This window comes from Bos javanicus, chromosome 24, assembly GCF_032452875.1.
Source record: "Bos javanicus breed banteng chromosome 24, ARS-OSU_banteng_1.0, whole genome shotgun sequence".
NCBI classification, from domain to species: domain Eukaryota; kingdom Metazoa; phylum Chordata; class Mammalia; order Artiodactyla; family Bovidae; genus Bos; species Bos javanicus.
Window position 1 is genome coordinate 264,881 of NC_083891.1, and position 72,089 is coordinate 336,969.

Genomic DNA, 72,089 nt, shown 5'->3' on the forward strand with positions numbered 1-72,089 from the left:
ATCACTGTATTGGCTAAAATACATGTCCAATGCCCGTATTTTCTGAGAAAAGAAAGTTATATAATCTAGAGAGAAACAAGAAGTCATACCATGGGCTTGAAATGTCTTAATTCAAACAAATTTCAGGCTTCATGGAACACAGCATTTCACAGTGTTCTTATGTTTTAGATTTTGGAAGCTTGCTATTATTTTTCTAATTTGGGTAATTCTCACAGTAATATGTGAATGGATATCAGGAATCTTTACTTTTGAAAAATGAAACAAAAGGAATAGTGAAAGTACTGGGTGGAATGGAGAGGCAGAAACACTCCACGATCTCAGGAAATTGTCACATCAATCAATTTTAGGGAAACACATGAAAGCTGTTGAGAATTTGGAAACCCATTTACTTGGTACTATTTAGAGTTATGGAGTTCGTGAATGTTTGGTATATCCAGGAGCACAAACCACATCATATTGTTCAAACCCTGTCGGTTTAGGAAAAGATTACACAGGCAGAGAAGCAGCAGACCTGGGAGAGACTCTGCAGGCAGACACATAAACAGTCTCTGCAGTGAGTAGGGTCTGCATCCAGCACCGTCCATCAGCTCTGCTCTTCCTCACAGAGCCATATGGATGCAGAAACCAAAATGCAACACATACGCTGAATCTATCAGTGATTCCATCTGTGACTTTGTGCAAGTGACAACTGCCTGTGCCTCAACGCACGTTAACAAAGCTGCATAACTGTATTTAAAAAGAAATGTGTTAATAGTTATGTTCAGAACAGTACCTAACACATAGAAAGTGGTGAGTAAGTGTGAGCAGTTGCTATTGTTCTCAGCAAAGGAGGTTCATTGTTCCCACCCCTTTCTGGTATTTGGTAGGATGCTGTTGTGACTTTAGACCCTATGTCCTCCAGAAAAGAGCTTTGAGTGTAAGACCGGCAGAGTTTATAAGACTCATTCACATATGTCATAATAGCAACATTATCTGGTTCATAGTGCAATGTCTGCATGCAGCATACAAATCTCTAATTTATCATAAACTCTGAAAGGAATCATGTTGTCTTACAATAACATTTACCAACTCAGGACAGTTTCCCCCCTCTTTTTACATTTTATGAAAGCCATTCATTGTTTGAGTCCCAAGACGATGTTATTTTCTTGGTATCTGGTTGAGATCCCACAGAGACCAATGACTGGTTCTGGCATCTCAAGTGATGTGGGCCCCCTGGATACACACACATGAAAACATAAAGCCTGTGACATTTTCCCTCATTGCATCCTCAGAAACACAGGAAGCAATACCAATCAACAGGTTGGTCGGACTATATTTTGGGGAGGAATGGACTGAATGATATTTCCTGATGTCTGGAAACTTCGTTTGTTTTCTAATGAGGGTGATTTATTATTAGCCACGTGTCAGAGAAGGAGGAATTGTAAAAGAAGGAAATTACATTAGAAATAATTTTTAAAAGTCTGTATTTGGAGAGTGTTTTAACAAATGCCAAGTTTGGAGAACTCCATGAAAGTGTTTTCCCTTTACCTACTGAAAAATAATCTTGACAGGAAATGGGAGCAATTCGATCTGTAGAATGAAATATCTTGTAATGGCTATTAGTGTAACAGGGGAAAGACTGTGAGCCAATTGGGGAATATGCTTGATTCCTCTCCCCTTCCCTCTTCTTCTTCTCTCACATTAACTCCATCCACAGAACCTGGAAAAGAGAGCAGGGAAATTCTCCTGAGAGTCACCCTGATGCTGAGAGTGGTGGTGAGGGGTCCTCAGGACTGCAGACGGAGGAGCAGAGGCATGTGAACCACCTCTGAAGCAGACAGGAGAGCCAGTAGTTTGACCTTGTGCCAAGGCCATGTATCGCTACAACAGTTTTCTCAAATGTGATACTATCAACATTTGGGGCCAGATTATATTTTGGGTTTTGCTTATGTTGTGGGTGTGTGAGGAGGATGGGAATAGGGAAGGAGACGCCGTCCTGTGCCTGTGCACTGTTCAGCAGCATCTGTAGTCTGCCCTCTAGATGTCAGGAGCACCCCTTCCTGTTGTGACAGCCAACTATATCTCCAGACATTGACAAATGTCCAACAGGGATCAACATCACTCCTGCTCTATAAGTAATCAGCAGCCAAATTTTCATCTTTAAAACTTAAAAAAGCAGGAAAAGGTTTTCAAAATTGTTTACTACTTCGAAATCAGAAAAGACAACTCACTTATTACTGGCCATTGAAGAGAGCAATGCATGTCATCAGATTTATTATTTGTATTCAAACCAGGATTCCTCAATTCGTATATCATTTACCTCTTTCAAGTTATTTGAAGAATAAGGAAAAATCTGGCTGTGTTGACTTTTAGTCCAGATTCCCTTTCCTCCAGGAATAAGCAGTAGGTGCTACTAAGTCATTTTATTGTACTTAGGATCAGGAGAGAGAATAAATAAGCATGGTCTTACCCTTTGTTGGCATTTTCTATATATCAAAGGCTTTGAATATATCTCTCCTTTATTAAAAAAAAATAGGCAAATTTCTGAATGCACTTTTAAAGCAATTGGAGTAAACCATTGGTAAAAATATTTATGTTTCTTGGATGGTTTGAGAATTAAATATGCACTATGACTTATGTATAGATACACTGTATCTATCTTTGTGATCTGGCTTTCTATTTTTAACTTGCCATTTTCTTAGTCATTTTTCAGGTCATTGAAAGCTCTTCTGAAAGCTGCATAGTTTCCCATAATACACATGTAGCTCAACTTTTACCCTGCTCTTTGACATTTTGTTTCTAAGTTCCTATCATAAATAATAGTGCAATGCAGCAATAAGAACTTGTGTTAATTTAATATTCACAAATTTTATTTCTTGAATATATTAAAGTAGTGAATTCATTTGTCAAATAGGTATTAGAAGGCTTCAGTCACAGTTCAGAAAGTTTAGACCTAAGTAACAATTCCCTGAACAATGACTAACATTGTATATCATAATTAAAAAATCACTAGGCTAATTGTATAGAAAAAACATGCTAAAATAGAGTATAAAATTCACTTTTCCATTTAAAGGGTAATAATAAAAACATGATGCTTATGTGTTAATAATCTTAAATAAGCATACTTCTCATCATTTCATCAAAAGAAAGAAGTTTCCTGTGTTGCTGCTGCTAAGTCGCTTCAGTCGTGTCTGACTCTGTGCGACCCCATAGACGGCAGCCCACCAGGCGCCCCCCGTCCCTGGGATTCTCCAGGCAAGAACACTGGAGTGGGGTGCCATTTCCTTCTCCAATGCATGAAAGTGAAAAGTGAAAGTGAAGTCGCTCAGTCGTGTCCAACCCTCAGCGACCCCATGGACTGCAGCCTTCCAGACTCCTCCATCCATGGGATTTTCCAGGCAAGAGTACTGGGGTGAGGTGTCATTGCCTTCTCCAATTTCCTGTGTAGTATTAAAAAAGTCCCCAGGGATCCCAGTATTTCAATAACTGATTAAAAATCTACAAATAATAAAAGATATTTAAATTTCAAATATGGCTAAATAAAAAACATTTGATGTCTTTCTAATGATTCGGTTCCAAGGTGCAAATTGTGTAAAACTAGTTTCAATAAACACACAGGTTTTCATGAATGTGAATTATTTCATGTGATCTGTGAATATGAATGTGAGCTCTATGCATTTGTGGGCTACAGTATCTGAACTTTTCCTAAGCTTCAAAATGTCAATGATTTATTTCTTTGCTGAAAAAAGTTGACTATCTTATTTATTCTCATGTTCTTTTTAGTAGTTAATTGGGAGTGATCCAATGAAGAATAACTATTACTATTTTTCTGCAACCATGGTAAAGTGAGGACATGGACAAGGAAAACTGCACTGCTGTGACAGACTTCATCCTCCTTGGATTCTCAGATGCCCCTGAGCCCCCTTGGATTCCTCTTCCTGCTGTTTCTTTCCGTCTTGGAGTCACAGTTTGGGAAGACCTGGGCATGATTGCCCTGATTCAGGTCAGCTCTGGACTCCACACCCCCATGTACTTTTTCCTTAGCCACTTGTCCTTTGTGGATTTCTGTTACTCCACAATCAGCACACCAAAGATGATAGCTAACATCTTAAAAGAAGACAAAATCATTTCCTTCCAAGAATTCACTGTGCAATTCTACCTGTTTTGCACATTTGGGGTAACTGAGGTCATTCTGCTGGCAGTGATGGCCTATGACTGCTGTGTGGCCATCTGTGACCCACCGCTGTACATGGTCACCATGTCCTGAAATCTCTGCGTGGAGTTGGTGACTTGTGGCTATCTCAATGCTCCTGTATGTTCTGTGATTCACTTGTGTTTAGCTCTTCAGATCCCATCCTACAGATCAAATGTGATCAACCACTTCTTTTGTGATCTTCCCCCTCTCTTGTCTCTTGCTTGCTCTGATGTCACTGTGAATCAATTGGTGCTCTACATTGTGGCCATTTTCAGTGAGATCATCACAAGTGTGATCATCCTTATCTCTTACCTGTTTATTCTCATCACCATCCTGAGGATGCACTCAGCAGAGGGAAGGTGCAAAGCCTTTTCCACCTGTGCCTCCCACCTCGCTGCCATCACTGTCTTACAGGGAACAATCCTTTCCATTTACTGCCAGCCCCACTCTCGTAACAGCATGGGCATTGGCTGAATGGCCACAGTGTTCTACACTGTAGTGATCCCCATGCTGAACCCCTTGATCTATAGACTGAGGAACAAGGATGTGAAAGAAGCTCTCAGAAAAGCGGTGAGCTCCAAAATATTTTCTTAGTGGGACTCTAAGTCCCAAATCAGAGGCTGGCAGAAGGGTGAAATGGTGGACTCAGTGTTGAAAGTGGAAGAACAGTCAAGAAGAGGGTACCTTGGAGTGAGTCTTTTTGACTCATTTATCCCTGACTCAATGGACATGAGTCTGAGCAAACTGCAGGAGACAGGGAAGGACAAGGAAGCCTGATGAGCTGCAACCCGTGGGGTCACAAGTATCAAACATGACTTAGTGACTGAACAACAATCTTTGTACCTTGTCAACTTATAAGAATAGAATTGAACATATTTCAAAATTTGCAGCCTACTTCTTTGCTTTGATCCACCTAAAATGTTTTAAGTGGGTTTGGGTAATGGGCTCTTAAGACACACATATTTAGTTTGCTGTAAAACTTTTATTATCAGACCCACCTCAGATCGTCAGGCATTAAATCCTGGAATTTGAGGACCCTTGCTTTACCAGATATATGCATTGCAAATATTTCCTCCCACTCTGCTGCCTCTTCTTTCTGTTGATCATTTCCTTTGCTGTGCAGAGGTTTTGACAAACACGTGGTGGCAATGGTGTGAGGTGTTAACAATGTGGCACATCTCAGCTCACCTGGGGCTTTCCTTGCTTTAGAGCTGTGAGTCATACACATCAGATAATTAATTTCCTTTAGTTATCTTTCCTTATGAACAAGACTTCTTCCTTAGACTAACATTTCTGGTAAGATCATCTCTACTTCTCAAACCTAGATGTTTCAGCATTAAAGGCAAGAGGTTCCACATAACAGTGAGAACTCTTGATGGCTCTGTGTGTTCAGATATCCAAGGATTTAAGGATCAATCAGAAGGAAATCTTGCCAAGTCAATTCTTATTGTTATAAATTATTTATTGATTATAATTTTCAGAGTTTCTCAAGCTTGGTACTATTGATATTCCGTGTTGGATTTTTATTTTTATAGAAAGCTACCCTGTGCATGCTACCATGTATAACAGCATCTCTGACCTCTGTCCAATCACTCTGGTACATTCATTATGACAATCAAAAATGCCTCCAGATATTGTCAAATGTCCATGTGGGGGACGGAGAGGGGATTCATAATCATCTGTAGTTGAGAAATACTGCCTTATTTCCTTGTAGATTTTCAGGTTCTTCTGTCTGAATTATGTCCAAATTAAACACCTCGTTTCTTATCTCCCAAATAATGCTATTGTATAGGTTAAACAATCTGTATTATTTTTGAACCTGGAATACACTGGTATCTAAAATCTTTATCCTTGTAATTTCTTCCCATTTTTTTTCTTTTTGCTCTTGTGAGTAAGCATTTGTTTTTCCCATGCTCTAAAATCTGATTTGGAGCTGAACCTTTTGATTCTTTGTCTCCAGAGGTTCATTTTTTCCTCCTCAATTCAGTTTTGTTTAAATACCTACCTCTGTTCCCTTGCACAATTCTTCCAAAAACTTACAGAATTCGAGAGACAAGTACCTGAAAACTCTCAGAGACCCTCTGCTTCCCCACTCCCAGGAAACACTTGTTCAGGACACTACTACAAAGGAGCTCAGCTAAGCCAGGCCCTCTCTACAAAGCTTGATAGAAAATATGCACTTCCTGTTCCTGATACTTAATGTTGGCAGTGACTCTAAATTTTCCCCAAAAGACTTTTTCTCATGAAAGAATGAGTGAACCTAAGGTATCTTTTAGATACATTGCATGGTAAAGAATATCCATCTTTTCTCAGACCTACAGACAGACCTGCTGGTAGAAAAGGCACCCCACCTTCCAGCCTCTGGAGGTCTCAGCAGTTTGGGGAAGAGGTTGAGACATGTCTCTCCGCTCCTTGTGGCACAAGAGCCCTGGAGAAAATCACTTGCCTTATTCTTCAGAGGCCTCACAGCAAGCAATTATAATTAATTATTTCTTCCTCATGTAATTCTATTTTCTTGGAAAAGCTGAAGAAACATTAACAGCAGCTTTAGAAACATTTATGTATGAAAGTAATAGCTTAAATGTCTTCTCCCAATACTCCATAATCGTTCCCATAGACTCCAAAAATGTTGGATAATAAAAAGTCACAGCAAAATTTGTTATTTAATAAATATTTCTTTTTAAGTATACTTCTTAATTTTACTTTTTTAAGATTTATTGAGGTATAATTAACAAAAACAAATTGTACAGATCTAAGGAGTTTAGTTGATGTTTATATATGTGTGTATATGCATATATATATATAGTGAAATGATCACAATCAAGGTAATTAGCATATCAATTACTTCATGTCTTATAATTTTGTTTTATTTTTTCATGTTGAAAACAGTTAAATTCTACTCTCTTACCACATTTCAAGTATAAAATGTTGTACTGAGCAGCGCCCGCAGCTCCGTCTAAGGTCCGCCTCGCTCCACGGCGGCCATCAGACCCTTGGGCTCAGGCTCGAGGGGCTGGGAGCTGCGCGCTCCGCTCAGGCACAGCGACACCGCCCTCCCCGCGCGCTCCTCCCCGAGGAGCCGAGTCCGCGCCCGGCCCGCCCGCCCGCCCGGCGCTGCCCCGGCCCTCTCGGCCCGCGTGAGGCCGCCCGCGCCCGGCCCCGCCGCCGCCGCCGCCGCCATGGGCTGTCTCGGAAACAGCAAGACCGAGGACCAGCGCAACGAGGAGAAGGCGCAGCGCGAGGCCAACAAGAAGATCGAGAAGCAGCTGCAGAAGGACAAGCAGGTCTACCGGGCCACGCACCGTCTGCTGCTGCTGGGTGCTGGAGAATCTGGTAAAAGCACCATTGTGAAGCAAATGAGGATCCTGCTGTTAATGGGTTTAATGGAGAGGGCGGCGAAGAGGACCCGCAGGCTGCAAGGAGCAACAGCGATGGACTATATAACCCCTAGATGATGGCTTCAATTTCTCATCTTCCCGGCTATGTCCTATCACACTTTGCATGCTGGAATTGCCCGTCTTAGGAACTTCTAATAAGAATACTATTCTGTTGTGGGGAGGTGGGGGGGTGGGGAGGTGGGGGGGTGGGGGGGTGGGGGGATGGGGCCCCAACACCTAACCTCTAAAGATAACTGAAAAAAAAAAATTTAAAAAACAAACAAAAAGCAACAAAAAAAGTAACCCCTAATTGACAAATATGTAGTGTATCAACCACCCAAAGCATCTACATAAACAGTGATTGACAGCTTACTGTACCAAAAGTTGGCATTTGAGAGCTATGACCCCTCTCTATTGAACCCACTTCCCTATTGAACCACCTCCTGTATACTTCCTAGATGTTATGCTAGATCCCTGACTGAATCCTACTAATACCTACTAACGGCCTGCTCTTCTATCTGTGACTCTGTTCTACAAGTAAAACTTAAGTATTAGGCCTGCTCTTCTATCTGTGACTCTGTTCTACAAGTAAAACTTAAGTATTAACAAATGTGATAAATAAAAATTCTCTGCATGTCTCAGCAAAAAAAAATAATAATAATAAAATGTTGTACTGTTAATTGCACTTACATTGTTGTACATTTTCAGAATTTATTCATCTTTCATAACTGAAACTTTGTCCCCTTGACAAACATCTCTTTATTGTCCCCTCTTCCAAGCCCCAATACTGTATGGGTACCCTTAAAATCTAAGAGGGTGTGTCATGTTGTGTTCTTACCATAATAAAATTAAAAATAAATATAGGTACATTATTATTTTTAAAAAGTAAATTTTATTGCATTTTATCAGTTTCTTGCCCCCCCCCACCACCACCATTAATGCCACCTTTCTTGTCTAGAATCCAGTCTAGGGACCACATTGCATTAAGTCATCATGTCTTCCAAATCTCCTCTGGTCTGTGATGCTTCTTCAATTTTCTTTTTCTTTTTTCTTTTTTCTTTTTTTTTTTGGCTCTTACAATTCTAAGGGATGCTGGTGAGGGATTCTGTAGAATACTTTCAAATGTGGACTTTCCTAATGATTTTCACACTCTGGTTTGAGGAAAGGAGTATCACAGAAGTAAAGCTTCTCTCATCACATCATATCAGGGGATAAATGAGAGCCACATTAAGCCACTATGGTGATGGTCACCTTTTTCTTTTACTTCAGGTGGTCAGGTAATAATATCAGTCACATTTCTCTAAAGTTGAATGCAAGATTTCCAATGTAGTTGAGTTGATAACAATTATTTCTAGAGTATTTTCCTTTTTAAATTATATAGTTCATGTTTTCTTCAAGAAATGTGTGTTATTTCAATAATTCAATATCTAAAAGTAATTAATGGAGTGGATGTGGTGATGTAATAAAAGAGATATTTAAAAGGGACTAGATCATTTTCCCAAATTAATATTTAAGCTTGTAAATATTTCTGCTTTAAGTCACTAAATCATGAAGAACTCTTCATTCTAATGCCATTTGATTAGAGTGAAAGTCTGGAAGAAGAGGGTTATGTTTGGCATATTGTAGTCATTCAATTAATATTTGATAATGCTGACTTCTATAATTACATACTTTTGATAAGTGTAAAAAAGTATCAGAGTGATGAAGAATCTGAGAGGAGTAACTTAAACATGTAAATTTTCATATGAAATGCCCTTAACACTGTTCCAGTTTCTCTGGGACACAGAAATTACATGAGAGAATGGTGATTAATTATAAATGTTTATTTCATGGTTTTAAGAGAATGAGGCAACAGATAGTCTCTAGAGTTTATGCCCCAAAGGATGTGACTCTAGATATAAGAATATATCCATCACTTTCAAACAGGACAGATTCTGCTTTCAATATCAGCAGGTATGCATTAGATTCTAAAGACAGATTAATATTAATTTCAGTGTTGGGAACCTAGGGAAAAAAGTGTGGAGGGGAAATTTACTATTTATATATAGATATTCTTGAGAATTATCTAGTCATTGAAAATTGCCTTTCTGAGGTTTCAAGGAAGAGGAACTGCATGCAGCCTACAGAGCTCTGTATTAAAACTGGCTCAGCTGAGCTCCTGAGTGAGCATGTGTGGGTACTCAGTGCTTCAGTCCTGTACAATGCTCCTCTATCCATGGGATTATCCTGGGAAGACTACTGAACCAGGTTGCCATTTCCTCCTCCAGGGGATCTTCCCGACCCAGGGATCAAACAAGGGTTTTCTGTGACTCCTCCATCCTCAGGCAGGAGGATTCTTTGCCATGGAGCCTCTAAGGAAATCCAAGCCCCATTTGGAAAACTCAGCGGTGGCCACAGGACTGGAAAAGGTCAGTTTTCATTCCAATCCCAAAGAAAGGCAATGCCAAAGAATGCTCAAACTACCACACAGTTGCACTCATCTCACACACTAGTAAAGGAATGCTCAAAATTCTCCAAGCCAGGCTTCAGCAATACATGGACTGTGAACTTCCAGATGTTCAAGCTGGTTTTAGAAAAGGCAGAGGAACCAGAGATCAAATTGCCAACATCTACTGGATCATTGAAAAAGGAAGAGAGTTCCAGAAAAACATCTATTTCGGCTTTACTGACTATGCCAAAGCCTTTGACTGTGTGCATCACAATAAACTGTGGAAAATTCTGAAAGAGATGGGAATACCAGACTACCTGACCTGCCTCCTGAGAAATCTGTATGCAGGTCAGGAAGCAACAGTTAGAACTGGACATGGAACAACAGACTGGTTCCAAATAGGAAAAGGAGTACGTCAAAGCTATATATTGTCACCCTGCTTATTTAAATTCTATGCAGAATACATCATGAGAATCGCTGGGCTGGAAGAAACACAAACTGGAATCAAGATTGCCGGGAGAAATATCACTAACCTCAGATATGCAGATGACACCACCCTTATGGCAGAAAGTGAAGAGGAACTAAAAAGCCTCTTGATGAAGGTGAAAGAGGAGATGAAAAAGTTGGCTTAAAACTCAACATTCAGAAAATGAAGATCATGGCATCTGGTCCCATCACTTCACGGGAAATAGATGGGGAAACAGTGGAAACAGTGTCAGACTTTATTTTGGGGGGCTCTAAAATCACTGCAGATGGTGACTGCAGCCATGAAATTAAAAGACGCTTACTCCTTGGAAGGAAAGTTATGACCAACCTAGATAGCATATTCAAAAGCAGAGACATTACTTTGCCAACAAAGGTCCGTCTAGTCAAGGCTATGGTTTTTCCAGTGGTCATATATGGATGTGAGAGTTGGACTGTGAAGAAAGCTGAGCAACGAAGAATTGATGTTTTTGAACTGTGGTGTTGGAGAAGACTCTTGAGAGTCCCTTGGACTGCAAGGAAATCCAACCAGTCCATTCTGAAGGAGATCAGCCCTGGGATTTCTTTGGAAGGAATGATGCTGAAGCTGAAACTCCAGTACTTTGGCCACCTCATGCAAAGAGTTGACTCATTGGAAAAGACTCTGATGCTGGGAGGGATTGGGGGCAGGAGGAAAAGGAGACGACAGAGGATGAGATGGCTGGATGGCATCACTGACTCGATGGATGTGAGTCTGAGAGAACTCTGGGAGTTGGTGATGGACAGGGAGGCCTGGTGTGCTGCGATTCATGGGGTCCCAAAGAGTCAGACACGACTGAGTTACTGAACTGAACTGACTGAAACAAGAGATGCCTGGAATGTGGGATTAGGAGAGTTCTGAGAATCTGGGGAATGTGCATTGTCTTGCTACTACAAATGTTTGTGAGGCAGAAAGGACAAGTATTTTTAAAGAGAGAGAGAGATCAAGCAAACTCTGTAATGATAAAAGGAAAAAGAACCATTTTTACTTAAGAAAATAAAGTGGCTCTGAGAGCAAATATTACAACAAAATGGGGGTGGTGGGATGTAGGATAGCTATATCAAATGTAACATTAATTTAACATGAGTGTTTAGGAAATTCCCTGGTGACTCAGTGGTTAGCACTTTGCCAATGCAAGGGTGCAGATTTGATCCCTGGTCAGACATCTGTAATCCCACATGCCTCATGGCCAGAAAACCAAAACATAAAATAGAAGTGATATTGTCACAAATTCAATAAAGACTTAAAATGGTCCACATCAATAGAAAATAAATAAGTAAAATAAAATGAATGTTTAAGCACCTTAGATAAATTAATTATATTTAGAACATCCAGCTTTGTGATAGGATGTCTTCAATATTCAAATTTATGAGTTTAGGAAGAGATAAGAATCTTGAGTTCTTTGTTTTGCATGTGATCTGATCTCTTCATTGATGGCCATCTGAAATCTATTTCTCAAGTTGTGAAACTAGAGAGAACTTTACCAGAAATGATACATAAAGAGCTTCTGGTTCTGGTTCAGTAGGATCTTAGAGGTATTGGTCACCCATTAGAGAAATGCAATTATTTTATATTAGTATTTTCTCATGAAATGTTTCGATAGTACAGTGCTACCTCAAGTATTTAATCTTTCTTCTTCACAGGCAATATAGGGACAGAATAAATACCCTATGCACCTTGAAGAGAGAAAAAAGAGAGAGAAAGGCCAAGAACTGGACATTTCTAAGTCAGAATCTTTAATAAGGATAGCTATTCTTTCTGAGAGAATTTTTTTCTCAAATTTCTTTCTTTGATGCTTTCTAGTATAGCTCTGTGATATGAATACTTTCATCAGGCACATTCCCATAGTCTCCTGTTGGTCATAAATTAAAAGCATGATAATAAATAAAGAAAATAGCATCTGTACCTTGAACAAGGATCAAGATTACTGTAGACTAATGGATAATTGCTGGGAGCCTGGATCAAGGTTCATGTCATAGATGTGTAGACTGGGCCTTATTTGCATGGTACAGGGAAAATCAAAAATCTCCATCTTCTGTTTGGACATCTCTAGAATAAATAACTAGACTAGATTATCTCTATTATTTTTTCAATATTATTATTCCTCAAACAATGATGGAGGATTGACAAATGGACCTGCTAGGTTGAGAAGCACACTCTGTGAAAAATTATAATTTATTTTGAAAACAAGTTTACTGAGTCAGAAGCAAAACAACTATTAAAGTGCTATATGGAATGAATAGTAAAGGGACAAATGTACAGTGTTGGGGCTGTCAATTTTAATGTCACATTCTGAACATACAAAGCAAAATTTATTTTGTTTAGAAGTTTATCATTTTTGCTATTAGTTATACAACTGAAACAAGTAGCTCTGATACTAGGGTAAATTAATCTTTTATGAAATTATAATGTTCAAGAAAATCCAAAAGTATTGTGGAGGATTTCATTTAAAATAATCCCAAGTGACTTGAACTCATTTTTTTACTTTGAAATATTAAAAACTAAAATTGAGAACTAAGAAAGTTCACTAATTATAATTTTACTTAAATGTTTAAATGCTTGTAATTTTAAAAAATTTTAGACATTTAGCATAGCATGCATAGAAAATACACAGATTCTAAAAGAGACACTTTGCTTCATCTTCCAGCTTTGGAAAGGAGGCATTAACCAAGTGTCTTACATCCTTATTTCCCTTACTATTTTTCTTTCTAAGACTGATTCAGATTCTGACAAACAGAAGCCATGTTTCTATCAGAGAGAAATAAAAGTTGGGCCGTGTTCACTCTCCTGGGCTTCTCCGATTACCCAGAGTTGCAGGTGCCCCTCTTCTTGACATTCTTCACCATCTCCAGTGTCACTGTTGGAGGAGGCGATGGCACCCCACTCCAGTACTCTTGCCTGGAAAATCCCATGGATTGAGGAGCCTGGTAGGCTGCAGTCCACGGGGTCGCTAAGAGTCGGACTGGACTAAGCGACTTCCCTCTCACTTTTCACTTTCATGCATTGGAGGAGGCTGGCGGGCTGCGTCTGTGGGGTCGCACAGAGTCGGACACGACTGAAGCGACTTAGCAGCAGCAGCAGCACAGTGTCACTGTGGCAGGGAATCCTGGGATGATTGTAACCATCAAAATTAACCCCAAACTGCACACCCCCATGTACCTTTTCCTCAGCCACCTCTCCTTTGTGGATTTCTGTTATTCCTCCATCGTTGCTCCCAAGACCATGCTGAACCTCATGGTAGAAGACAGAACCACTTCAGTTGTAGGCTGTGAAATACAATTCTTTTTCTTTTGTACCTTTGTGGTGACTGAGTCCTTTTTATTAGCTGTGATGGCCTATGACTGCCTCGTGGCCATCTGCAACCCTCTGCTGTACATGGCGGCCATGTCCCAGAGACTCTGTGCCATGTTAGTGGTTGGATCTTATGCTTGTGGTGTAGCTTTCTCCTTGATACTCACCTGTACTGTTATCAAATTATCATTTCAAGGTTTCAACACAATCGATCACTTCTTCTGTGAGTTCTCCTCCCTGCTTTCCCCCTCTTGCTCTGATACTTATCTCAACCAGTTGCTGCTTTTCATTTCTGTCACCTTTAATGAGGTCAGCACACTCTTCATCATTCTCCTGACTTATGTGTTTATGGTTGTCACCATCCTCAAGATGCGTTCAGCCTGTGGTTGCGGCAAAGCCTTCTCCACCTGCACCTCCCACCTGACTGCCATCAGCATCTTCCCCGGCACCATCCTCTTCCTCTACTGTGTGCCCAGCTCCACACCCTCCAGGCACACAAAGTGGCGTCTGTGTTTTACACGGTGGTCACCTCCATGTTGAATCCCCTGATCTACAGTCTGAGAAATAAGGATGTCAAAGACACAGTCTCCAACATCATGGACTCTAAAATATTTTCATACTAAACATTATTCTGGAAGATTTTGCCCTTGATATGTAAACAAACTGTGTCTGCAAAGGTTGGTTGATAAAAAGAAATTTTTATTATTAATGACGTGTTAATACATAAAATAGAAAGTACATGTGTTTTGCTTAACTGTACTAAACTTGACTTTATCTCTTCCTTACTGGAAAAAAAGTTAGCAATCTTTCAAATCTTTTTCATCTAAAATTTTAGACAAAATAATCTGATTACAAAGGTTAAAGGACATAAATATCATGTGGCATACTTGTGTAATCTTAATAATTGTTAATTTCATCCTCCTTTTTTAATACCTATGGTAGATTAGGCTCTCAATAATAACATGCATTCCTCTTACAAAAAGTACAAATAGCAGTTAAGACATAGTGTTCATCCTTCAAGGAATGAAAATTCAGTGATGATAGTAGGGCACTTTAAAAAGTAGAAATTGGGGGGCGGTCCTAAGATGGCAGAGGAATAGGATGGGAAGACAACTTTCTCCCCCACAAATTCATCAAAAGAACATTTAAACGGTGAGTAAATTCCACAAAACAACTTCTGAATGCCAGCAGAGGACATCAGACACCCAGAAAAGCAGCCCATTGTCTTTGAAAGGAGGTAGGAAAAAATATAAAAGACAAAAAAAAGAGACAAAAGAGGTAGGGACAGAGCTCCATCCCAGGAAGGGAGTCTTAAAAAGAGAGAAGTTTCCAAACACCAGGAAACACTCTCATTGCCGAGTCTGTGGCGAGCCTTGGAACCACAGAGGGCAACATAACTGGGAGGAAAAATAAATAAATAATTAAAACCCACAATTTATGTGCCCAATGGTAACTCCCCCACTGGAGAAGCAGTGCAGACGCCTGCACCCGCCACTAGCAAGCGGGGGCTGGGCAGGGAGGCTCCGGCTGCATTGCTTAGAGTAAGGACCAGGCCTGAATGCCCTGAGGGCAATCTGAGGGAATTAACTGGGCTAGCAAACCAGACTGTGCTATAGCTACCACGCGAAAAGCCCTAACTTAAGACACCGCCAGTCCCCAAAGGACTGTTCAGAGCTAGTCGGCTGCAAACAGGCAGCCAGAGCCAGAAGGGGGCAATCGCATTCCCAGAGAGACATTATCTACCAAACTGCAAGCAGGCTTCTTTGTTAGGTAAGACTTCTTGTGGTTCTGGACAGTCAACATCCGCCTGAGAAAGTGTGCTGCTTACCTACACACCTCCATACCTACACTGAAACCAAGCACCACACAAGGGCCAACAAGTTCCAGAGCAAGACATACCATGCAAATTCTCCAGCAACACAGGAACACAGCTCTGAGCTTCAATATACAAGCTGCCCAAAGTTACTCCAAATCCACTGACATCTCATAACTCATTACTGGACACTTTATTACACTGCAGGGAGAAGAAATCCAGCTCCACCCACCAGAACACCGACACAAGCTTCCCCTAACCATGAAAACTTGACAAGCCACCCATACAAACCCACCCACAGTGAGGAAACTCCGCAATAAAGAGAACTCCACAAACTGCCAGAATACAGAAAGGCCACCCCAAACTCAGCAATATAAACAAAATGAAGAGACAGAGGAATACTCAGCACGTAAAGAAACAGGATAAATGCCCACCAAACCAAACAAAAGAGGAAGAGATAGGGAATCTACCTGATAAAGAATTTCGAATAATAGTGAAAATGATCCAAAATCTTGAAATCAAAATGGAATCACAGATAAATAGCCTGGAGACAAGGATTGAGAAGATGCAAGAAAGGTTTAATAAGGAACTAGAAGAAATGAAAAAGAGTCAATATTTAATGAATAATGCAATAAATGAGATCAAAAACACTCTGGAGGCAACAAATAGTAGAATAATGGAGGCAGAAGATAGGATTAGTGAAGTAGAAGATAGAATAGTAGAAATAAATGAATCAGAGAGGAAAAAAGAAAAACGAATTAAAAGAAATGAGGACAATCTCAGAGACCTCCAGGACAGTGTTAAATGCCCCAACATTCGAATCATAGGAGTCCCAGAAGAAGAAGACAAAAAGAAAGACCATGAGAAAATACTTGAGGAGATAATAGTTGAAAACTTCCCTAAAATGGGGAAGGAAATAATCACCGAAGTCCAAGAAACCCAGAGAGTCCCAAACAGGATAAACCCAAGGCAAAACACCCCAATACACATATTAATCAAATTAACAAAGATCAAACACAAATAACAAATATTAAAAGCAGCAACGGAAAAACAACAAACACACAGGGGATTCCCATAAGGATAACAGCTGATCTTTCAATAGAAACTCTTCAGGCCAGGAGGGAATGGCAAGACATGCTTAAATTGATGAAAGAAAATAACCTACAGCCCAGATTACTGTACCCAGCAAGGATCTCATTCAAATATGAAGAAGAAATCTAAAGCCTAACAGACAAGCAAAAGCTGAGAGAATTCAGCACCACCAAACCAGCTCTCCAACAAATGCTAAAGGATCTTCTCTAGAAAGGAAACACAAAAAGGGTGTATAAACTCGAACCCAAAACAATAAAGTAAATGGCAACAGGATCATACTTATCAATAATTACCTTAAACATAAATGGGTTGACTGCCCCAACCAAAAGACAAAGGCTGGCTGAATGGATACAAAAACAAGACCCCTATAGATGTTGTCTACAAGAGACCCACCTCAAAACAGGGGACACATTCAGACTGAAAGTGAAGGGCTGGAAAAAGATATTCCACTCAAATAGAGACCAAAAGAAAGCAGGAGTAACAATACTCATATCAGATAAAATAGACTTTAAAACAAAGGCTGCAAAAAGAGACAAAGAAGGACACTATATAATGATCAAAGATCAATCCAAGAAGAAGATATAACAAGTATAAATATATATGCACCCAACATAGGAGCACCGCAATATGTAAGACAAATGCTAGCAAGTATGAAAGGGAAAATTAACAATAACACAGTAATAGTGGGAGACTTTAATACCCCACTCACACCTATGGATAGATCAACTAAACAGAAAATTAACAAGGAAACACAAACTTGAAATGATACAATAGGCCAGTTAGACCTAATTGATATCTATAGGACATTTCATCCCAAAACAATGAATTTCACCTTTTTCTCAAGCACACATAAAACCTTCTCCAGGATAGATCACATCCTGGGCCATAAATCTAGCCTTGGTAAATTCAAAAAAATTGAAATCATTCAAAGCATCTTTTCTGATCACAATGCAGTAAGATTAGATCTCAATTACAGGAGAAAAACTATTAAAAATTTCAACATATGGAGGCTGAATAACACCCTGCTGAATAACCAACAAATCACAGAAGAAATCAAAAAAGAAATCAAAATATGCATAGAAATGAATGAAAATGAAAACACAACAACCTGTGGATTGTTGTAACAACCTGTGGGATACTGTAAAAGCAGTGCTAAGGGGAAAGTTCATAGCAATACAGGCATACCTCATGAAACAAGAAAAAAGTCAAATAAACAACCTAACTCTACACCTAAAGCAACTAGAAAAGGAAGAAATGAAGAAGTCCAGGGTTAGTAGAAGGAAAGAAATCTTAAAAATTAGGGCAGAAATAAATGCAAAAGAAACAAAAGAGACCATAGACCAAAGCTGATTCTTTGAAAGGATAAATAAAATCGACAAACCATTAGCCAGACTCATCAAGAAACAAAGGGAGAAAAATCAAATCAAAAAAATTAGAAATGAAAATGGAGAGATCACAACAGACAACACACAAATACAAAGGATCATAAGAGACTGCTGCTGCTGCTAAGTCGCTTCAGTTGTGTCCGACTCTCTGCGACCCCATAGACGGCAGCCCACCAGGCTCCCCTGTCCCTGGGGTTCTCCAGGCAAGAATTCTGGAGTGGGTTGCCATTTCCTCCTCCAAAGCATGAAAGTGAAAAGTGAAAAGTGAAAGGGAAGTTGCTCAGTCGTGTCTGACTTGTAGCAACCCCATGGACTGCAGCCCACCAGGCTCCTCTGTCCATGGGATTTTCCAGGCAAGAGTACTGGAGTAGGGTGCCATTGCCTTCTCTGCATAAGAGTCTACTATCAGCAATTATATGCCAATAAAATGGACAACATGGAAGAAATGGACAAATTCTTAGAAAAGTACAACTTTCCAAAACTGGACCAGGAAGAAATAGAAAATCTTAAGAGACCCATCACAAGCACGGAAATTGAAACTGTAATCAGAAATCTTCCAGCAAACAAAAGTCCAGGTCCAGATGGCTTCACAGCTGAATTCTACTAAAAATTTAGAGAAGAGCTAACACCTATCCTACTCAAACTCTTCCAGAAAATTGCAGAGGAAGGTAAACTTCCAAACTCATTCTATGAGGCCACCATCACCCTAATACCAAAACCTGACAAAGATGCCACAAAAAAAGAAAACTACAGGCCAATATCACTGATGAACATAGATCCAAAAATCCTTAACAAAATTCTAGCAAACAGAATCCAACAATACATTAAAAAGGTCATATGCCATGACCAAGTGGGCTTCATCCCAGGGATGCAAGGATTCTTCAATACCACAAATCAATCAATGTAATACACCACATTAACAAATTGAAAAATAAAAACCATATGATTATCTCAATAGATGCAGAGAAAGCCTTTGACAAAATTCAACACCCATTTATGATAAAAACTCTCCAGAAAGCAGGAATAGAAGGAACAGACCTTGACATAATAAAAGCTATATATGACAAACCCACAGCAAACATTATCCTCAATGGTGAAAAATTGAAAGCATTTCCCCTAAAGTCAGGAACAAGTCAAGGGTGCCCACTTTCACCACACTATTCAACATAGTTTTGGAAGTTTTGGTCACAGCAATCCGAGTAAAAAAAGAAATAAAAGGAATCCAAATTGGAAAAGAAGAAGTAAAACTTTCACTGCAGATGACATGATCCTCTACATAGAAAACCCTAAAGACTCCACCAGAAAATTACTAGAGGTAATCAATGAATATAGTAAAGTTGGAGGATACAAAATCAACACACAGAAATCCTTTGCATTCCTATACACTAATAATGAGAAAATAGAAAGAGAAATTAAGGAAACAATTCCATTCACCATTGCAACAAAAAGAATAAAATACTTAGGAATATATCTGCCTAAAGAAACTAAAGACCTATATATAGAAAACTATAAAACACTGGTGAAAGCAATCAAAGAGGACACTAATAGATGGAGGAATATACCATGTTCATGGATCGGAAGAATCAATATAGTGAAAATGAGTATACTACCCAAAGCAATATATAGATTCAATGCAATCCCTATCAAGCTGCCAACGGTATTTTTCACAGAGCTAGAACAAATAATTTCACAATTTGTATGGAAATACAAAACACCTCAAGTAGCCAAAGCGATCTTGAGAAAGAAGAATGGAACTGGAGGAATCAACCTACCTGACTTCAGGCTCTACTACAAAGCCACAGTCATCAAGACAGTATAATACTGGCACAAAGACAGAACTATAGATCAATGGAACAAAATAGAAAGCCCAGAGATAAATCCACACATCTATGGACACCTTATCTTTGACAAAGGAGGCAAGAATATACAATGGAGAAAAGACCATCTCTTTAACAAGTAGTGCAGGGAAAACTGATCAACCACTTGTAAAAGAATGAAACTAGAACACTTTCTAACACCATACACACACAAAAAAACTCAAAATGGATTAAAGATCTAAATGTAAGACCAGAAACTATAAAACTCCTAGAGGATAACATAGGGAAAACACTCTCCAACATAAATCACAGCAGGATCCTCTATGATCTACCTCCCAGAATACTGGAAATAAAAGCAAAATTAGACAAATGGGACCTAATTAAACTTAAAAGCTTCTGCACAACAAAGGAAACTATAAGCAAGGTGAAAAGACAGCCTTCAGAATGGGAGAAAATAATAGCAAATGAAGCAACTGACAAGCAACTAATCTCAAAAATATATAAGCAACTCCTGCAGCTCAATTCTAGAAAAATAAACAACACAATCAAAAAAATGGGCCAAAGAACTAAACAGACATTTCTCCAAAGAAGACATACAGATGGCTAACAAACACATGAAAAGATGCTCAACATCACTCATTATCAGAGAAATGCAAATCAAAACCACAATGAGGTACCATTTCCACCAGTCAGAATGGCTGCAATCCAAAAGTCTACAAGCAATAAATGCTGGAGAGGATGTGGGGAAAAGGGAACCCTCTTACACTGTTGGTGGGAATGCAAACTAGTACAGCCACTATGGAGAACAGTGTGGAGATTCCTTAAAAAACTGGAAATAGAACTGCCTTATGACCCAGCAATCCCACTGCCAGGCATACACACCAAGGAAACCAGAATGGAAAGAGACACATGTACCCCAATGTTCATAGCAGCACTGTTTATAATAGCCAGGACATGGAAGCAACCTATATGTCCATCAGCAGATGAATGGATAAGAAATCAGTGGTACATATACACAATGGAGTATTACTTGGCCATTAAAAAAAATACATTTGAATCAGTTCTAATGAGGTGGATGAAACTGGAGCCTATTATACAGAGTGAAGTAAGCCAGAAAGAAAAACACCAATACAGTATACTAACACATACATATGGAATTTAGAAAGATGGTAACGATAACCCTGTATGCGAAACAGCAAAATCGACACAGATGTATTGAACAGTCTTTTGGACTCTGTGGGAGAGGGAGAGGGTAGGATGATTTGGGAGAATGGCATTGAAACATGTATAATATCATATAAGAAATGAATCGCCAGTCCAGGTTCGATACATGATACAAGATGCTCGGGGCTGGTGCACTGGGATGACCCAGAGGGATGGTACAGGGAGGGAGGTGGGAAGGGGTTCAGGATGGGGAACACGTGTATACCCGTGGTGGATTTATGTTGTTGTATGGCAAAACCAATACAATATTGTAAAGTAATTAGCCTCCAACAAAATAAATAAATTTAAATTTAAAATTTTTTTAAATAATAAAAAGTAGAAATTGTATAAGATAGAAAACAGTAAGTATAATAGAAGGTTTCAGAGGAAAAATTTCAAGTCCTTAAGAGAGATACTTTTATAAAATAGGTATTATGTACCCTGGTTTAGATAACAGAAGAGACAGAGTTTTAGGAGACATATTTCAACATTGGAGTTTTATCCAGGAAACTACAGCCTGAGAAACAAGGAGGTTAGAGTGCAATACTGAGTCAATGATACAACAATCAGTTCAGTTCAGTTCAGTCGCTCAGTCATGTCTGACTCTTTGCGACCCCATGAATCGGAGCGTGCCAGGCCTCCCTGTCCATCACCAACTCCCAGAGTTCACTCAGACTCACGTCCACTGAATCAGTGATGCCATCCAGCCATCTCATCGTCTGTTGTCTCCTTTTCCTCCTGCCCCCAATCCCTCCCAGCATCAGAGTCTTTTGGATGAGTCAGCTCTTCACATAGGTGGCCAAAGTACTGGAGTTCCAGCTTCAGCATCATTCCCTCCGAAGAAATCCCAGGGCTGATCTCCTTCAGAATGGACTGGTTGGATCTCCTTGCAGTCCAAGGGACTCTCAAGAGTCTTCTCCAACACCACAGTTCAAAAGCATCAATTCTTCGGCGCTCAGCCTTCTTCACAGTCCAACTCTCACATCCATACATGACCACAGGAAAAACCATAGCCTTGACTAGACGGACCTTTGTTGGCAAAATAATTTCTCTGCTTTTGAGTATGCTATCTAGGTTGGTCATAACTTTCCTTCCAAGGAGTAAGCGTCTTTTAATTTCATGGCTGCAGTCACCATCTGCAGTGATTTTGGAGCCTAAAAAAATAAAGTCTAACACTGTTTACACTGTTTCCCCATCTATTTCCCATGAAGTGATGGGACCGGATGCCAAGATCCTCGTTTTCTGAATGTTGAGTTTTAAGCCATCTTTTTCACTCTTCACTTTCACTTTCTTCAAGAGGCTTTTTAGTTCCTCTTCACTTTCTGCCATAAGGGTGGTATCATCTGCATATCTGAGGTTATTGATATTTCTCCCGGCAATCTTGATTCCAGCTTGTGCTTCTTCCAGTCCAGCGTTTCTCATGATGTATTCTGCATATAAGTTAAATAAACAGGGTGACAATATACAGCCTTGATGAACTCCTTTTCCTATTTGGGAATAGTCTGTTGTTCCATGTCCAGTTCTAACTGTTGCTTCCTGACCTGCATACAGATTTCTCAAGAGGCAGGTCAGGTGGTATGGTATTCCCATCTCTTTCAGAATTTTCCACAGTTTATTGTGATCCACACAGTCAAAGGCTTTGGCATAGTCAATAAAGCAGAAATAGATGTTTTTCTGGAACTCTCTTCCTTTTTCCAAGATCCAGCGGATGTTAGCAATTTGATCTCTGGTTCCTCTGCCTTTTCTAAAACCAGCTTGAACATCAGGAAGTTCACGGTTCACGTATTGCTGAAGCCTGGCTTGGAGAATTTTGAGCATTACTTTACTAGCGTGTGAGATGCATGCAATTGTGCGGTAGTTTGAGCATTCTTTGGCATTGCCTTTCTTTGGGATTGGAATGAAAACTGACCTTTTCCAGTCCTGTGGCCACTGCTGAGTTTTCCAAATTTGCTGGCATATTGCGTGCAGCACTTTCACAGCATCATCTTTCAGGAGTTGAAATAGCTCAACAATAATTTTTTTAATTGAATAAATACTGTTTTCATTTTGGATATTTTTGCATATTGTATATGCAGGTTACTTGGCATGAATGAAAGTTGATAAGACATGGTCTATATTCCGAATGTGTTTTCAAAAGAGCTCCAGTGTGGCAACATAACCAGCTATGATTGTTGTTTAGTCACTCAGTTGTGTCCCATTCTTTTGCAACCCCATGGACTCTAGTCCCCCAGGAGCCTTTATCCACAGGATTTCCCAGGCAAGAATAGTGGAGTGGGTTACCATTTCTTTCTCTAGTGATAGAGTCCACCAGAGACTTAAAAATGGTAGACTAGATCTCAGAAAATTTTACATACAAAAAGGAACCATGGTGAGTAGCTGCCTAACATGCATTTCAAGCTATTGTTCTGCCTATGAAGACATCAAAAACATTATCAGTTCTTTTTTTTTCTTTCCTGAATAAAATGTCTGTATCCTTCTCAACTAAAGAAAGTGAAAGTGAAAGTTGCTGTGTCATGTACGATTCTTTGTGACCCCATGGGCTAGTCCATAGAATTCTCCAGGCCAGAATACTGGAGTGGGTAGCCTTTCCCTTCTCCAGGGAATCTTCCCAACCCAGGGATCGAACCCAGGTATCCCACATTGCATGAGGATTTTTTACCAGTTGAGTCGCAAGAAAAACCCTCTCAACTAAACTCCTAGCTTTAAAGAAAACAGTACTTGGAGTTGCCCTAAGAGTTGAAAACCGGTTGCCTATATGACCATATTCAACATACGAGAAGAAGGTAGTTACTAGCATCCAGACCTATTCAATCTGGCAAATTAGAAATACCAGATCTTGGGACTTTCCTGGTGGTCCAGGGGCTAAGAGTCTGCACTCCCAATTCAGGGATCCTGTCTTTGATCTCTGGTCAGGGAACTAGATTCCTTGTGCTGCAACTGAAAGATTCTATGTGCTGCAACTAAGGTCTGGTGTAGTCAAATGAATAAATATTGAAAAACAGAAATACCAGGTCTTCTGATGTTCTGGTCTGGAGAATTCCATGGGGTTGCAAAGAGTTGGACACGACTGAGTGACTTCTACTTCACCTAACATTAATAGCTCACTTTTGCTTAAATAACTTGTACACTATTCTCTCTATTCAATATGTCTAGATAAGTTCTGCAATGTCTACTTTTCAAAAGATCTAAACACTCATAATATTTGAGAGCATTAAATGTAAATGGGAATAGAATCTGTCAGAATTTGTGCTGGAATAGGAATGACACAAATATTTCAGCCAATTTCTCACAATGATCTTTCCTCAAATTTTTGAAAGTAATGCATTAAAGTTAGATTACCTTCTAATTTTGCTGAAGATTAAAATTTTGGAAATTATATCCTTTAAGGTGATTTGCTATCCAATATGGTAGTTTTCAACATGATCCCAGTTCTTCAGTTATCCAGGTATCCACACCCCTTTCTATTCTTCTGATTAACGGTGGAATCAATCTCTCCATGTTCTGAATGTAGACTACTTTGCGATTAGCTTTGACTGATATAAAAGATAGCTGAAGAGACATTGTGCCATCTTCAAGCATCTGATGGCCCTGTGGCTTTCTCAAAATCTCTTGGAATTTGCATACTCTCTTAGAAAAACTGCCATGTGAATAAGCACAGGCTAGTCTATGGAGAAGGCAGTGGCATCCCACTCCAGTACTCTTGCCTGGAGAATCCCATGGACGGAGGAGCCTGGTAGGCTGCAGTCCATGGGGTCGCTAAGAGTCGGAGACGACTGAGCTACTTCATTTTCTCTTTTCACTTTCATGCATTGGAGAAGGAAATGGCAACCCACTCCAGTGTTCTGGCCTGGAGAATCCCAAGGACAGGGGAGCCTGGTGGGCTTCCATCTATGGGGTCGCACAGAGTCGGACACAACTGAATCGACTTAGCAGCAGTAGCAGCAGCAGCAGCCTATTGGATGGAGAAGGCAATGGCACCCCACTCCAGTACTCTTGCCTGGAAAATCCCATGGACGGAGGAGCCTGGTAGGTTGCAATCCATGGGATCCAGAAGAGTCGAACACGACTGAGCGACTTCACTTTCACTTTTCACTTTCCTGCATTGGAGAAGGAAATGGCAACCCACTCCAGTGTTCTGGCCTGGAGAATCCCAAGGACAGGGGAGCCTGGTGGGCTGCCGTCTATGGGGTCGCACAGAGTTGGACACGACTGAAGCGACTTAGCAGCAGTAGCAGCAGCAGCAGCCTATGGGATAACGAGCAATATGCCTTACACCCCTATTCCATGAAATAGCATTTAGCAACCTCCCAACTGGAGTGTGAGGCCTTCTTAGATCACCTAGACTGCAAAGCTGATAAAATACACGTAAGTACACCAGCCAAGATCAGATGAGGGTACTGACCTTACTGACTCATGTAATAGTGATCCATGCAATAAGCAGCTGTTTTTTCTGGGGTTTTTTTTTTTTTGTTTTTTTTTTAAGCTAGTGTTTTGGAGTAGCTTGTTATGCTGTCTTTAAAACCACTGACCTTCTTAATTTCTGATGTTACCACAAAGACCTTCTCAAGTCTTATCATATAGCGACTAAGCATATCAGCTTTTCTTAAATGCAACTTGATTAAAATGTGCAATTTAAAAGTTTAGGCAATTTAACTTGTTGGTGTCATTGAATCTTTTGATTCAATACTTTAATAAAATTATAGTATCTTATTTGTATAAATATAGTTCATCAAAAACTTACAATGTCATAATTTTATTATACATTTTATTAAAATGATCATTAGATAGAATTCAATTATAAGTTTATATTTAAATTACTTTAAAAAAAAAATACCTGCCCTGCCTTTAAGACTTAGATAAATAGATAAGCAGAGAGTTCCTCTGAGTGTTTTGCCCAGATGATATTAAACATCACTGCCCATGCTGTTCTTTATAGATGTCTTTTTATTCTTCCTGTAATGGAACTCTGTCCCTCAGGGAGATGCATTTTAAAACTGGCAATACTTTCAGGGTATACGAAGAACAACAACAACAAAAATAGATTCTAAATAGATATATTATAATCATCAATCCACTAATATCTAATTTCAAAACATCACTGTATAGTCTAAAATGCCTGTGTAAAGTCCTTATTTTTTGAGGAAAAAAAAGATATATAAACCAGAGAGAAACAAGATGTCACGTCAAGGGTTGGAAAAATCTTGATTAACTGATGCTTAGGTCAGAAGCTTTCTCAATCTCCTTTATACTTTAATAAAACTTTATTACACACACACACAAAAAAAGATAATGTCAGGCTTTCTGGAAAGCAGTACTTCACAGCACTCTTATGTTTTAAGTTTTGGGAGTTTGTTTTTGCTTTTCTAATTGGGATAATTCACTGGGTAATACATGAATGAATAAGAGGAATCCTTGCTTCTGAAAAATGAAATTGCGTGGAATTCTTGAATGTTTGGTATATTCAAGGGCACACACAACAGACTCTCCTTTGAGCACTGTTGGTTGAAGGAGAGGTTATGCAGTCAGATAAGAAGTGACTTGGGAGAGATCTTTCAGGCAGACCCATTAAACGGTCTCTGCGTTGAGCAGGGAGCACGGTTTCCAGCACCGTCAGTGGCTCTGCTCTTCCTAACACAGGGCCAGAAGGCAAAAACCAAAGAGCTCATTCTATCAATGATTCCGTTTATGACTTTGTGCAAGTTACAGCTACCAGTGTCTAAGTCATCTTAGATGCTGCATAGCGGTAATCATCTCACTTATTCTCATAGCTATAATCATCTCACTTATTTTTATAAAGATGAAAGGTGTGTGTGGTTGCATTCAGAAGAGTACACAGCACATACAAAGTGATCAGCAAATGTGAGCAATTGCTATTGTTCTCAGCAAAGGTGGATCATTATTTCCACCTCTTTCTGGTATTTGGCAGAATGCTATTGTGACTTCAAACCCTATGTCCTCAAGAAAGGAGCTCTAAGTGTAAGACTGGCACAGTTTATAAGACTTATCCACATATTTCATAATGGCAACACAATCCCTGGTTTAGAGGGCAATGTTTGAATGCAGCAAAAAATGCTCTGCAGTTCATCATGACATCTGAAAGGAATTGTGTTGAACTGTAATAACATGTACCAACTTGGGGCTTTCCAGGTGGCTCAGTGGGTAAAGAATCCACCTGCAATTCAGGAGACACAGGTTCAATCCCTGGGTCAGGAAGATCCCCTGGAGGGAGAGCATGGCAACTTACTCCTGTATTATTGCCTGGAGAATCCCATGGACATAGGAGCCTGGCGGGCTATGGTCCATAGACTCACAAAGAGTCAGACATGACTGAAGAGACTTGGTACGTGAACCAGCTTTAAATAGCTTTTTCCATCTGACTGCATCTCATACAACTCCTTAATTATTTGAGTCCCAAGATGATGTTGCTTGCTCTCAAGATGAAGTTGTTTGCTTGATGCCTTGTTGGTGTCCCACAGAGATCAATGATTGGTTTGGAAGCTTAAGAAATATGAGCTCCAAGGATACACACACATAAAAATGTAAAGCATGTAGCGTTTTCCCTCATAGCGTCTTCACAAACAGGAAGCAAGGCCTATCTCACAGGTTGGTTGGACTACACTCTGTTTTGGGGGGAATGGACTGAACTGTATTGCCTGAGGTGTGGAAGCTTGTTTATTTGTTTGTCTTCTCATAAGGGTAGCACAGTTAGCCATGTATGAGAAGGGGAACAAGTGTAAAGGAGGGTAGTGACAGTAGACATTTTTAAAAGTCTGTAGTTAGCCTGTATTTATAGAGTATTTTAAGAAATGCCCAAATTTTGAGCGCTCCTTTTTGAAAGTATTTTCACTTTTTGTCCTGAGAAACGATCTCAACAGGAAATGGGAACAATTCCATCTGCAGAGCCGAATTTGAAACAGCTGTCAGTGTAAGAGGGAAAGAGTGTGAGCCAACAGGGAGGAATGCTCAATTCCTCTCCCCTTCCCACCTTCTCCCCCCTCACTTTAACTCCATCCATGGAACCTGGGGAAGACAGCAGGGAGAGTCTCCTGACAGTCACTCTGAGGCTGGGAGTAGGTGCTGAGGGGTCCTCGGAACTGTTCCAGGAGGAACACAGGCATGTGAACCACCTCTGGATCAGACAGGAGGGGGATTACTTTGTCCTTGTGCCAAAGGGATTTGTAGATGTCTCTCTATAGCAATTTTCTCACATTTGATACTATTGACATTTTGGCCCAAATTGTATTTTGGTCTTTTCATGTGTTGTGGGTGTGTGTGGAGGATGGGGGTGGGGAGGGAGATGCTGTTCTGTACCTTGTAGACTATTTAGCAGCATCTCGTGTGTCCATGGGGCTTCCCTGATGGCTCCGAGGGTAAAGAATCTGTCTGTGATGCAAGAGATCCAGGTTCAATCTCTGGGTCAGGAAACTCCCCTGGAGACAAGAATGGCTAGCCACTCCAGTATTCTTGTCTGGAGAATTCCATGGACAGAGGAGCCTGTCAGGCTTACAGTCCCTGGGGGTCTCAGTCAGAAACAGCTGAGTGACCAACCCTTTCACTTTCACTGGTCGGTCCACTAGATGTCGGTAGCAACCCTCCTGATTGTGACAATCAACAGTATCTTCAGATATTGCTAAACATCCTGTGGGGTTATAATCGCTCCTGGTTAAGAACCACTTCTCTCTATAAGTAATCAGTAGCCTGATTTTTCTTTAAAAACCGAAAAAGGTTTTCTACAATTATGTACTACTTTGAAATCAGAAAAAGACAAAGTCACTTGTACTGGCCATTGAGGAAAGAAAACCATATCCTCAGAATAATTATGTCTTCAAACCACAATATTTTAATTCACATGTCCTTTACCTCTTCGAGGGCTTCCCTTGTGGCTTAGCTGGTAAGAATCAGCCTGAAATGTGGGAGGCCTGGCTTCGATCCCTGGGTTGGGAAGATCCCCTGGAGAAGGGAAAGGCTACCCACTCCAGTGTTTTGGCCTGGAGAATTCCGTGGACTTTATAGTCCATGGGGTCGCAAAGAGTCAGATGCGACTGAGTTACTTTCACTTCATTCACTTACCTCTTTGAGTGGCTCGACGGTCAAGAATCTGTCTGGAGGATACACCTGAGACGTTCAGTACCTGGGTTGGGAGGATACCCTGAAGGAGGAAATGGCAACCCGCCCCAGTATTCTTGTCTGAGAAATCTCATGGATGTAGTGGCTTAGCAGGCTACAGTCCCTAGAGTTGTAAATAGCTGGACACAACTGAACACACACGCACACATTAACCTTTTTGAAGTTATTTGAAGAATGTGGAAAATACCAGATGTGTTGGGGTTTAGTCCAGATTTTTTACCCCCTGAAAATAACCAACTGGTGCCTCCAAATCATTTTATTGTTACTAAGGGTGAGTAGAGAAAATACCCTTCATTGGCATTTTCAATATGTCAAAAGCATTGAATACATATCTCCTTCATTTAAAAAAAAACACACAGCCCTTAAACCTTTTATGTTTTGTGAGAATTCAGGCAAGATTCTTTTCTAAAGTTTCTTTTTAAAGTTATCAGAATAAAATACTTATATTTAATGGATGTTGTGAAGATCAGATATACAATGCAGCTTATGTATAATATAATACATAAGCTGTCTGTATAATATTCTGTGTGTGCAATCTGGTTTACTATGCTTTTACTTGCCCTCTTATCATAATTATTTTTAGATCATTAAAACTTCTTGGCAAAACCACTACAATATTGTAAAGTAATTAGCCTCCAGTTAAAATAAATAAATTTATATTTTATTTATTTTTTTCTTTATTTTTATTTTTTTACTTTACAATATTGTATTGGTTTTGCCATACATCAACATGCATCCACCACAGGTGTACACGTGAAAAGCAAACTTCTTCAAAAAGCTGAGTGATTTTCCATAATATGTATGCAGTATATCTTTGAACTTTTTTCCTGTTGCTCGACACTTCATTTCTAAATTTTGCTTTCATAAATAATGGTGCAATGCAGCAGCAAGCATTTCTGTTAATTACATGTTCACATCATTGTTTAGCTCTTCAAATAGAGCTAAAACAGAGGATATATTTGTCAAATAGGTCTTCATAAGGCTTGAGACTCACAGTTACAGAATGTTAGATTTTGAATATCAGTTCCCTGAAGAATGACAGACAGTGTGTGCCATAATGAACAAAATCACTATGCAAATTTTATAGGAAAATATACTAATATAGATGATAGAATCTGCTTTCCCAACTGAACCATATTTAAATAAATGAACACTAGTCAATTAGCAACCTTAAATAAGCATACTTCACATACTTCATTATAAAAGATTTTCTAAAAACTTATCCACTGAATCCCAATACTTTGAGAAATGATTAAAGAGTAAGTCAGTAAAAAGGTATTGGAATATTTTTAATAACCATTTTATTGACCTAGAGTTAATTTTCAATGCTGTGTTCCTTTCAGGTCTACAGTAAATGATTCAGATATATCTATATCTATGTAACTGTATCTATTCCATATAGATATAGATGTATCATATTCTTTTTCAGAGTCTTCTCCATTATAAATTATTATAAGATATGGAATATTGTCCCCTTTGCAGTCCTTGTTATTTATTTTATATATAGTGAGTGAAATTCGCTCAGTAGTGTCTGACTCTTTGCTACCCCTTGGACTATACAGTCCATGGAATTCTCCAGCCCAGTATACTGGAGTGGGTAGCCATTCCCTTCTCCAGGGATCTTCGAAACCCAGGGATCGAACCCAGGTCTTCCACATTGCAGGCAGGTTCTCTACCAAATAAGCCACCAGGGAAACCCTTATATATAGTGCTGTGTATATATTAATTTAATAAAAAACAATATGGATAATTAAATAATATTTTATATCTTTCTGATGATTCAGTTCTAAGCCCCGAATTGTATATAACTAGTTTAAGGAAGGGATAAGGCAATGGCATCCCACTCCAGTACTCTTGCCTGGAAAATCCCATGGATGGAGGAACCTGGTGGGCTGCAGTCCATGGGGTCGCTAAGAGTCGGACACGACTGAGCGACTTCACTTTCACTTTTCACTTTCATGCATTGGAGAAGGAAATGACAACCCACTCCAGTGTTCTTGCCTGGAGAATCCCAGGGACGGGCGAGCCTGGTGGGCTGCCGTTTATGGGGTCGCGCAGAGTCGGACACGACTGAAGCGACTTAGCAACAGTAGCAGCAGCAGTTTAAGGAATCATACAGGGTCATATGGATGCAAGCCTTTCCTGTGATCTGTGAAGTAAACTATGGACTCGATGTATTTGAGTGATGCAATTTCTGAGCTTTTCCTAAACTTCCCCAAAGCAATGCCTTATTTCTTTGCTGTAAAATATATCCTATATATTGTCATGTCTCTTTTAGGAGAATGCTTCTGCGGCTGCTAAGTCGCTTCAGTCGTGTCCGACTCGGTGCGACCCCATAGACGGCAGCCCACCAGGCTCCCGGGTCCCTGTGATTCTCCAGCAAGAACATTGGAGTGGGTTGCCATTTCCTTCTCCAATGCATGAAAGCAAAAAGTGAAAGTGAAGCCGCTCAGTCATGTCCGACTCTTAGAGACTCCATGGACTGCAGCTTACTAGGCTCTTCTGTCCATGGGATCTTCCAGGCAAGAGTACTGGAGTGGGTTGCCATTGCCTTCTCCCCTTATAGGAGACAGTCAAAACTAAATTGGGGAAGAACTCATGGAGAATAACTATTACTATTTTTCTGCAACCATGGTAAAGTGAGGACATGGACAAGGAAAACTGCACTGCTGTGACAGACTTCATCCTCCTTGGATTCTCAGATGCCCCTGAGCCCCCTTGGATTCCTCTTCCTGCTGTTTCTTTCCGTCTTGGAGTCACAGTTTGGGGAAACCTGGGCATGACTGGTCTCATTCAGGTCAGCTCTGGACTCCACACCCCCATGTACTTTTTCCTCAGCCACTTGTCCTTTGTGGATTTCTGTTACTCCACGACCAACACGCCGAAGATGCTAGCTAACATCTTAAATGAAGACAGAGCGATTTCCTTCCTGGAATGCACTGTGCAATTCTACCTGTTTTGCACATTTGGGGTAACTGAGGTCATTCTGCTGGCAGTGATGGCCTATGACCGCTGTGTGGCCATCTGTGACCCACTGCTGTACATGGTCACCATGTCCCGAAATCTCTGCATGGAATTGGTGACTTGTTGCTATCTCAATGCTACTGTATGTTCTGTGATTCACTTGTGTTTAGCTCTTCAGATCCCATCCTACAGATCAAATGTGATCAACCACTTCTTTGTGATCTTCCCCCTCTCTTGTCTCTTGCTTGCTCTGATGTCACCATGAATCAGTTGGTTCTCTACATTGTGGCTGCTTTCAATGAGGTTATCACCATTGTGGTCATCCTCACATCCTACTTGTTTATTCTCATCATCATCCTGAGGATGCGCTCTGCAGACAAAGGGTGCAAAGCTTTTCCACCTGTGCTTCCCACCTCGCTGCCATCATTGTCTTTCACAAAACAGTCCTTTTCATTTATTGCCGGTGCCAATCTGGCAACAGCATGGACATTGACAGAGTGGCCACAGTGTTCTACACTGTAGTGATCCCCATGCTGAACCCCCTGATCTATACTCTGAGGAACAAGGATGTGAAAGAAGCGCTCAGAAAAGTGGTGAGCTCCAAAATATTATCCTAGAGAGTATTTTCCTAGCAGGACTCAGGGTTAGAAATTGGAGGCTGATGAAAGGGTAATGATGCGTTTCAGTGTTGGAGTGAAAAGAGCAGTCAAGATGTGAATAGCTATGAGTGAGTCTTTTTAATTCTCTTATCTTTGTGCCTTTTCAATTTACAAGTTTAGGATTGATTGAGAATATTTCAAAATGTGCAGCCTACTTCTTTGCTTTGATGCTATATGAAATGTTTTAAATTGGGCAGTGTACTGGACTGTTAAAACACACAAATTTAATTTTCTCTTAGACTTTCATGAGTTTAATGGACTAAGTATCACATTTTATTTTAACATCCATAAAGGGGACTATGATTCATTTCACAATTGAACACCTGTTATTTTACAATAAGGAACACATCTTTGTCAGTTTTTACAGAGAATAAGATTCCATATGTGTATATAAATATAAATATATATATTCTCTTCATTGTTTTGTTCTTACTTCCTTTATTATTTTTTGTTTTTGTCGTTGCAGTGTCCAGTGGTTTTGGGGTTTCATATATTATCACATCTGAATAATAGAGATATTGATAATAATTACATTACAGAAATTTCAGGGAAATTAAATTACATGTCAAGTGAAAATAGCTTAGTTCAGTTCAGTTCAGTTCAGTCGCTCAGTCGTGTCCGACTCTTCGCGACCCCATGAATTGCAGCATGCCAGGCTTAGGAATATCCCTAACACATAATTGGTCGTCTCTTTATATATGTGTATATGTGTGTGTGTGTGTGTGCATAGATGTATATTGTCTATTGCACTCGGCAGTATTGTGCTTTGCAGATACTGCATTTTTACAGATTGAAGATTTGTGGCCACCCTGCATCAAGCAAGTCTATTAGCACTGTTTTTCCAGCAACATTTGCTCACTCATGTCTCTGTCACATGTCACATTTTGGTAATTCTGGCAATATTTTAAACTTTTTCATTATTGTGTAAGTTATAGTGATCTGCCATCCCTGATGTTACTATTGAAAAAGATTATAACTCACTGAAGGTTTAGATGGTGGTTAGCATTTTAAACTATTTTTCAACTAGGATATGTATTTTTTTAGTTTTTATTGGTTTGCATAAAGGTTTTAAATTATTTTATTTTATTTGGCTGTGCTGGGTCTTCTCTGTGGCATGTGGACATCTCTAGTTGTGCTGTTTGGGTTTAGTTCCCTGTGGCATGTGGTATCTTAGTTTCCCCCAAGGGATCAGGCACAGGTCCCCTGAAAAGGACAGTGGATTCTTAACCACTGGACCACTAGGGAAGTCCCAATATATGTACATTTCTTAGACATAATATTTCAGTGTGCATACTTAGACATATGCACACTGAAAATGTGTTTGACCTGCTTTATTAATGATATTTGCCTTATTGGAAACAGAAAGTGAAATCGCTCAGTCGTGTCCAACTCTTTGAGACCCCATGGACTGTAGCCTGCCAGACTCCTCCATCTATGGGGTTTTCCAGGCAAGAATACTGGAGTGGGTAGCTGTTTTCTTCTGCAGGGCATCTTCCTGACCCAGGGATCGAACCAGGGTCTCCTGCACTGCAGGCAGACTCGTTACTGTCTGAGCCACCAGGGAAGCCTAATTTGCCTTATCACAATAAAGTGAATATACCAACCCTATCATATCTCCCAGCCATGTCTGTATGCTTATAAATGTATATACCTACATATTATGTAGATATATTAATATATTATATATGTGTATGTATTGGTTGGTTGTTGTTTAGTCACTAAGTTAGGTTCAGATCTTTTGGGACCCCATGGACTATAAACCATCAGGTACCTCTATGTATGCAATTATTTAATAACCATTGTTATGAATAACAGCATTGCTGACTTTTGCCTCTTTTCTCACTTTTAATTACTTTCTTCTGGATTACTTTAAAAATATGCATTAAATGCTTACCGTGACTCATAAGTGGACTTCTAACCTCGGTGTACATTTTTTTTCTGTGTCTTGATGAAATGACCTTTGTTCATCTTTCCTTTATGTGTTAAACTTCATTTCTTCCTTCAACCTTGGCTCTTATGTGCCACTGATACTTTATTTGTGCTTCCATTATGATTTATGTAAATTTCTACATTAAATTCACTTGCTCAATGAAGCATCTCTCTGTGTGTCTATACTAACGTTAGAAAGCACTACACTGGAGTTTATGAAAAACACAATAGGCAATTTGACTCTCATTTTTTAATTTGACAAGTAACACAAACTTCTTAATTTCTCAGTTTCCTCAAGTTTGAACAATGGTTATTACTGTTAACCTCTCAACATTATACCGAGATTACATTTTGACAACATGTAGGTACTCACTGGCGCTAGGAAGATACTTTATGTGTGTTTCAGTGAAATCTTTGAGGCCTGGAACTATTTATTCTTTTCCCTCTCACTATCACTTACCTCATGCGAAGAGTAGACTCATTGGAAAAGACTGTGATGCTGGGAGGGATTGGGGGCAAGAGGAGAAGGGGACGACAGAGGATGAGATGGCTGGATGGCATCACTGACTCGATGGATGTGAGTCTGAGTGAACTCCGGGAGTTGGTGATGGACAGGGAGGCCTGGCGTGCTGGATTCATGGGTTCGCAAAGAATAGGACATGACTGAGCGACTGATCTGATCTGATCACTTACGTATTATAAGCTATCTTTATTTTTATTAGATAGTTAGATGAATAAAAACTGGTATATAAACTGTATGTATGTTGAGCTTAATATTAGAACTTAAAGTACTATGTTGACTTCTAAGGTTGTAAATTGGTTCAAAATTGTTCCGTGTTGAATATGTTGTACATGGTGTGTTATATGAGGCAGGTCCACTTAGGAAAAGAAATCCCTAGTGAGGCTGAATACATTGGATGTTAGATTTTGGAAGGCTGGAGAGATGAAGAATGTGTTCATTTAGTGGTATTTTATTTATTTAATTATTTTGGTCGTGTTGGGTCTTCGTTGCTTCATGCAGGCCTTTCTAGTTGCAGTCTGTGGACTTCTCTTGTTGCAGCACATAGGCTGTCTCGTTACAGTGTGTGGGCTTAGTTGCCCCGTGGCATATGAGATCTTAGCTCCCCGCCCAGGGATCGAACCTGTGGCCCCTGCATTGGAGGTGTGTTCTTAACCACTGGATCACCAGGGCAGTCTCTGATTTAATGATTATTAACTTCAGGAAGAAACTATCATTCTTTATGTGTGCAGACAACAGGGAAGAAGTATTCTTGCCAGAATCTCAGAGGTTGGAGGACGTGCTCTGCTCATCTGATGTGAAGTTCATGAGGAAGAGACAGAGCTCTAAGGGTGTCTACACGTTTCAGCCTCTAGGCACAGGCCCCGTTGATCTTTGGTCCCTGGGACAAGCCAGACTGCTGCTTTTGCTTCTGAGTAGAGTATGGTGAGAAACTGGAAAAGAAACTGAAAAGCAAGAAGACATTTCTTTCTTTTCTCCTTCCCATTTCCTTTGAAGTTTTCCTCCTTTTCTTCTCCCTCCCATTTCTCTTTTTTTCTGCCTTTGGCGGAACTTAAAGATAATCCTTTTTGAGGGCTTCAAAATCCCTGCAGATGGTGATTGCAGCCATGAAATTTAAAGACACTTACTCCTTGGAAGGAAAGTTATGACCAACCTGGACAGCATATTAAAAAACAGAGACATTACTTTGTCAACAAAGGTCCGTCTAGTCAAGGCTGTGGTTTTTCCAGTAGTCATGTATGGATGTGAGAGTTGGACTGTGAAGAAAGCTGAGCACTGAAGAATTGATGCTTTTGAACTGTGGTGTTGGAGAAGACTCTTGAGAGTCCCTTGGACTGCAAGGAAGTCCAACCAGTCCATTCTAAAGGAGATCAGTCCTGGGTGTTCATTGGAAGGACTGATGTAGAAGCTGAAACTGCAACACTTTGTCCACCTCATGCGAAGAGCTGACTCATTTGAAAAGACCCTAATGTTTGTGAAGGTTGAAGGCAGGAAGAGAAGGAGATGACGGAGGATGAGATGGTTGGATGGCATCACCGACACAATGGACATGGGTTTTGGTGGACTCCAGGAGCTGGTGATGAACAGGGAGGCCTGGTGTGCTGCGGTTCATGGGGTTGCAGAGTTGAACACAACTGAGCAACTGAACTGAACTGAACTGAAAGATAAGCCAGTTAACAAGTGTATCTGGGGATTCAGGTTTCAACTCCCAGCAGCAATATCATGACCGAAAGAATCGAAGAGTGGACATGAAAATATGACGAAAGGCTACAAACATGACTTTTTAGGGATTGCAGTACACAATGCCGAGTTTCTTTTTCTAATCTGTTTTAATTTTGCTTAGTGTGTGTGTGTGTGTGTGCTCAGTCGCTCATATATGTCCCACTCTTTGTGACCTCATGGACTGTAGCCTGCCAGGCTCCTCTGTCCTTAGACCTTTCAGGTAACAATACTGCAGTGGGTTGCCATTTCCTCCTCCAGAGGATGTTCCTGACCCAGGGACCAAACTCACATCTCTTGCGTTGGCAGGCAGATTCTTTACCACTGTGCCAGCTGGGAAGCTCCACTTACAGTATAAATCTCTCTGTAACTGAATATTCAAGTACTCCTCAAGTCTCTTATCTTCATTTTATGATTTTAGTATATGTGCTGCTGAAGCGAGCACCATTTTATGATTTTAATTATAGATACTTTGCACTTTATTCTTTGTAATATTTGTAAACCAAAAATGACAGGGTGTGGTGGTCATCTTTTAAGATCTAAAATTCCATGGTTCCATATTGTACAATAAATGTCATAATTTCCTTATAATTTCTAAAGTAAGAATTGTTATATTTTCTTTGGTTACTTTGCTTTGTTGTTCTTGTTGTTGTTATTGCTTTTGTTTTTTAGGCCATGCTAACAAGGCATAGAGGCAATGGAACCCCACTCCAGTACTCTTGCCTGGAAAATCCCATGGATGGAGGAGCCTGGTGGGCTGCAGTCCATGGGGTTGCTAAGAGTCGGACACGACTGAGCGACTTCACTTTCACTTTCACAAGGCATACAGGATCTCAGTTCCTGGACCAGGGTTGGAAACTGTACCCCCCTGCAGTGGAAGCTCAGAGTCTCCTCGGTTGATTTTAGACTTAGTAACTAAATGAAGTTTTCCCAGGCAACTTGTTCCAAAAGGAATTTTAGCCATCAAAAATAAATATTCTTCAAATCTGGTGACTTTGTTGATCAGATAGAATGGAAAGAATGATTCAGAATTGTGGAAGGGTAAAAGAAATATATAAATCACGGGACCATGGAAATATAGATAAAGCATTCAACTTTATTCTTTTATACCTTGTGTTAAATAAAATGATATGATCAAAGTACTCAGATCAGCAAGAAAAAGTGTATAAAGAAACACTTCTCGCTAATAATATGTAAGTGAAAGTGAAGTCTCTCAGTCCTGTCTGACTCTTTGCGACCCCATGGACTGTAGCCTACCAGGCTCCTCCACCCATGGGATTTTCAAGGCCAGAATACTGGAGTGGGTTGCCATTTTCTTCTCCTGGGGACCTTCCCAACCCAGGGATCGAACCCTGGTCTTCCAAGGTGTAGGCAGACACTTTTACTATCCGAGCCACCAGGGAAGTCAATAAGATAAAATAAGACTTCAGAAAACATCCTCACATGGATTTATAGGTTATTTACTATGTGAACCTAAAAACTAGAAGCAAAGGAGAAAAACAACAGCAAGAGAAATTTTAAATGTGGAAACATTTTAATGTTCAATGATTTCCTTTCTTTTCTGTTCACTTTGCTTATATTTCCATTGGGTGTTCAAGTTTTTCAAAACAATTTATGAGACATTTTAACATTAAGATCGCCCACCTCCATGAAGAATATTTACAAAATATCATAATTTCAATTCAGTTCAGTTTAGTCGCTCAGTCATGTCCGACTCTTTGTGACTCCATGAATCGCAGCACGCCAGGCCTCCCTGTCCATCACCATCTCCCGGAGTTCAGTCAAACTCACGTCCATTGAGTCAGTGATGCCATCCAGCCATCTCATCCTCTGTCGTCTCCTTTTCCTCATGCCCCCAATCCCTCCCAGCATCAGAGTCTTTTCCAGTGAGTCAGCTATTTGCATGAGGTGGCCAAAGTACTGGAGTTTCAGCTCCAGCATCATTTCCTCCAAAGAAATCCCAGGGCTGATCTCCTTCAGAATGGACAGGTTGGATCTCCTTGCAGTCCAAGGGACTCTCAAGAGTCTTCTCCAACACCACAATTCAAAAGCATCAATTCTTCGGTGCTCAGCCTTCTTCACAGTCCAACTCTCACATCCATACATGACCACAGGAAAAACCATAGCCTTGACTAGATGGACCGTTGTTGGCAAAATAATGTCTCTGCTTTTGAGTATGCTATCTAGGTTGGTCATAACTTTCCTTCCAAGGAGTAAGCGTCTTTTAATTTCATGGCTGCAGTCACCATCTGCAGTGATTTTGGACCCCAGAAAAATAAAGTCTGACACTGTTTCCAATGTTTCCCCATCTATTTGCCATGAATTGATGGGACCAGATGCCAAGATCCTCGTTTTCTGAATGTTGAGCTTTAAGCCAACTTTTTCACTCTCCACTTTCACTTTCATCAATAGGCTTTTGAGTTCCTCTTCACTTTCTGCCATAAGGGTGGTGTCATCTGCATATCTGAGGTTATTGATATTTCTCCTGCCAATCTTGATTCCAGCTTGTGCTTCTTCCAGTCCAGCGTTTCTCATGATGTATTCTGCATATAAGTTAAATAAACAGGGTGACAATGTACAGCCTTGACTTACTCCTTTTCCTATTTGGAACCAGTCTGTTGTTCCATGTCCAGTTCTAACTGTTGCTTCCTGACCTGCATACAGATTTCTCAGGAGGCAGGTCAGGTAGTCTGGTATTCCCATCTCTTTCAGAATTTTCCACAGTTTATTGTGATCCACACAGTCAAAGGCTTTGGCATAGTCAATAAAGCACAAATAGATGTTTGTCTGGAACTCTCTTGCTTTTTCCATGATCCAGCGGATGTTGGCAATTTGATCTCTAGTTCCTCTTCCTTTTCTAAAACCAGCTTGAACATCAGGAAGTTCACGGTTCACGTATTGCTGAAGCCTGGCTTGGAGAATTTTGAGCATTCCTTTACTAGCGTGTGAGATGAGTGCAATTGTGCGGTAGTTTGAGCATTCTTTGGCATTGCCTTTCTTTGGGATTGGAATGAAAACTGACCTTTTCCAGTCCTGTGGCCACTGCTGAGTTTTCCAAATTTGCTGGCATATTGTGTGCAGCACTTTCACAGCATCATCTTTCAGCATTTGAAAGAGCTCAACTGGAATTCCATCACCTCCACTAGCTTTGTTTGTAGTGGTGTTTTCTAAAGCCTACTTGACTTCACATTCCAGGATGTCTGGCTCTAGGTGAGTGATCACACCATCGTGATTATCTGGGTCGTGAAGATCTTTTTTGTACAGTTCTTCTATGTATTCTTGCCATCTCTTCTTAATATCTTCTGCTTCTGTTAGGTCCATACCATTTCTGTCCTTTATCGAGCCCATCTTTGCATGAAATGTTCCCTTGGTATCTCTAATTTTCATAATTTGGTAACATTTAATTTTATGTATTAGGCATGATTTTCGATATGTAGTTTACTTTTTAGTTGGTTTTTGTTTTGTTTTCAATATGCAGTCTAGATTTTTATGTACTTACATTTACCTTTAGTGATTAAAGAATAAATGCAGTGAAAATAAATCCATCTCCATTCTACATTTTATCTCAAATTTGGATGATATTTAAACTCAAATTTGATAAGTATTAAGCTTATGGGGTTTTGTTGTTGTTTTATACTTTGTAAGTGAAACAGTACTTGTAAAAAAAATTGTGCAGCTCTCATCCCCAAACTATATAGAAATGTTCACATCATTTACTGAGAATAATTTACTTCCCTATTGGTATGTAACATACCCAGTAACATTTATTAAATTATGATCTTAGTGTTGATACTTCTATCAGACCCTGGGTAATATCCGATAGTCCCTATTCCATCTTCTTTTCTTTTTCTTTACTAAAGAATGAAGGGTATATTATTTAACAATTGGCTTCCCTGGTGGCTCAGATGGTGAAGAATCTGCCTGCAATGCAGGAGGCTTGAGTAATATTATTTAACATTCAAAGTACAAAGTTTTCTCTGCTACATCCAGTGGTGTTATACAAGGTTATAATATATACTATTTTCTATCAGCAACTGTCATATTAATACATGAACAGAACTATATTATTCCTCTAGCTCAATGTAATAATCCACAGTGAGGGTGAGGAGATGACATTTATAAACCACACACAAAATTAAATATTACAATTAATGGGAATAAGTTGCAGAGTTCCTTGTAAATGTTTGCTATCAATGTTGATTGTATTCAATATTCAAACTACAGTATAATATCATATATGAAACAAGTCGCCAGTCCAGGTTCAATGCACGATACTGGATGCTTGGGGATGGTGCACTGGGACAACCCAGAGGGATGGTATTGGGAGAGAGGAGGGAGGAGGGTTCAGGATGGAGAACATGTGTATACCTGTGGCAGATTCATGTTGATATATGGCAAAACCAATACAATATTGTGAAGTTAAAAAATAAATAAATAAATAAACCAGGGGAAAAAAAGGTAAATTAACTCAATTGTATGCACATTTGCTCATGCCAGATTAAATATATATATTTATTTATTTATCAGAACATTAAGGTTTTGCTTGTCAATTGTACTTCAGTAAGTTTAGAAAAAATTTAAAAGAATAAAACAATATACTAAAAGTATATTTACTGATTAGTAAACAACTTTTGCTGTCTCTTGTCACTATACAAAGTGTTTTGGATTCTACCTCAGTGATCATGGAGCATGGGGAGAAGACATTGACACTTTTGATCAATTGTTGTATAAAATGTTTCTAAAGCTGCTGTTTGAATTTCAAGAAATCAGAATTTCATGAGAAAACAGTCATTGATTCTAATTGCTTGTTCTGAGGCCTCCAAAGAACAAGGCAGGGAGTTTTCTCTAGGGTCTTGTTGACACCGGGAGTGGCAGAGACATGAGAGTCCTCTCCCCCAAACCAGTGACTCTCCAGAGGCTGGAGGGGAGGCTGCCCTTCCCACCTGCAGGTTTGTGTGTAGGTGTGAGAAAATAGGATCTTCTTTACCATGTAAGGTGATCTAGAAGATATCTTAAGCTTGTCAGTTCTTTATGAGAAAAATTATTTTAGGGAAAGTTTGAGCCACTGCAAATGTTACATTTTTAGAACAGGAAGGCCATATTTTCTAGGGAGCTCTGTAGAGAGGCCTTGGTGTAACTGAGCTTCTTCATAGTCTCCTGGACAAGTGTTTCCTGGGAGGGGAGGGACAGAGGGGCCTGAGGGTTTTCAGGTATGTGGCTCTGTGCTTCTGTGACTTTTCAGACAATAGGGAGGTATTTACATGGCAACCCACTCCAGTATTCTTGCCTGGAGAATCCCATGGACAGAGGGGCCTGGTGGGCTACAGTCCATGGGGTCGCAATGAGTCAGACACGACTGAGCGACTTCACTTTCACTTTCACTTTACATAAAACTGAACTAAAAAAATGAAATGAATCTTCTGGAGAAATAGAATCAATAGGACTGGCTCTAAGTAAGATTTTAGAGCAGGGGGGGAAAATATGTCGGCTCATAAAAGCAAAATGAAAAAAAACTTGGGAAGAAATCATAAGAAAGATTTTAGACCATTCTTCCCAGATCCAAAGATAAGCTAAATTGTTTAATCCATATGAGAACATCATTTGGAAGATAAGAAATAGTTTTAAGTCAGACAGAAGAAAACTGAAAAGCTACCAAAATAAAAGAAACAAGACAGTAGTTCTCAATTACAAGCAATTATGCACCTTCTCTCCCCTCCCAAGTGTACACATGACAATATCTGGAGACCTTTTTTTTGCTACAATGGAGAGACCAGGGGGAGGGTGATGCTGTCATAGAGGCCAGAGATGCTGCTGTATGTGGTACCTTGAACAGTGTAGGTACTCATAAAAAAGAATAAATCAGCACAAAATATCAATAGGGCTGAGTTTGAGAAACTCTGAGAAAGGTCACTAGTAAAGAATTTTATAATAGTGAGAATTGATTAAGAAAGACTGCCTTCTGACTGATCCTTAAATCCTTGAATATCTGAACATACAGGACCTTCAAGAGTCCTGCTATGTGGGACCTCTAACCTTTGATGCTGAAACATCTAAAGCCAGTTGGTTCTAGGGATGTAAAACAGAGATGACCTTACCAGATATAATAGTCTGAACAAGAAGTCTTCATTATTTGCTGGAGGGAATTTCTGGCAGGCAAGACCCTATTGTTCTAAAACAAGGAAGTTCCAAGTGGAATGTACTGTTCACTATAACATTCTAAATTCTTCTAGATATAAGGTTGACAGATTTAGCAAGCAAAAATACAGAATGGTAAATTTAATTTGAACTTCTGATAAACAATGAATGTTTAGTATGAAAACCTCCATAGAATACTTGGGATGCATTTATAGCAATAATTCATTATCTACTAGAGATTTACATGTAACTGGGCTTCCTATCTGTGTGCCAGTTTAAGAAATCCCATCTTTTTTATTTTTTCTATATTAAGAACTCCTTTATTTTAAGTGTCACTGGAGTGTGGAGAATCTCAATCTTCATCCATGCTTCTGACAACTTGAGTATTCTAGGTGCCTAAGGAAGAGAGAATCATCTAGACAAGTGTCAATATTTAGGACTTTTAATCATATTTCTAAAAAAGGCTTTCCCTAACATCCATTCTTTATGTTCCATCTTTACACAGATCAGAAGATATCTGCAGCTCACACATAAATATTGGACTAACTTTTATAGCTTTATAGCATGGAATTTGTCTTTAAAGTGGCCCAAAAAAATTAGCAAAATGAGGGGTGAAATGTGATCTTTACAAAGTAGAAATGCTCATATCTCAATCTGTAATGTGAATCACAGTTTGGTATAGAAATGCGTATGTCACTGGGAATTAAGGAATATGGGCTGTAGCTGTAGTTCAGCATCAACGCCTGTATGTCACTAGGCAAGTCATAGCTTCTTCAAGTTTCTGTTGCTCACATTTAAAGAAAGGCCACTCAATAGGTATTATTTCCCGAAAGCTGTAAATCATTATTTAATTTGCTAGCTGACCTTTTCAGTCAAAAAAAGAGGGATGATGATTAAAGTGCTAATCAGATATTTAAAATATGAGCATAAGTAACTACAGGTTTCCTGGTGGCTTAATGGTAAAGGATCCACCTGCCAATGCAGAAGACATGGGTTTGATCCCTGGGTGAGGAAGATCCCCTGAAGAAGGAAATGGAAACCCACTCTAGTAGTCTTGCCTGGAAATTCCATGGATACAGGAGTCTGGTGGGCTGCAGTCCATGGGGTCGCAGAGTCAGACATGACTTATCAATTAAACAACAATAAGTAAGTTGTTATTACTTACCACACAGACTAATCTTTGTTTACATCACAAATATGCACATATTTTATGTAAAACTTATTTCTGATTATAGAAGTTATTTCGAGTGTTTTCATTTTTTATTAATAACTGTATCAGCTAAAATTATTTCATTTTGCAGAATTCAAGGAGTTCAGTATTAGAATGTCTCACATGAGGATTTGATTACATGTTACAAACAAAATTGCTTGATTTATAATTATAACATTTGTATGTCATGAAAAATAGATGGGGAAACAGTGGAAACAGTGTCAGACTTTATTTTTGGGGGCTCCAAAATCTCTGCAGATGGTGACTGCAGCCATGAAATTAAAAGACGCTTACTCCTTGGAAGGAAAGTTATGACCAACCTAGATAGCACATTCAAAAGCAGAGACATGACTTTGCCAACAAAGGTCCGTCTAGTCAAGGCTATGGTTTTTCCAGTGGTCACGTATGGATGTGAGAGTTGGACTGTGAAGAAGGCTGAGCGCCAAAGAACTGATGCTTTTGAACTGTGGTGTTGGAGAAGACTTTTTTTTTTTTTTTTTTTTACTTTTTAAATCAAAGATATTTTTATTTTCAGTATACTGTACATTAACTCTTCTTTTTTCCATACTAAACATTAGTTACAAAATGAATGAGAAAATGATCCAACTCATATACCGTTAATGGAAGAAGTATCTACATGGAATAGTAGGATTTTGAAGAGGACGGCTATTACAGTATGCAGATTTGGGTTTCTTCTTTTCATCTGCAAGCTAGCTTTTCAGAGAAAATAACCCTAATATTTGTTTTGAATAATGTATGTGTTCCTTATTCAAATTACCTAAAAATGTTGCTTTTAACTATTTGTGACACACTGTAACTATAGAGCAGAATGCTTTTCTTTAAAAAGTGGTTTGTCAGTTTGAATTGAAAATATAATTTGTTATATTTTTATGTTAATTTTGATCAAGCAGTAAATTATAAGTTATTTTTAAGTTTGATCCTATCCTATGTAAATCACATTCAGAATAAAAGTTTTATCTAATATTCTTTGACATTTAAAAAAGTATGTTCATTTGTCACAGTAAATCTACAGAATTTGTAAAGTGTTGTGCTTTGGGCTTTCCACACTACTCTAAATTTTCTGCTTTTTAAAATTTGCATTTAAAATATTTTTCCTGTTTTTAATAAATGATTAAAATTTTTCACATTTTATCTATACTCTGCATTCTCTAAAATATTCTCAAATTAATAATTTCTACATAATGATATATAACTAAAAAAAACTAAATAAGAAAGTCCTTACTACATAATAATGGAAAGGGAAGACACAGACTAAAAGAAAGCTACTGTTTATGAACACTTTACAAATTCTGGAGAAGACTCTTGAGAGTCCCTTGGACTGCAAGGAGATCCAACCAGTCCATTCTGAAGGAGATCAGCCCTGGGATTTCTTTGGAAGGAATGATGCTGAAGCTGAAACTCCAGTACTTTGGCCATCTCATGTGAAGAGTTGACTCATTGGAAAAGACTCTGATGCTGGGAGGGATCGGAGGCAGAAGGAGAAGGGGACGACAGAGGATGAGATGGCTGGATGGCATCACTGACTTGATGGACGTGAGTCTGGGTGAACTCCAGGAGTTGGTGATGGACAGAGAGGCCTGGCATGCTGCGATTCACGGAGTCGCAAAGAGTCGGACACGACTGAGGGACTGAACTGAACTGAACTGAAAATTATATTTCAGAACTTGAACAGAATGAAGTTTTAAATTCTTGAGGAAAAAAATTAACAAGTAATTCTTTTCTGAAGCTGTAGCTATTTTTGCCTTGGATGATGAACCCCTATCAGGATTATGCTGCTGCTGCTAAGTCGCTTCAGTCGTGTCCGACTCTGTGCAACCACGTAGATGGCAGCCCACCAGGCTCCCCCGTCCCTGGGATTCTCCAGGCAAGAATACTGGAGTGGGTTGCCATTTCCTTCTCCAATGCATGAAAGTGAAAAGAGAAAGTGAAGTCGCTCAGTCGTGTCCGACTCTTAGCAACCCCATGGACTGCAGCCTATCAGGCTCCTCCATCCATGGGATTTTCCAGGCAAGAGTACTGGAGTGGGGTGCCACTGCCTTCTCCAATCAGGATTATAACACAGATTCATTTTGGCTCATTTCATATCCCCTCTGCACAGGGCACAGGTAAGCATGATTTATGTGTCAGTCACTCTCCTAATATATTATTTCCAAGACAGATGTTCAGATCCGTCCATCAGGAAGCATGTCTTGACCAAGAGAAATATAACCGTTGGGGCCACATTCGCCCTCTTGGGTTTCTCAGACTCCCCAGAACTGCAAGCCCCCCTCTTCCTGGTATTTCTGGCCATCTACAACTTCAGCATAGCAGAGAACATTGGGATGATCATCATCATCAAAGTTAACCCCAAACTGCACACCCCCATGTACTTTTTTCTCAGCCACCTCTCATTTGGGGATTTCTGCTATTCTTCCATCATTGCTCCCAAGACGCTGGTGAACCTACTTGCAGAAGACAGAACCATTTCATTTGGGGGATGTATGGTGCAGTTCTTTCTCGTTTGCACCTTTGTGGTGACTGAATTAATTCTGTTTGCTGTGATGGCCTATGACTGCTTCGTGGCTATTTGCAACCCTCTGCTCTACACAGTTGTCATGTCCCAGAGACTCTGTGCCATGTTAGTGGTCATGTCATATGCATGGGGGGGGGGGGTGGCTTGCTCCTTGACTCTCACGTGTTCTGCTGGCAAATTATCTTTTCGCAGAATCAACACAATCAATCACTTCTTCTGTGAGCTTTCTTCCTTGATTTCCCTCTCTTATTCTGATTCTTATCTCAGCCAGCTGCTGCTTTTCCCTGTTGCCACCTTTAATGAGGTGATCACGTTGCTCGTCATTCTCACGTCTTGCATGTTCATTGCTGTCACCACCTTGAAGACGCAGTCAGCTGGTGGTCGTCGCAAAGCCTTCTCCACCCGCGCCTCCCACCTGACCGCCATCTGCATCTTCCCCGGCGCCATCCTCTTCCTCTACTCTGTGCCCAACTCCACACCCTCCAGGCACACAGTCAAAGTGGCGTCTGTGTTTTACACGGCAGTCATCCCCACGTTGAATCCCCTGATCTACAGTCTGAGAAATAAGGATGTCAAGGACACAGTCCGCAAACTAATGAAAACAAAATTGTTTTCACATTGAAGGCATGGAACTGCTAAATATTTACTTTGGTTATTAAAGAACACTTTTCTGATTTTGAATGGGTTCTGTGTCAAAAATTCACTTAAAAATCACTTTAGATTTGAAAAACAAAAACCGCAAAAGAAAAAATATGAGTTTTAGATCAGGAGACTATACCTGGTTCTGACTAAGTAAGTCAGAGAAGATGGATTGACCTGACTCAGTCATTATCTACAAAACCAGTTTAATATGATTTTGTTCATAAAGTGGTATATAGAACAAGAGAATATAGATAATATATCAAACATATTGTATATGTGCAGTAAACTCTAGATCTGTTATTCCTTTTTTCCTGATGACTAACAAGTAGTCTTAAATAAATGACCAATTTTGTACTTTAAATTTGGTGAATAGATGACAGGGAAAGATATAGTTTTACTTTCAGGAACCTCCCAAGCCAATGGTGTTAGCTAATATCATAATACAGTTGGTGGGAAGAGACTGTACAAAATCATTTGTGGCTATCATGCATCTTTTACTTGGCCTTGAAGGATAGACAGATTTTTAAAGAGAAACAAAAGAGTTTTACTTGGAAGTGAGAGTTGGACTGTGAAGAAAGCTGAGCGCCAAAGAATTGATGCTTTTGAACTGTGGTGTTGGAGAAGACTCTTGAGAGTCCCTTGGACTGCAAGGAGATCTGACCAGTCCATTCTGAAGATCAGCCCTGGGATTTCTTTGGAAGGAATTATGCTGAAGCTGAAACTCCAATACTTTGCCCACCTCATGTGAAGAGTTGACTCATTGGAAAAGACCCTGATGCTGGGAGGGTTTGGGAGCAGGAGGAAAAGGAGACGACAGAGGATGAGATGGCTGGATGGCATCACCGACTCAACGGACATGAATTTGAGTAAACTCCGGGAGTTGGTGATGGACAGGGAGGCCTGGCATGCTGGGATTCATGGGGTCACAAAGAGTTGGACACGACTGAGCGACTGAACTAAACTGAACTGAAAGAACATAATAGTCAAGAGTCAATGATTCAAACGTATTTTAAGCTATTATTTTATGTCATATGCCTACAGGGTATCTTGGTAGGTGCTTGAAGAAATGAAATTTTGCATACTTTGTAGCTACAATTCTAACTTATTTTGGAAGAAAGTTTCAGTATAGAGAATGAAAGAATTTACAAGAGGCTTAAGAAAATTAGCTTGCTTCTTGAAATACTGAGAACAAAAACAAAGACACTTTATGCATGTTGTATGTTTTGTATTGCCTGTCTATCACTTAGCAATCATTATACATATATTATTACTTCACATGGCAGTTTGATCAAGCCTGTATCTTAGTTCACCTTAACAGGACTCACTAGAAAGTCTCCATAAAACAATTGAGTAGATTTGCTGTAAAAACTGGGAGCTAAGAGCTTTCCTGGGACTTGAACATTGCTTTAAAATAGCTCTAATTTTTTTAATTTAAATTTATTTATTTTAATTGCAGGCTAATTACTTTACAATATTGTATTGGTTTTGCCATACATCAACATGAATCCGCCATGGGTGCATATGTGTTCCCCATCCTGAACCCCCCTCCCACATCCCTCCCTGTACCATCTCTCTGGGCCATCCCAGTGCACCAGCCCCAAGCATCCTGTATCCTGCATTGAACCTGGACTGGCAATTCGTTTCTTATATGATATTATACATGTTTCAATGCCATTCTCCCAAATCATCCCACCCTCTCCCTCTCCCACAGAGTCCAAAAGACTGTTCAATACATCTGTGTCTCTTGCTGTCTCGCATACAGGGTTATCATTACCATCTTTCTAAATTCCATATATATGTGTTAGTATACTGCATTGGTGTTTTTCTTTCTGGTTTACTTCACTCTGTATAATAGGCTCCAGTTTCATCCACCTCATTAGAACTGACTAAAATGCATTCCTTTTAATGGCCAAGTAATACTCCATTGTGTATATGTACCACTGATTTCTTATCCATTCATCTGCTGATGGACATATAGGTTGCTTCCATGTCCTGGCTATTATAAGCAGTGCTGGGATGAACACTGGGGTACACATATCTCTTTCCATTCTGGTTTCCTTGGTGTGTATGCCCAGCAGTGGGATTGCTGGGTCATAAGGCAGTTCTATTTCCAGTTTTTTAAGGAATCTCCACACTGTTCTCCATAGTGGCTGTACTAGTTTGCATTCCCACCAACAGTGTAAGAGGGTTCCCTTTTCTCCACACCCTCTCCAGAATGTATTGCTTGTAGACTTTTGGATCGCAGCCATTCTGACTGGTGTGAAATGGTACCTTATTGTGGTTTTGATTTGCATTTCTCTGATAATGAGTGATGTTGAGCATCTTTTCATGTGTTTGTTAGCCATCTGTATGTCTTCTTTGGAGAAATGTCTGTTTAGTTCTTTGGCCCATTTTTTGATTGGGTCATTTATTTTTCTGGAATTGAGCTGCAGGAGTTGCTTGTATATTTTTGAGAATAGTTGCTTGTCAGTTGCTTCATTTGCTATTATTTTCTCCCATTCTGAAGGCTGTCTTTTCACCTTGCTTATAGTTTCCTTTGTTGTGCAGAAGCTTTTAATTTTTTTAACTATAATCTAAACATGCTGCTGCTGCTGCTGCTAAGTCGCTTCAGTCGTGTCCAACTCTGTGCGACCCCAGAGACGGCAGCCCACCAGGCTCCCCGTCCCTGGGATTCTCCAGGCAAGAACACTGGAGTGGTTTGCCATTTCCTTCTCCAATGCGTGAAAGTGAAAGTGAAAATGAAGTTGCTCAGTTGTGTCCGACTTCTAGCAACCCCATGGACTGTAGCCCACCAGGCTCCTCCATCCATGGTATTTGCCAGGCAAGAGTACTGGAGTGGGTTGCCATTGCCTTCTCCGTAATCTAAACATAGAAATAATCTAATCTACATGGTTGTGTATATCAGAGAGGATTACATTTTCCTCTAAGCAATGTGGCTTATATACCCTAAGCTACACATAGAGGATAATAGGGGATGCAAAGTCAGCAGTTTTTGATCCTTATCAAAAACCAGGGTTTCTTTCCTGCAAATTTATCGTATACAAATGGTTTAGGTGATTTACATCATCTTCTGGCCAGAAGGCCTATTAACATTTTATGACTCTTGACAAGGACTTATCAACAAAGACTTATTTTCTCTATGAGTAATTATTTTAAGGTTTGGCGCCATCTTCCAAAGATAAAATTGCATTCCTATAGGGCGGATGTGTAATGGGTTTACAACAAAGGAAAGAATTTATTACCTTAAAGGGTCTAAAGTTACTAACACCAAGGCCACTACTTATTTTTTCTACATACCAACTATATTAATTAATACACATTCAAGGATACAATTCAGGGGATGTGAAAACTTGGCAACAAGCATTGGCTCATCAATGAAATCCTTTACTAGTCTTATTCTGACAGTTTCTAACTCTCTGAGAGGCTCTAAGCTATTTGAGTATCTTAAGCTTCCCTTGCCTCTCGAGGCTGGGAGACTGTAAACAATCGTATACATAGCTGTAGGAGTCCGGGTAAACTTGTCAGGCGAGTTAGAGAGCCATCTGAGGGGTTTGGATTTAAACACTCCTAATTGCCCAGGAACTTTATTAATTGGAGCTGTAAGTTAACTCTTTGACAGAGAGAGCGAGATGGTGGTGGGGGACAGCCCCCAGTAAAGTCAGAGGTGAGAGCACAAAGCAATAAAGTAGGCAGACTCTGGTTTTAGGGGGTAGATGCTCGAGAATATCTGGGGGGACTCCTGAGGCTCGATCCCACCTTTGCGTATGCCGAGCCTCCTTCCTCATGACCTTTGTCACAAGTGGAATGTTTCTCACCGACTCCCGGCAATGTGCCTCTAGAATGAGTGACTTAAACTGCTTTCTAAAGAAATCTCAATTATGATTATGTATTGAGTTAAACATACAATGGCAGAAAGCATCTCATGCATGATTATATTGATATAAAACAAAGTAGAAAGTAGACTTTAGAACAAGAAATATTAAGAATAAAGAGGGCATAAAATGATGAAGCTATGGGTTTATCATGGATTAGAGGAGAAGGCAATGGCACCCCACTCCAGTACTCTTGCCTGGAAAATCCCATGGACGGAGGAGGCTGGTGGGCTGCAGTCCATGGGGTCGCTCAGAGTTGGACACGACTGAGCGACTTCACTTGCCCTTTTCCCTTTCATGCATTGGAGAAGGAAATGCCAACCCACTCCAGTGTTCTTGCCTGGAGAATCCCAGGGACGGGTGAGCCTGGTGGGCTGCCGTCTATGGGGTCACACAGAGTTGGACACGACTGAAGCGACTTAGCAGCAGCTTCTTATTATTAGTCTAAAACTTAAGGAAGGAAAATTTCCAAGTTGATTTTTCTGTTTTAACTCTGAAGTAGGCAAATCACTCAATTTTTGTTGCTACTGTTGCTACAATTTGTTTTTGTTTTGTTTTGCTTTGATTTGTTGTTTGGTCAGGCTATAAAAAAGAGTATGACTTCAGGAAAGTGGTATGTTTTCAATTTAAAGAATTGGAGAGTTTTCCATTTTAAGGAAATTAGTTCAAGGTATGGAGAATATGCACTTCCCAGGTGGCACTAGTGGTAAAGAACCCACCTGCCAGTGCCAGAGAAGTGAAAGACTTGGGTTCAATCGCAGGATCTGGAAGATACCCTAGAGGAGGGCAAAGCACCCCTCTCCAGTATTCTTGCCTGGAGAGTCCCATGGGCAGAGGAGCCTGACAGGCCACAGTCCATTGGGTCTCAAAGAGTTGGACACGACTGAGTGACTTGGCATGCATGCATGGAGAATATACCAGGTATACTGGATACCAAGATTTCCAGTACTTGACTCAGTCTCATTACTGTATATATGAAAGCATGTATAATTCTCCTGCTGCTAGGAAGGAGGGCAGAGAATAAAATTGCTCGATTTTCATTTGGTTTTTTCCTCAGGAAAATGTCCGAATGGTAGATCCTACTCATATAGAAACTGCACTGTAGTCCTTGAGAGACGTTGGGGAAGTCCTTACTTGCCTTTCTTAATATGGATAAAGGAATTATCTTTTTAGGGTTGTAGCCAAATGAGAGTGATAACATACGATATCTCTGTGCATTCATACCTCTACATATACATCTTCACTTACATCTGCATATATACACTACATGTGCAATTTGATATCTTTATTTTTTAAATTAACCATATTTTTGAAAATGCAAAACCATAATTTTAAATAACATGATAATTTTCTACCCAAGATATGATGCCCCATAGTTTTTTTTTAAAAAGTTCTATTCTTTTACTGTTAACTTTCCCTATAGTTAGAATTCTAAACAATGTTACATTGTAGCTTTGGAGATAATTTTTTCTCAATTTTATCAAAATGTAATTAAATTATTTATTCTAATAACTAACAAAGAATAAGTCCACCTGCAATGTGGGAGACCTGAGTTCAATTCCTGGGTTGGGATGATCGGCTACCCACTCCTATATTCTCACCTGGAGAATTCCATGTAAAGAGGAGCCTGGCAGGCTACAGCCCATGGGGTCACAAAGAGTTGGACATGATGAGGAGACCCACTTTCACTGTCAAGAAAAAAAATATCTCATTAAAAAATCATATAGCTTTTATAGTTTTCAAGACTAAGACTTGGGAAATATGTTACCAGTGGCTTTCCAGAAAAATGTATATCAGAGTTACATCTTTCTCAGTCCTTATTGACACTGACCACTACTATTGTAATTAACTAAATCCCTTTGTTAATTTGATAGGTAAAAATGATGATGATCTTCAGCATATATCGAAATTCTCTTTTGTATATTCTGCACAATTCCAAATGTAACTGTCCTTATGAGCCACTAATTTCAAAAAGATGGGTCATACTCCCCAACAAGGGAATGGTACAAATCTTCACCTACTGCACATTTATATGACTGATGACAGAATAAAACATTAGCTTGGATTATATAAGATCATAAAAGCTGTTACCCTACTTTGGCAGACTTACGACATTTCCCAAAGAAAGAGTCAATCTCCACAGGCTCTAAGTTAGATCACTGATTATGTTTCAAGGCCCAACAAAATATCTAATTGAATTCATCAGCTCAATTTATTTTGAAAATTAAAGTTTGGAATTACATTGATTTCTGCTCATACTTGAATTTTAATCTTTTAGTCAGTGGGATCCACTGGGACATTGAATATTTTGAATTATTTGATGATTACGTTTTAAAGAGTGTTCAGTAAAAACAAAAAGCGAAAAAAAAAAAAGTGTGACAGTGTTTGATGCCTATAATTTTCTGAAGTTAATATAAACATGTTTTCTCCCTTATTCTTTTTTTTTTCAAGAAGAAACACAAAATTTGTCATTTGGTTTCCCCGACCTGACATATGGTAGAAAGCACTCCTGTGGGAGAGTCCATTGTCACTGAATCATCAGAAGCTCCTGAACTCAGAGTCTTTCTCTTCCTGCTCTTCCTCCTCAAAGATGCTGTCACAGCTTTGGCCTGAGCATCACTGCACCAATTTAAGGCTATACCAGTTTATTCCACCTTCCTAATATAGCCTGTTAATTGTTTGATAAATTGCTTTGAGCAGGTTAAATAAAATTAGATAGTAAATATATAATACAATTTTACATATAATAACATACCATTTTGTGAGCCACAATATAATAATATATTTCCCTGAGACATTCTTAACGTGTAGAAAAACATATGACATCACTTAATTTTGTGTTTAAACAATTTCTCAGTAGAACTGTAATTACACAGGCAAATATTCCCACTGGGAATGGGGTATCAGTGTGTGTTCCTGGGATCTGATGTGAAATCAGAAAACTAGTCTCAAAAGCCTCAGAGAAATATAAAAGGTCTTGAATTGTCCTAGGGAACAGCAGTCTTCCTGAGGGAAGCACAAATTTCTTCTATGAACACAGAAGGCCATTCAAATCACATTATAAAAAAATATTGCAGTAGGTCAATTTTTCTCTTTAAGTATCAAAATCGACTTTTCCTGTGAAAAATGAACCACTGCTGACACAGTATAGAGAGAAGGTGAATGAAAAAGATAGTGATCTGGTAAGTATTCTTCTTACCTTAATCCCAGGGTATTAGAACTTGATGGGATTTTAAGTTCTTTTAAGTTCATAGTCACTTATTCTACATATAGAAACTGATATTTTGAGAATAAATATTCCCAGAGTAAGACAAGTTTTAAATGATTAAGATATGTCTAACAAAAACAATAGCCGCAAAAAAGCCCAAACATTTGACACATGATATTAAAACAATTCTCACTATATTGGACTCTGATTAAGAATCTAAATGTTAACACTGTTCTAATCACCTATTATTTCTTTTTAAAGTATGTACATATCCATTAAGGCTGACTCAATCAATATTATATTATCCATCTTCTCTTAGTATTGCATTAATATTAATATTGCATTGATGCCATTAATTATCAACACCAAAGTAACAGTACTAGAAGAAGCACAAGCTGGAATCAAGATTGCTGAGAGAAATATCAATAGCCTCAGATATGCAGATGACACCACCCTTATGGCAGAAAGTGAAGAGGAACTCAAAAGCCTCTTGATGAAAGTGAAAGTGGAGAGTGAAAAAGTTGGCTTAAAGCTCAACATTCAGAAAACGAAGATCATGGCATCTGGTCCCATCACCTCATGGCAAATAGATGGGGAAACAGTGGAAACAGTGTCAGACTTTATTTTTCTGGGCTCCAAAATCACTGCAGATGGTGACTGCAGCCATGAAATTAAAAGATGCTTACTTCTTGGAAGGAAAGTTATGACCAACCTAGATAGCATACTCAAAAGCAGAGACATTACTTTGCCAACAAAGGTCCATCTAGTCAAGACTATGGTTTTTCCAGTGGTCATGTATGGATGTGAGAGTTGGACTGTGAAGAAAGCTGAGCCCTGAAGAATTGATGCTTTTGAACTGTGGTGTTAGAGAAGACTCTTGAGAGTCCCTTGCACTGCAAGGAGATCCAACCAGTCCATTCTAGAGGAGATCAGCCCTGGGATTTCTTGGGAAGGAATGATGCTAAAGCTGAAACTCCAGTACTTTGGCCACCTCATGCAAAGAGTTGACTCATTGGGAAAGAGTCTGATGCTGGGAGGGATTGAGGGCAGGAGGAGAAGGGGACGACAGAGGATGAGATGGCTGGATGGCATCACTGACTCGATGGACATGAGTCTGAGTGAACTCCGGGAGTTGGTGATGGACAGGGAGGCCTGGCGTGCTGTGATTCATGGGGTCGCAAAGAGTCGGACGCAACTGAGCTACTGAACTGAACTGAATTGAACAGTACTGGGGTGGGGTTAGAAGAATGTTTTTAAGGGAGTAGAAAAAAATTAAGTATCGACTGGTATCAATAAAGAGAAATTCCTGCAGGAATAGATGATTTTGCTAAACTCTTCCAAAAATCCTGTTTTCATGCTCACCTGCCAAGGACATAGAAAGTTAGTAGTTGGCTCCTAAATGGAGTCTGTTTTTTGTTTCCTGTATTCTGTTTCCTGTATTCTTTCCATTTGTTCTATTTAGCTTTTATATTTCTTTTTTGAAACTTGAAATTTTCTTCCAGACTTGGTGTGTAATAAATTTGAAATATTATTACATTTAATGTTCTCTATATAAATTGTTCTCTTCAGGTCCTGTACATCTATGACTAGAAATACAAGGTTTGGTAGAAAAACAACCTCAGCAAAGAAGTATTTGTTTCTCATGGTCAAGGCCTCAAGCTTATTTAAACATTGTCCCTAAAGATGAGTCTCTTTATTTGATGTCTCTGCCTACAGTGCAGGAGACCCTGGGTTGATCCCTGGTTCGGGAAGATCCCCTGGAGATGGAAATGGCAACCCACTCTAATACTCTTGCCTGGAGAATCCTATGAACGGAGGAGCCTGGTAGGCTACAGTCCATAGGGTCTCAAAGAGTCAGACACGACTTCACTTTCACTTTCACCTTTGAATAGTCATTTTTCATAATTACAAAAGAAAGAATAGCTCAGAAAAGATTTAATTGTATCTTTTTCTTGCCTTCAGAGAGTGGCAATTGCTCCACTCCTCAGTCAATAGACAATCTTGTCTCTACGTTTGCAGAACAAAACAGATGGGCTATCATTCAAGGAGAGGTAATATTTTCTAAGGAGGAAGCCATCTATATTTCATAAAAGGATAATTCCAATGAATTAACTAGTAGATCAGTGATGCTTTCCTTCTTTGCTTAACCCTTTGCTTAGAGGAAAAAGGAATCCTGGTTGATAATAAAATAATAAGTATTAATTTCTCGAGAAGTTCAGACTTGTCTCAATAGCTTAATGATATTAGCTTCCAAGGTGGCACAGTGATAAAGCATCCACCTGTCAATGCAGGGGGCAGAAGAAATTTGAGTTTGATCCCTGGGTTGGGAAGATCCCCTGGACGAGGAAGTGGCAACCCACTCCAGCATTATTGCCTGGAAAATTCCATGGACAGAGGAGCTTCATGGGCTACAATCCATGGGGTTGCAAAGAGGTGGACACACTTAAGCACACACACATCACACATTGAATATTCGCTGTGTGAAAAATACTGTTGAAAATGCACATATTAGTTTATTTAATCCTCATCATTATCCTGTAGACAAGTGTCACTATAATATGTAATTTACATATCAGAAAATGAAATCATGTAGTTGTTGAAATTTTGCTGAAGTCATACAAATATGAAGTGGAAGAGCCAGACACACTGGATTTATCATCCATGCTTTCAACCACCACAGCACATCTTCTCAGATACTGTGTCAAAAGATGTAAACCTGTTGGAGCACAAACTCTAAATCAAGATTTATGCTAGCTTTAAGCTAATATCCCTATATCCAATTCAGCACATTGAGTTTTGGGGAATAACTGTCTTGGTTATGCTAACCTTTTAAGTACCACAGTCTCTAACATTTCCATTTCTGGGAAGGTAGCATTTATTGAAGAGTGCCCAGTGATCCAGAATGTCCAAACTCTGGCCCTGACTCTTTGATTGCAAAGTTACGAACTCCTGGATTGTTAACTGGGTTGAAATCATCAGTTTCTTTCAGTAGAGGTGGTCAACATATTTTAAAGAGTTGTGAGAATTAAGTTAGATGAGAAAGCACTTTGAAAATTATAAGATGGCAATGTAACCATGCCAGATTTTCACATTTACTCTAATTTATCTCTTTCATCTCCTGCATTGGCAGGCAGATTCTTTACTACTCGAGTAACCTGGGAAGCTGTTAATTTAGCTAACAGAACAAATGTAGAAAAATAGACATTAAGTAATCCAGAATCCACAATCATTATTGTATCCATAGTTCATTTTCTATACCCAAAATATGGTAAATAGTTGCATTATGCCTATTAATTCTAAATGTATGAAAAGTTTTAAAAGACATTCAGTTTTATTAAAAATCTGGAACAAACTGAGAAAAAACAAGAAGATAAGATTTTGGTAATGTGGTTAGATCATAATCTGAGATAGAGTATATAAAATGAAAATGAAAATATATTCAAATCTGACATTATGCAAATGCTGAACTTGTAGGAGCTGTGTGTGATGTAGGTTGTTAAGGAAGAATTATATATGCATTATATATATATATATATACACACACACACATTGTATATGACATAAAATATATATGTATGTATGTTTATATAGAGATATATATATATGGGCTTCCCTGGTGGCTCAGCTGATAAAGAATCCACCTATAATGCAGGAGATCTGGGTTCAATCCCTGGGTTGGGAAGATCCCCTGGAGAAGGGAAAGGCTACCCACTGCAGTATTCTGGCCTGGAGAATTCCATGAATTGTATAGTCCATGGGGTTACAAAGAGTCAGAGATGACTGAGCGACTTTCACTTTCACTATATAAATACATACGAACTTTATAATTATATAAAATGTGCACATGTAAAAGATTTTATTTATTTCATTCATTAAGATGCTATAAGTGTTACAAAAGATAATTCAAAGAATCACAATATTATAAATCAGGAATTCACAAATAAACTGATAATAGATACAAAACTGCCTTTCCACTACAGAGCAAATCAGTTGTACGTATGCTGGGAAAAAAAATGCACCTGTCTGTAAACAAGTATCATGTGCGTTTCTCTGGGTTATTTACAATTTACAGAGCTGTAGACTAGTGCAATGACAAGAGAACACAGACATCATTAAGAGAAGTGGGTAGGTGACCCTTTTTAAACATCTGCTACAATTTAGCATTAAACATTGAAATATTCCTGAATACTATCATTATATTGCCTGGATTAATTCAGTAATTGTCCAAGCATGAAAATTTCTCTAGTCAGATTCCATAGCTTGGTTTATAATCTAAAAAATAAAAAATGGATGTACTAACTCCTATTAATATGTTGCCAACTTTAGAACAGTGAATCAATGAGATGCTAAAGATATTTAACTGTAGAAGAAAACTCATTTAACATATAATTTGATGAGACAGGCACTGTCATTCTCATACTAATGATGATGAAACTTAAACTTAGTGATTACTTGGCCTGCCTAAAGAATTGCAACTGCTGAGCAGTAGAGTTAGGATTCAGTTGCTAATTCTGTTACTGATTCAGTAACTAATTCTGAATATTTTCTCTTTCTATTTTACAAGCAACTCTTAGAAGTTCCTTTGTTCCTCAGAGGCAAAGTTGCTTCTCAGTGTATGAGAGATAAAGTACTTTGACTCATCTAACTAGGCAAGGTTTCGACTGAAATAGAAATACCTTAGTGAGTTACTCAGAGTTTGCTATATGCAAGGTGATTAACCATGATCATTCACATTGGTGAAAGATGAGAGAGTAAATGAAAGTAAGAGGTTCAGAGATTAGAATTCACCCACTGGTTTGATGCTGTCATCTAATGTGGAAAATGATAGCTTTAAGGAATAGAAGCATCCAGTTATCGTTTCAACTGGAAATACGTACATTTTCTGTGCTTACTGTTCATATGCCTAGGGGTTACCAGGATGCCCAAGTGGATTTAGAATTAATGTTCTGATTACTTTAGCCATTTTCATATTTATTTTTTTCTGACTCTTCAGGTTATTATAAACATCAGTACCCTGTCAAAATTCCAACCTCCAGGAACCCTGCAGAGAATGGAGGTGGAGAACAGCAGTGTGAAGCCACAGTTCTTTCTCTTGGGATTCAGTGACCACCCGGAACTGCAGAGTGCTCTTTTTGCTGTGCTTTTGTCCATCTACTCTGTTACCCTGATGGGCAACCTTGGGATGATTTTATTAATCACAGCCAGTCCCCCTTTGCACACCCCTATGTACTTTTTTCTCTGCATCTTGTCTTTCATAGATGCCTGCTGCTCTTCAGTCATTGCCCCCAAGTTACTTGTGGACTTAGTTTCTGATGAGAAGACCATTTCTTACAACGGCTGTGCTGCACAGTTATATTTCTTCTGCTGTTTGGTGGACAGAGTCTTTTCTCTTGACTGTCATGGCTTATGACCGGTATATAGCCATCTGCAACCCCCTGCTTTACACCGTTATTATGTCCAAGAGGATTTGCTGCCAGCTTGCAACTGGAGCGTTTCTGGGAGGCACCATGAGCTCAATCGTCCACACCACTAATACATTTCACCTGTCTTTCTGCTCCAATGAAATTAACCATTTCTTTTGTGACACCTCCCCTCTCTTCTCTCTGTCCTGCACTGACATTTACATCCATGACGTTGTACTGGTGGTCTTCGCTAGTTTAGTGGAAGCCCGCTGCCTTCTAACAGTTCTCCTCTCCTATATCCTCATCATAGCAGCCATTCTTAAAACAGGTTCTGCCGAGGGAAGAAGAAAGGGATTCTCCACTGTGCGTCCAATCTGACCGTGGTCTCTATCTACCATGGTACCCTGATCTTCATTTATTTGTGCCCTGGCACTGGCCATGCAATGGCTATTGATAAAGTGACCTCTGTGTTCTACACCTACGTTAAATCCCTGAATTTACAGCCTTAGGAACAAATATGCAAAAAATGCCTTCAGGAAAATGATTAGCAGAAAATTTCTTTCTTAAGAAACGATGAAACCGAGGCTGACAGCTTTTCTACCCTGTTTCTTGACCTTTGTTCTTTAAATCTCTAAAGATTCTGAGAGCTGAAGCTCTAGTACTTTGACATCAGTTCCTATAACCCACCAGTACAACCTTCTGAATGTTTCCCATTATTTTCAATTGTGCCTAAATTGAGTGTAGGGAGCAGGCCTTAATGATCTTAATCTTCTCTCCAAACTAAGGAAGAGTAGCAATAGGGTCTCTGCTGTTTTGCACAAAAGGTCTTTTTTACATCTCTTTTCTCTGTTCCTGAGAGGCCCTAATGAGGTATCGTGAGAAGAGCAACTGCTCTATCCATGTCAGTTAAACTTACTTCCCTAAAGGCTCCATTTTTTTTTTTAAACAGTAGGCTTAATAGACATGCTCAGTCAGGAGAGAGTGTTACTGTACCAAATTAGTTTTGTTTATACCCTTTTTATGTACTTGCATCACCCTGTAAATATTCCATCATAACACATAGAAGTAAGTAGTAAATAAATAAATAAGAATAAATAAGAAACCTCCCTCCATGTCTAAGTATTCGATAAAAGCATGACACTTACTTTCCTGTTCACCATTTTTTCTACTATGCCACTTACAGTGTTTGACCTGAGAATTCAATTCAAAAATACTTATTGAACAACAAATGAATAAGTATAGCCAGAACAATTAATATAAAATTGAATCTTTGTAAATTAATCAAAAATTTTCTCTTTTCTTTGATTTTATCCTACCATGTTCACTTTAGGTGAAATCTATTTGCATATGTTTTATTTTGCCCTATACAGAAATGAGAGTCAGAGACAGGAATTATTTGTTGTAAAACTCTTCATTCTGCCTTAATTATGTCAGCACATCCCCTGATCCTCCAAAGGACACCAAAGAGGACTCCATCTCCTCACTGGGTTCATAGCATTACACTAGTTAATAATGAAAATAAGTAAACAAATAAACTGAAAGGTCCCATAATATAGTTTAAATCATAAGCCATATATGTTAAATCATATATTAACACAAACATAGTTCCCTTTGTAGGGGAGGAACAAAGTATTAGTTATATTAGCATGCTATATATAGTGATTATATGATATATATATTATATAGTGATTGCCTCTTGAGAAACCTGTATGCAGGTCAGGACACAACAGTTAGAACTGGACATGGAACAATGCACTGGTTCCAAATAGGAAAAGGAGTACATCAAGGCTGTATATTGTCACCCTGCTTATTGAACTATGCAGAGTACATCATGAGAAATGCTGGGCTGGAAGAAGCACAAGCTGGAATCAAGACTGCTGAGAGAAATATCAATAACCTCAGATATGCAGATGACACCACCCTTATGGCAGAAAGTGAAGAGGAACTCAAAAGCCTCTTGATGAAGGTGAAAGAGGAGAGTGAAAAAGTTGGCTTAAAGCTCAACATTGAGAAAACGAAGATCATGGCATCTGGTCCCATCACTTCATGGGAAATAGATGGGGAAACAGTGGAAACAGTGTCAGACTTTATTTTGGGGGGCTCCAAAATCACTGCAGATGGTGACTGCAGCCATGAAATTAAAAGACGCTTACTCCTTGGAAGAAAAGTTATGACCAACCTAGATAGCATATTCAAAAGCAGAGACATTACTTTGCCAGCAAAGGTCCATCCAGTCAAGGCTATGGTTTTTCCGGTGGTCATGTATGGATGTAAAAGTTGGATTGTGAAGAAAGCTGAGCGCCGAAGAATGGGTGCTTTTGAACTGTGGTGTTGGAAAAGACTCTTGAGAGTCCCTTGGACTGCAAGGAGATCCAACCAGTCCATTCTGAAGGAGATCAGCCCTGGGATTGCTTTGGAAGGAATGATGCTAAAGCTGAAGCTCCAGTACTTTGGCCACCTCATGCAAAGAGTTGACTCATTGGAAAAGACTCTGATGCTGGGAGGGATTGGGGGCAGGAGGAGAAGGGGACGACAGAGGATGAGATGGCTGGATGGCATCACTGACTCAATGGACATGAGTCTGAGTGAACTCCGGGAGTTGGTGATAGACAGGGAGGCCTGGCATGCTGCAATTCATGGGGTCGCAAAGAGTCAGACACGACTGAGTGACTGAACTGACTGAACTGATATAGTGATTATGTTATCTACGAAAGTATCAAATAAACTGGAATAATATTCTAAACAAAATTTTAACAGTGGTTATCACAATTGTGTAGTGCTAAATTATTGTATGCTAGTTAATCCCTGAAATATTTTCCAAAAGCTTAATTAACTGCGTATTCTGTTCTCCCTGTATTCAATTAGCAGTTAATCCAGTTGTGAAAACAACACAATTTAAAGTTCTCAGAAGCATTCGTTTTATCTTAGGTTGTGGCCATGAAAGGAACATGGAGGCACTCTTTATAATTTTAGGAGGAGAGAGCAATTGCTTACACAGATTTTTATTTAAGTTAGGTCCTGATCACTTATGTTCAATATGCCTTTGGTGCTGATGATTTTATAATCAAGATATCATTTGAAGAAAACAACATATTAAAAAACTTGGAACTTTCAGCAGATTATTTAAATTAGAATTCTAGTACAAATTGGAATTTTAGACAAATGTATTTTATTGTTTCTTCAATATTTTCTCTCATGATTTCAAATTATTTGTAGTTCATAGAATATAGCACATATCAGGAACTCTCAATCACTGTCTAAAGCTCTTCACAACCCAATGAAATTTATTAAGAACATGTGGAAGTATTTATATCTGCAAACATTAGGCTTCTCAGGTGGTGCTGAGCCAGAAATTTCCAGACAGTGTAAGACTTTGAAAACTCAATTCCTGTTTTTTTTTTTTTATTTCAATTTTTTTCTTCTCAAGTAAGCATCTCACTCCCTTTTCCAATTTCCAGGCATTCAGAGGAATGCCTCCCTGGTCTGGTAACATAAAACATTCAAACCCAGGACAATACAATCATGAACTACTGTTTAATCTATCAAGGAGAAAAGCTCCAGGTAGACAATTAGCTCCTAAACATTTATATCTAGCCCCTAAATAATGGCCTGGGGTCTTAAGAAAGTGTCAAGGAACAGTGTCACAATGTTTGGAAAAACTGAGAAAATTGGGGATCCAAGAAAGCCATAAAAATGACAAACTGGATGTTGTGAAGTTTAAGCTAATTGGTCAAAAATGATACACATTAAAGTTGCAAGTCAACCAAAAATGTACAGATCAATACTAATAAATATATAAAGCTGTTGTAATCCCCAATTTTGGGGGGCTCTTCTCCCCCTGTCAGTGTCTATGCTAAGGGCTTTGCATCTCTATCTTTTAAAATAAACTTTGCCTATGTGAGTGTTTGCTAGTTTGTGGAGTTCATTCCTCGGCTCCACGAATAGAACCTGCTTTCCTGTTTCAGCACCAGTGATAAGGAATCAGCCTGCCAGTGCAGGAGATGCAAGAGGTGTGAGTTCAATCCCTGGGTTGGGAAGGTTCCCTGGAATGCTGAATGGCACCCCACCCCAGTATTCTTGCCTAGAAAATTCCATGGACAGAAGAGCCTATGGCTCATGGGGTTGCAAAGACTTGGACATTTCTGATCATTATAATAATGAAGCCCATTCATATCATGTAAAATTAGCTTCACTGACCATTTTTAAAATATATATTTAATGAAACAAATCCCTTTTCTATATCTTTTCAAAGTTTTGATTTAATAGTGTTTACAGAGGATATGCAGAGTACATCATGAGAAACACTGGGATGGAAGAGGCACAAGCTGGAATCAAGAGTGCTGACAGAAATATCAATAACCTCAGATATGCAGATGACACCACCCTTATGGCAGAAAGTGAAGAGGAACTAAAGAGTCTCTTGATGAAAGTGAAAGAGAGTGAAAAAGTTGGCTTAAGACTCAACATTCAGAAAACTAAGATCATGTCATCGGGTCCCATCACTTCATGGCAAATAGATGGAAAACCAGTGGAAACAGTGGCTGACTTTATTTGGAGGGGCTCCAAAATCACTGCAGATGATGATTGCAGCCATGAAGTTAAAAGATACTTGTTCTTTGGAAGAAAAGCTATGACCAACCTAGACAGCATATTAAAAAGCAGAGAAATTACTTTGCCAACAAAGCTATGGTTTTTCCAGTAGTCAGGTATGGATGTGAGAGTTGGACAGTAAAGAAAACTGAGCTCCAAAGATTCGATGCTTTTGAACTGTAGTGTTGGAGAAGACTCTTGAGAGTCCCTTGGACTGCAAGGAGACCCAAACAGTCAATCCTAAAGGAAATCAGTCCTGAATATTCTTTGAAAGGACTGATGCTAAAGCTGAAACTTCAATACTTTTGGACACCTGACGTGAAGAACTGACTCATTGGAAAAGACTCTGATGCTGGGAAAGATTAAAGGCAAGAGGAGATGGGGACAACAGAGGATGAGATGGTTGGATGGCATCACCTACGTGATGGTCATGAGTTTGGGCAAGCTCGGGGAGTTGGTGATGGACAGGGAGGCCTGGCGTGCTGCAGTCCATGGGGTCGCAAAGAGTCGGACAGGGCTGAGCGACTGAACTGAAGTGAAATTCAATACAGGGGTATAACTACAGATAGAAATGACATTATTATAGAATTTAGTGAGGTTTAGAATATGAGTTACCATCACAATTGAAATGGATGGCAGGGGAAAAAATGTCATGTAGGACTTAATATTTGAGGGAGGCTTCTTTCTTTTATTTTCTTTCTTTCTTTTCTTTTCTTTCTTTCTCTCTTTTTTTTTTTTTTTTTTTGAAAAAGCCTTTTCAGTGTGAGTACAATTTGGACAGTTAAGCTTCAATCTGCATGTGGTTGCTATTGTTTAGTCACAAGTCTTCTCTGACTCTTCTGTGGCCTCATAGGCTGTAGCCATGCTCTTCTGTCCATGCAATTTCACAGGTAAGAATACTGGAATAGGTTGCCACTTCCCCCTCCAAGGGATCTTTCTGACCCGGAGATCAAACCTGTGTCTCCTGCCATTTGGCAAGCGGGTTCTTTATCACTGAGCCTCAGAGAAGCCTCTACCATCTACACATACTGCCATGGAAATCAAATTAATTAACAAAGAATCTCAGTGAATTTCATTTATAAAATTTCACAAAAGAGTGCTGCAATATATATCAAAAGCTTAACCAATATTGAGTAAAACAGTAATAACAAAATGAGAAACAAATAAAAAAAAGAGAGAAACAAATAGTAAGAATATGAAATATAGAATATTATACGAAGGGTAAATATACTCCTGAGAAAAAAAATATAAAAGTTCAAATTTATTTCATTTAGCCTATTTCCTATTGGTAGATATTTAGATTATTTTCCCTGATGCTGGGAAAGATTGTAGAGGGGAGGAGAAGGGGATGACAGAGAATGAGATGGTTGGATGGCGTCACTGATTCGGTGACATGAGTTTGAGTAAGATCTGGGAGTTGGTGATGGACAGGGAAGCCTGGTGTGCTGCTGTCCATGGGGTTGCAAAGAGTAGTACACAACTAAACAAATGAACTGAACTGAACTGATTATAAGCTCTGATGCAATGAATACTTTGAAAGTGGTAAACTTTTGCAGGTTCAATTGCTAGACTTACTGGTTTAAATGATACCTGCATATTTAATTTTCAAATTCCAGGTGAATTATATATTTCATTCAAATAATAGCAAATTATCTTCCATAAAGAAGACTAATTTAAACTTCCACCAACAATGAATGAGTGTGAAAAAAAATCAACCTTAAAATGATAAAGAGTTAGACATATGTAACAGAGCCTGGCTCTAATATTAGCCTCTGGCCCAATTTTGTGGTTGAGGCTTCATTGCCTGTAGAATTAGGGAACACCCATAGTAAACTGACTTTTCCATTAGTTAAAACTAAAGGTCAAGAAACAAGGTAGAAAAGTTATCAGCCTCAGTTTCATCCTTTCTTAAGAAAGAAATTTCCTGCTAATCATTTTTCTAAAAGCATTTTTCACATCTTTGTTCCTCAGACTGTAAATCAGGGGGTTCAGCATAGGTATAATCAATGTATAGAACACAGAGGTCACTTTATCAATATCCAGTGAATGGCCAGCACCGGGACGCAAATAAATGAAGATCAGGGTACCATGGTAGATAGAGACCACAATCAGATGGGATGCACAAGTGGAGAATCCTTTTCTTCTTCCTTTGGCAGAACCTGTTTTAAGAATGGCCGCTATGATGAGGATATAAGAAGGGAGAACTGTTAGAAGGCAGAGGGCTTCCACTAAACTAGCAAAGACCACCAGTACAATGTCATGGATGTAGGCATCAGTGCAGGACAGAGAGAAGAGAGGGGAGATGTCACAAAAGAAATGGTTAATTTCATTGGAGCAGAAAGACAGGTGAAAGGTATTAGTGGTGTGAATCACTGAGCTCATGGTGCCCCCTAAAAACGCTCCAATTGCAAGCTGGCAGCAAATCCTCTTGGACATAATAACAGTGTAAAGCAGGGGGTTGCAGATGGCTATATACCGGTCATAAGCCATGACAGTCAAGAGAAAAGACTCTGTGTCCACCAAAAAGCAGAAGAAATATAACTGTGCAGCACAGCCGTTGTAAGAAATGGTCTTCTTATCAGAAACTAAGTCCACAAGTAACTTGGGGGCAATGACTGAAGAGTAGCAGGCGTCTACGAAAGACAAGATGCAGAGAAAAAAGTACATAGGGGTGTGCAAAGGGGGACTGGCTGTGATTAATAAAATCATCCCAAGGTTGCCCATCAGGGTAACAGAGTAGATGGACAAAAGCACAGCAAAAAGAGCACTCTGCAGTTCCGGGTGGTCACTGAATCCCAAGAGAAAGAACTGTGGCTTCACACTGCTGTTCTCCACCTCCATTCTCTGCAGGGTTCCTGGAGGTTGGGATTTCAGCAGGGTACCGATGGGGATGTTGATAATAACCTGAAGATTATCTACAAAGAAAAATAATTGAAGTAGTTAGAACAGTCATTCTAAATCCACTTGGGTACCCTCATAACACTTAGGCATAAATAAAATTTAGTATAAGCATAGCTTTTCAACTGAAATACTTTTTAATTGCTTTTTTTTTTTTTTTAATGTTTGGCAGAGACATGTAGCTTGCAGGACCTTAGTTCCCTATGAGCAATGGAACCCATGTACTTTATACTGAAAGAACAAAGTCTTAACCACTGGATGGCCAGGGAATTCCCTGAGATAGTTTATTTAATTGAATTGATTGTTTATACTTCTATTTCTTAAAGATATATATATATATATATATATATATCAGTTCAGTTCAGTCGCTCAGTCATGCTTTATATATATATATATATATATATATATATATATATATATATAATTTATTAAATGAGACACCATCAAACCAGCCAGTGAACTCTGAATTTCTTAATTTCATCAACTTTCTCATCTGTCACCAACATCAAGTGATTGAGGTTAGTTACATTGATACATAGCAAACTGAGTAACTAGCCTCTCTTTCCCTTTGTGGTAGGTTTATTTACACAACAAATAGATACATTTCTATTTCAGTTGAAGCCTTATACATGTAGAGGAGTAGAAGTTCTTTATTTCTCACCTTGAGGTGAGAATTTGCCTCTGAGGACTAAAGAAACTAGTTAAAAGTTTCTTGAAATCCACTGATGAAATAGAAGGAGGTAAGATTCAGAATTAGTTATGTAAGTAACTAAATCCTAACTCTGCCACTTAGCAGTTATAAAGTCTTTGACAGGCCAAGCAATCACAGAATTTTAGCTTCATCACCTATAAAATGAAAAGGACAGTGCCTTCCTCATCAAATCGTATTACATTTCCTTCTAGTCCCAATATCTTCACCATCTTGTTCATTCACTGTTCTTTTTTTTTTAATTTAAATGTATTTATTTTAATTGAAGGCTAATTACTTTACAATATTGTATTGGTTCTGCCACACATCAACATGAATCCACCACAGGCGTACACGTGTTCCCCATCCTGAACCCCCCTCCCAGCTCCCTCCCCGTACCATCCCTCTGGGTCATCCCAGTGCACCAGCCCCAAGCATCCTGTATCGAACCTGGACTGGCAATCCATTTCTTATATGATATTATACATGTTTCAATGCCATTCCCCCAAATCATCCCACCCTCTCCTTCTCCCACAGAGTCCAAAAGACTGTTCAATACATCTGTGTCTCTTTTGCTGTCTCGCATACAAGATTATCGTTACCATCTTTCTAAATTCCATATATTAGTATACCGTATTGGTGTTTTTCTTTCTGGTTTACTTTACTCTGTACAATGGCTCCAGTTTCATCCACCTCATTAGAACTGATTCAAATGTATTCTTTTTAATGGCTGAGTAATACTCCATTGTGTATATGTACCACAGCTTTCTTTTCCATTCATCTGCTGATGGACATCTAGGTTGCTTTCATGTCCTGGCTATTATAAACAGTGCTGCGATGAACATTAGGGTACATGTGTCTCTTTCCATTCTGGTTTCCTTGGTGTGTATGCTCAGCAGTGGGATTGCTGGGTCATAAGGCAGTTCTATTTCCAGTTTTTTAAGAAATATCTACACTGTTCTCCATAGTGGCTGTACTAGTTTGCATTCCCACCAACAGTGTAAGAGGGTTCCCTTTTCTCCACACCCTCTCCAGCATTTATTGCTTGTAGACTTTTGGATTGCAGCCATTCTGACTGGTGGAAATGGTACCTCACTGTGGTTTTGATTTGCATTTCTCTGATAATGAGTGATGTTGAGCATCTTTTCATGTGTTTGTTAGTCATCTGTATGTCTTCTTTGGAGAAATGTCTGTTTAGTTCTTTGGCCCATTTTTTGATTGGGTCGTTTATTTTTCTGGAATTGAGCTGCAGAAATTGCTTGTATATTTTTGAGATTAGTTGCTTGTCAGTTGCTTCATTTGCTATTATTTTCTCCCGTTCTGAAGGCTGTCTTTTCACCTTGCTTATAGTTTCCTTTGTTGTGCAGAAGCTTCTAAAGTTGACAACATAGTAATTCTGTGGAATTCCATATATCTTCTTTATGTTATCTGAAATCCAAGCTATGAAATACAACTAGAGAAATCCAAATGCTTGCTTATTTATTAAATTCATCTAGGCAATACAATAATAATATTCAGGAATCTTGGATGGCCCCTTTGATTAAAATGATAAAAGATGTTATAAATGCTCACCTACCCACCTCTCTCTGTTATCTCTGCACTGCCTTGTCATTGCTTTAGTCCACAGCTCTGTAAATTGTAGATAACACATAGCAGTGCAAGTGACACTTGTCTATAGACAGGCCCATTTTGCCCAGGATAGAGATAATTGATTTCTCTCCCTGCCGATGGTAAAAATCCAGCTTTACATCTATTTGTCAGTTTATTTGTGAATTCCTGATTCACAATATTGTGGTTCTTTGAATTATGTTGTACACATTTCATAACATGTTACATATTGAATAAAGTGAGTACAATCTCTGATGCCTGTACATGCTATATGCATTGTTATTGTTCTTCAGTCATTAAATAGTGTTTGATTCTTTTCTTTTTTTTAATTTTATTTTATTTTTAAACTTTACATAATTGTATTAGTTTTGCCAAATATCAAAATGAATCCGCCACAGGTATACATGTGTTCCCCATCCTGAACCCTCCTCCCTCCCCATACCATCCCTCTGGGTCGTTCCAGTGCACTAGCCCCAAGCATCCAGTATCGTGCGTCGAACCCTGACTGGCATCTTGTTTCATACATGATATTTTACATGTTTGATTCTTTAGGACTCCAGGGACTGCAGCGTGCCAGGTCTCCCTGTACCTCACTGTTCCTGCCTATAAAAGTTAGAGATAAGTTAAATATGTGTGCATATATTTTATATACACATATATATTTTTCTTTAACAATTTACATTATTCATGGCTCTTACAAACTCAGTATTTAAATAACTTCAGATTTGAAAACATTTTCATTGTCATCTCATATTCTCTGTCTCAGAACATAATCTAAGCACATTACTAAAATCTTAACCTCCCATCCTATCCTCAATTTGTTCCAAGATCTTAACAAAACTAAATGTCTTATTAAAACTGTGTATACATTTAGAGTTAATAAGCACAACTATCTGTGAAGCTATTTTGGGGGTACGGAAAATGAACTACAACCACACTGCCTTGCTCAACACCTATTTTTCTGCATCCATTCTGTTTCTAGGTAGATTAGGCAAATTCTGGGTAAAGGTGTGTATCTGACATTAATGCATTTGCATCTTATAATTTTCAAAGTAACCTTTCTCATCGAATTTAATTCTCACAGTTCTTTAAACAGTGCTAATCATCTCTCCGTTTTATTGAGGAGGAATTGATGATTTCAGCCCAATGAATAGTCCAGGACTGCATAGCTTTGCAATCCAAGAACAGGTCCAGAGTTTGGACATTCTGTACACTGGACATTCTTCAATAAACACTACCTTCCCAGAAATGGAAATGTTAGAAATGGTGGAGCTTAGAAGATGACTGTAAATAATATAGTTATTTCCCCAAAACTCAATGTGTTCACCTGCCAGGGAAGTCCTTAGTCACTTTTTATTTTTTCATTTTATTTTAATTTCTTTAAGCTTTTCATTTTGTATTGAGGTATATCTGATTAACAAACAATGCTGTGGTAGTTTAAGGTGAACAGAGAAGGACTCAGCCATACACATGCACGTGTCCATCCCCGTCAAACTCCCGTCCTTCCAGGCAGCCACATAACATTGCACAGAGTTCCCTGTGCTATACAGTAGGTCCTTGCTGATTGTCCATTTTTACTACAGCGGTGTGTGCATGCTCACCCCCAGGTCCCATTCTCCTCCCGCTACTCTTTTCCACTGGTAACCATAAGGTCATTCTCTGAGTCTGTAAGTCTCTGTTTTTATACGTTCACTGTATCAACTCTTCTTAGGTTCCGCATATAAAGGATGCCATATGATATTTCTCCTTCTCTGTCTGAATTACTTCACTCAGTCTGACCTCTCTAGGTCCATGCATGCTGCTGCAAATGGCACTATTGCATTATTTTTAATGGCTGAGTAATATCATTATTTTTTAAAACATTTTTTTCCTTCTCCCTTAAAGTCAGCCCTCTTATCTGCCTGAATCCTTTTGCTTGTGTATTGACAGTTGTTGGTATCAATGCATTACCATAAGATAGGACAAATAATATAATATAAAAATCAATTCAGCTGTAGTTGATATATAGCTCCATCCATTCTTAAAAATAAATAATATATAATGAGCACAGTGTTTAATTCTGATTCCTAGTCAGAGTCCAGTAATGGTGAGGTTTGTTTTAAGGTTTGCTCTTGTTGTTTAGTTGCAAAGTCTTGTCCTGCTCTTTTGCAACCCCGTGGACTGTGGCCCACCAGGCTTCTCTGTCCTTGCAGTTTCCCAGGCAAGAATGCTGGAGTGGGTTGCCATTTCCTTCTCCAGGGGATCTTCCTGACGCAGAGATCACCCACGTCTCCTGCGTGGCAGGCAGATCCTCTAACAAGATC

The 72,089-nt window shown here is 39.2% G+C and overlaps 2 protein-coding genes and 5 pseudogenes across 2 annotated transcripts; 6 read left to right on the plus strand and 1 right to left on the minus strand.

Annotated features, from left to right (window-relative positions):
* The first annotated feature begins 3,832 nt into the window (after positions 1–3,832).
* On the plus strand, positions 3,833–4,768 carry LOC133237358 (olfactory receptor 5L1-like; annotated as a pseudogene).
* A 2,346-nt stretch (positions 4,769–7,114) lies between these two features.
* LOC133237424 (guanine nucleotide-binding protein G(s) subunit alpha-like) lies at positions 7,115–7,713 on the plus strand (annotated as a pseudogene).
* Positions 7,714–13,201: 5,488 nt separating this feature from the next.
* LOC133237359 (olfactory receptor 5D18-like) lies at positions 13,202–14,395 on the plus strand (annotated as a pseudogene).
* Positions 14,396–31,753: 17,358 nt separating this feature from the next.
* Positions 31,754–33,015, plus strand: LOC133237360 (olfactory receptor 5L2-like; annotated as a pseudogene).
* A 13,462-nt stretch (positions 33,016–46,477) lies between these two features.
* LOC133237866 (olfactory receptor 5D16-like) lies at positions 46,478–47,500 on the plus strand. Its single transcript, XM_061400487.1, has one exon. The coding sequence runs from the start codon at positions 46,478–46,480 to the stop codon at positions 47,498–47,500; it is 1,023 nt and encodes a 340-aa protein (XP_061256471.1).
* Positions 47,501–59,647: 12,147 nt separating this feature from the next.
* On the plus strand, positions 59,648–60,569 carry LOC133237361 (olfactory receptor 5AP2-like; annotated as a pseudogene).
* A 5,882-nt stretch (positions 60,570–66,451) lies between these two features.
* Positions 66,452–67,436, minus strand: LOC133237362 (olfactory receptor 5I1-like). Its single transcript, XM_061399421.1, has one exon. It carries the CDS (start codon positions 67,431–67,433, stop codon positions 66,501–66,503), a length of 933 nt encoding a protein of 310 aa, XP_061255405.1. The 5' UTR covers positions 67,434–67,436; the 3' UTR covers positions 66,452–66,500.
* Positions 67,437–72,089: the final 4,653 nt, after the last annotated feature.

Excerpts from the sequence above, each read along its gene's own strand:
- LOC133237362 (XM_061399421.1), bottom strand. The coding sequence starts at position 67,433 with ATGGAGGTGGAGAACAGCAGTGTGAAGCCACAGTTCTTTCTCTTGGGA.
- LOC133237866 (XM_061400487.1), top strand. The coding sequence starts at position 46,478 with ATGATTTATGTGTCAGTCACTCTCCTAATATATTATTTCCAAGACAGA.